General features: G+C 34.6%; 1 long non-coding RNA gene across 1 annotated transcript; it reads left to right on the forward strand.

The window, feature by feature from the left end:
• The first annotated feature begins 36,350 nt into the window (after positions 1-36,350).
• LOC128778358 (uncharacterized) lies at positions 36,351-52,974 on the forward strand. Its single transcript, XR_008423957.1, has 3 exons — positions 36,351-36,516; positions 45,372-45,523; positions 52,821-52,974. It is a non-coding gene; the product is annotated as an uncharacterized LOC128778358 (long non-coding RNA).
• Positions 52,975-72,089: the final 19,115 nt, after the last annotated feature.

Genomic DNA, 72,089 nt, shown 5'->3' on the forward strand with positions numbered 1-72,089 from the left:
CTTTAAGACTATGATGAATTAATATGAGTGTCAACCAAACTAATAGGCACAGAGGTCTTGCTTCTAGAGTTCCAAAAGGGAAGGGAAAGTGCATTAACCCCAAGTAGTCAGGAGCAGGAGGGGCAACAGAGCAAATAGGAGCTCAGAACTTAACTGAGAGGTGAAATTGGAATCAGCTTAAATGTCCATTGGATGGACGGTGGACAGTAGGTCACAAATTGATCAAAAATTACAAGTTGCAGATCAGATTCAATTGCAGTGTAACAGGAAGTGAAAACAAGGGAAAGAGGAAAGTAAGAGACCTCTTGTTTGTTGTCATAAGCAGGTACCAGCTTCCTAATACTGCTTCCTAGTTCCACTATGAATGTTTAGTGAGATCTGTTTTAAAGTTATAGAACAGAAAGAAGCAAGGAATTATTTTCTAACTTTGGACATAAAAGTAGGTAATTATATATTGCTTGCAATAAAACATTCAAATACATGTGGAAAAGGTGGATTCCCAACCTCCAGAATATGTACCTGTAGTTTTTGGTATCTAATGGAGAACCTATCTGTTATTTTGGTGAGTACTCTTTACACTTTGCTGTGGGATCTTCTAACGATTATTTTCTTGCACACAGGAGTATAAGATTGAAAGGAAGAAACATAAACACCAATCACAGTGAATAGAACAATTTAGTTTTGGAAATGGGTATGGCCACAATCATTATAATTTGTTTCCTTTGCAACTGCAGGAATGGATCTACTTGGATCTAATGCCTACTCATCCTTCAACACAACTGCTTTCTTCTTTCCTTTTAAAAACTTTCGTTTGATGTTTCCCCATTTCTTCTAATATGAGTTTCTATGTTCCTTTAGTCACACTCTGTCTAATATTACATGCTTCATACTATACTTAAGTATTATACTTAATTGTTTTCTCCTACCACTGTGAAAATGTGGATACCGTAACTGTTTCTTACTGTCATAGATCCGCTCTGACCAATATGGTAGCCATTAAACACAACTGGCTATGATTTAGATTTAAATATAAAGTATTTAAAATGACATTAAATTAAAATTTGATTCCTTAGCTCTACCAGCCACATTTCTGGGGCACAATAGCCAGGTTTGGATAGTGGCTACCATGTTGGAAGGCATAGATATAGAAATGCATATATTCATAACAATTCTATTGGACAGTATTGCTCAAGGTTTTTAATAATTTTTATGGAATAAAAGAAAGATGTCTATGACTCAAAATTATTATAGTTATTTGGCCTCATATAGAAAATTCTGAAAATAAACACATCATACATATATATTAAACTTCAGTTTTCTTGGCATGACATTAGTAGCTATTCGTGAAATATAAATTGAAACTTGGTCATGCTGAATAGACACATTTTAAACGGGGTAGCTGCGTGGCTCAGTCAGTTGAACATCTGATTTTGGCTCAGGTCATGATCTCACAGCTTGTGGGTTTGAGCTCAGTGTCAGGCTCTGTGCTGACAGCCCAGAGCCTGGAGTCTGCTTCAGATTCTGTGTCTCCTCTCTCTCTGACCCTTCCCAGCTTGTGTTTTGTTTTGTTTTGTTTCTTTGTTTGTTTGTTTGCTCTCTCTCTCAAAAATTAATAAACTTAGAAAAAAACATTTTAATTCACAGAAATAGTTAATGACCATATAGAACTATAAATTCTACTTATTCTGAAAAATACTTGGACAGCCTGGCTTGGTTAGTAACTGAGATAAAATCTTGAACTCCTTAATGGCCCACATTAAGGATCTATACTGAAGAAATTGATGTAAGAAGATGGATCTGTATAAATCATCATGCCAAACGTGAGTTTAAGTCACACTTAAAGGTACCTGGATGTTGAAAAAAGTAATAAGACACCATCTCCTTCTTCCAGGAGTAATGCTTCCCTATATCCTACATAGTAAAGTGCAAACATTTTATATTGATAATATGCAGATACTTCACAGTCTTTCCCTAACTCATACTACCCCTTTTATGGATAAACTCTCAAGTTTCCAAATTCTCTAAGCCAGTCAAACTGGTTACCTGCTCTCCTCCCAGCAAGAATAATTTGTTCCTCTCTCTACAACCCTTTGCCCATAAACTACTCTTTCCTTTCCAACTCTACTTTACCCTAATACAGTACTCTACTTTCCAACACAGGATGCCTTCCTTTCTTCCCTTTACCCATAAAAAACCCTTAAGGAGGTGGGTCAGTTCAAGTGCTTCCTCACCAGATCCTTTTGAGAGTTGAATGTGAAGATGACTTAAGTTCCTCCACCATAAAATTCATAAATACATTTTCAGTGGGAAGCCCTCCCAATAATTAAATTTTAACATTTGGCAGCTATAACATTCCTTGGCAGGTAGCTATACAATAGGGTAGATGCTGTTGTAAATGATATTAAGCCGAATGTGAAATGGAAACTAGAGCTTCCTCCTAAGATAGATTTATCCCTTTGTCTTTCTTATCCTATATCTAGAGTCTTCATTTTATTAACAGTTTTCAGAACTAAACAAAATTTTTTCAACTCCCAGCTCTAACCCTGTTTTTTGATGGGCATGGGGAGAAGTGTAGAAAATTACAGCATTAAAAGAGTTTGCTTTCATTTTTCAAAAAGGGGTGCCACCATTTATAACACAGTGTCTCATAACTCCTATTTGAGTTTCCAGATTTTGTAATAATAATAAAAAAAAAAACCTCTGTGTATTACTTTATCAATGTGATTTTTATGATGCTGGATAACTATAATTCAAATGGAAAATAAACAGCAATATACGCACACACACAAAAGAAGGTGCCTGGCTGTTTATTTAAATCTACCATAACAATTACCCTAAGATACAAAATGCTTTAAAATAGCAATTAGGGACAATGCTATAATGAAGACTGTGCTCAGAGTTACAAATATTCTTTTCAGACGCAAAGAAATCTGTCATATTAAACAGACAGATAAGAATAAGCAAATAAGGTGAAAGAATTTACTAATGGTCTCATCTTTAGTTATTTGGAAAATTACAGAAATGATCTCATAGCTTGTTCTCTTCATTAACTCACATAAATAAGACAGTAATGATAAAACAGTTGAAGGAATTTGCCCATTAGTCCTCACTGGGACCTGTGCTCCTGCTTAGTGACTGTCTAGATCTATACATTTTGCTTATTCAGCTGGAAAAACATACCAGAATCTGAATTCTAAATGAAGAGTGGAGAGAAAATCCCTATCCTTTGGAAAATATGAGAGAAAGAAAATTAAATATTGACTAAAGTGGAGAATTTCTAATTGGATGGGAAAAGTTAATTTATGTGGAATAGAAAATGAGACCATATCTCAAAATGGTCTCAGATACATGAGCATTTACTAGTCATATTTTTCCATTGTGTATTGCCATGGATTTCATGGTAAATCTTCATAGCTGTTCCTGTGTTGCATGCTTCTTATCTCCACTATTTTTCTATCAATAGACTAAAGAGAGCATACTCCTGGTTAAATATATACAAATCAACTGTCTCTAATTGTAATAATTATGCAAGCAGAGTTTATTGCTTTTGCTTTCATTTGACTGAAATTCATGTATACAAAACTTTATTTTACATTATATGTACTGAATCCTTATTGTCTTTTACTTTCACATTTCATAACTTGCCTTCTTAGCCAGTATTCTTTCATATATACCCCTATCGACTTTACGCCCTCCCCCTTGAGCAACAAAGTAGTCTTTAGACATATTGATAGCTTTTTACCCCTTGCTAAATTGATCTGATTTAAAAAAAAAAATATATATATATATATATATATATATATATATATATATATATATATATATATATGTTTATTTGTTATTGAGAGACAGAGAGACACAGCGTGAGCAGGAGAGGGGCACAGAGAAGGGGAGACACAGAATCGGAAGCAGGCTCCAGGCTCCACGCTGTCAGCACAGCGCCCCACGGGGGCTGGAACTCACAAACCTCAAGATCATGGCCTGAGACAAACCCGGATGCTTAACCAGCTGAGCCACCCAGGCGCCCCTAAATTGATCTATTTTTTTTTTTTTTTTTTTTTTTTTTTTTTTTTTTTTTTTTAATCCGTGCATGAGGCGCCTGGGTGACTCAGTCGGTTAAGCGCCCAACTTCAGCTCAGGTCATGATCTCACAGTCCTTGGGTTTGAGCCCCATGTGGGGCTCTGTGCTGACCGCTCAGAGCCTGGAGCCTGCTTCCGACTCTGTGTCTCCCTCTCTTTCTGCTCCTCCCCTGCTTATGCTCGCTCTCTCTCTCTGTCTCAAAAATAAATTTAAAAAAACGTTTTAAAAAATCCATGCATTGTAGCTTATCCTGATATAAAATCCAAGTCCTATCACTTGGGAAAAACAATACGCATAATGAGAATAAAGTCCGGAGCTTTGTTTTCTGTTCTTTGTAGCAAGATTATTGTATAGTAAAACTTTATATGTTAAAAATTTTAATCTGTCTAAGCATTATTAAGATATTTAATGTGTTCATTACTTTTACTCAATTTACATGATTACTTGTATATTATACTCTATTATTAGTTCCAGAATTTTGGAATTCAACCTGATTTGGTTCCTTCCTACTTACTGCTCTAGTCAAAATCAGATTCTGCATTTATCATAGATGTCATAAAAAATTTAATTTTTTTTAGCCATCAAATCTGATTTTGAAAATAGATGGAATGACTCTACCATAAAACTTTCTTGGCTATAACAATTAGATTTCTTCTATATTCTGGCCTCATCAAAAAATTTTCAAGGTCATTTTCTATTACAGCAAATTTGGAAGCACAGGTAACTGGACATTTGGATGGTAAACAGTTACTTTCAGAAATATAGGAGACCTTTTAGTGGAAAAGGATACTATGAAGTTGTCAATGTTGAGGAGAATAGAGTACCTCTTTGAATCTGCTTTCAAACTGTGGTTTCACTTATCTTTCTGAAACAAAATATGAGCATAGCACTAATCCAATTAAATCCAATTGGACTAATCCAATTAAAAATGTCCATGGATTCCTACCACTCCTAGAGCATAAACTTCAAATTCTACAGCATGCCTTGTAAATTTAAAAGATATTCTTAAATTATTTCTCCAATCCTATCTCCCTCTATTCCCTGACTTCCCTATGCTGGTCATTCCATAATAAACAACTGGTAGTTCTCCAAGACACCATATTCTTTTTTTTCTTTTCTTTTTTTTTTTTTTAAGTTTATTTATTTTGAGAGAGCGCTAGCCAGCAGTGGGGAAGGGCAAAGAGCAAGAGAGTATCCCAAGCAGGCTTTGTGCTGTCACTGTGAGCCCAATGCAGGGCTCCACCTCACAAACTGTGAGATCATGACCTAACATAAAATCAAAAGTCAGATGCTCAACCAACTGAGCCACCCAAGTGCCCCAATACTCTTTCATTTTAGGCCTTTGCGCATGTACCTTTCCCACTACCTAACAACTCGTCCTCCAATTCACTCTCCCATCCTCAGATATGTACCTAACTTCTGATCTTTTGATTGATTTCAAATATCTGCTCAGTCATATTCTCCCCTCAGTGAGCCACTGTCTGACTACCCTCTCCTATATACACAACGAAGTAACTACAGTTGCCCCATCATGGACCTGGAATGGATAGAGAGGAAGTAAAAAGGTAATTTTTCATCAAAATATGAAATGAAAATCTATCATTGTTGCATCTGAATAATATATGATTCCTGCCAAATAATTTGATCATGGGATATCTATGGGATATATATTTTTAAAATATCCTCAAATATTTCATGTTTTCTGTTAGGGAAACTGCTGTCACATCATATTTGTGATAGATACAGAGATGGACTGCCAAAATCTCCTTCAAATAAGAACTTGTTGTCAGGCTTCAGGGAGTATGGTCAGCACATGGTCTCCATTTATGAGCTACTTCAAGATATGCCTTAGCTGCAGAAAGTCATCTTGCCTGAAATCGTATCTTTTCCTGGGGCAGCCTGTATGGTGACTGATTGGGGTATAATATAAAGTCCCAGCTACTTATGCAGATAACTGCCCAAGAAAAGGAGGATAACCAACTTAGGAGAAAAAGTACAAGGAGAGTAAAGGCATGTGAATGGACCTATGAGAATGGACACAATGTGAGTAGATCTTTGTATTACATGTTTATGACCACAAGAAAGCATCTACCACAGAAGAGACTCTGAGCATTCATGCGGACAAAATGGACCAGGTGACATCAGTTTGTGTCTATCACCTGATATCTCAGCACAATGAACATTTAAATAACTGCTAAGGTGGTGTGAAACAAACTGCACCCACTCCACTAAATTTGATCTACCAGGCATCAACATCAGATACCAATGCTGAGTTCTCCATAGGGACCATTTCTTGAGGGACAAACTGGGCACTAGGTGTCAACTACCTTGTTCCCCATACATCCTGGAAGGGCCTGTGGTTCATCAGAAGAGTAGTCACATATTCTAAATACAGGTTTGCCTTTCTTGCCCTCATAGTCTCAGCCAGAACTATTATTCAGTGGCTCACAGAGTGTTTTAATGACTGGCACTGGAACCCATATAATGATATGTCAGATTAGGTAACACATGTTATACAAAGGAAAGCAGACATGAGTCCTTTATATCCATATCACCCAAACTTCTAGCATGTTAGAGAATTGAAAAGGTTTACTGATATTCCAGCTTAAGGGGAAGCCTGGAGGCAATGTACTTCAGTGACAGGATTTCCTATATCTGGATGCAATATATGCCTGGAATTAAAGACTTTTATATGGCTCTGCACTAGCAGTAGGAAGAATACATGGCCTCAGGAACTGGGAATGAAAGTAGGAATGGCCCCTTACCCTCACTTCCAGTAATTTACTGAATGTTTTTATGATGGAGTATGGTACATACGGAGATGTGCAGCCCACATCCCCCATAAATTAAACACACTGGGAGTACCTTCAGAGATAGTTTCTGTATGTTAGATCCTCAGGGGCTGCTTGGCTACAGAAAGCACAGCGGCCCAAGGTTATATACTTTCTTATGTAGCCTGCATCTGGTACTAAAGGACAAAGGCTTGGTTGTATCACTAGTAGACAGGACACTCTGATGTCAATACTTGCTTTAAAACTTTCTACTAAGTTGACCAAGACTTTGATAGTCCTGCGTTGTATAGTTCAACTTTCTCTACTGCCCAATCCTGTTACCTACTCACCCTTCATTTCACAGATATTGGTTCCTAATAAATGTATTGCACCTCAACCTCTGTGCTAGCATCTGCATTTCGAGAACCCAACTTATGACAAGATTATAGTAGCTTTTTTACTTTTTGTAGAAGAGGTGCAGTTATGAAGCTGGAGTTGTGTCTTCTTTACCATTTTATCTACAGACACTATCACACAATGGGCATTTAATATGTTTCAGTAAATACTGAAAAAATGAAAAAAATTAAAATGTGTATTAAAGTTAGGAAACATGTACATTCTAAAGGATAATGCTTAAATTAGAATTCTAAGAAAATAATATTATATGGGTTCAAATAGCAAATAACTTTTAAAATGACAAGATAACATATTACATAATGTACTTTGTGTGTAGATGTGAGTTACTCCATAATTTTGAGTCCATAAATGTAATTGGATAAACAATAGATCTCTCTAAAATGTCATGATGCCTTAGTGATAATTCTGCTGTTTTCTTTAAGATCATATATATCTATAAGTAATTAGGGGAAGGAAATGTCTAAAATTAACCCACAAATGGAAAAGTATATGAGGAAGTCATTTTAAAGTTCTTTAAGTTCTTGTTTTCTTGTTTTGTTAAGTTTTCTTGTTTTGAAAAATTTAACTTTTGGGTGCATTATATAGCAAAGAAAACACATCTTCTGTCATTGTCAACAAACATGAATTTTTGTATCAGAATTGAATTTGTTTTTAATGTGATTCTGTAAGGTATAGCTTCATATAGCAAAATTTCTCCATAGTAGGGAAAGGCAGGTACTGTGATACTTTGATAATTATGATAAATTTCTGATAAGGCTAGTGGTTCATAGTTCCCCCAATACAATGTCTTGAAAATATTTTTTTATGAACAAGTGCAATGAATATCCATCATTGAAATATCCTGCTGTGTTTAAAAAATAGAAGAGGGTCTCATTTGATTTCATGAGTGAACAGTTAAATTTTCATATATTAGAATTTTGTGTAATATTGTAATAAAAGTTTTTGTTTTGGAATAAAAACTCATTAAATTAAAAGTGTTATAATTAATAATTAATATTCCAATGTATTACCTAATATATCATATATTAGATATAATATAATATAATAATAATAACTGAGTAAATTTATATTTGATCATTTAATTAAATGTGCTTGCATAAGACAGATTTTTAAATTATACTATAATATCAAAATGCTAATATGAAAAAAAATTACCTAAAAAGCAGCATAATTAATGGATACATCTGGTCAAAATTATGAGAAAGGACAATTATCTTAATTCATTATAGCCTTTATAGAATAAAATAAAATGTTTCTTTAAAGCATATATGTGTTCACATTAGGGGGATATTTTGTAGAAGACATAATTTTTACTCTAAGAACATTATAGTTTGGCATGGTGATTTCACAGTACCGTAGAAAGGCCATGTTTGGAGTCAAAAATACTAGAGATCAGGTCTTGGTTCAGACAAGACAAGATTTTGGGCAAGTTGCATTTTTCTGAAGCTCAGAGTATTTACCTCCAAAAATCCAGATAAAATTACTTTTCAGGATGTATTTCTTCTCAGCCTCTTTTATAGGCTTTTCTGTGTTGACATGTAATCGAAAAAAAGAGTTTATTCCTTAAATGTCTACTCTTGGTCCATATTTTTCTTTATCTTAACATTTGTGCTACCTGATACCATCCCTTGATATCAAACTGGGCCCTTGGGCACTCTAAGTGATAGAAATTGACAAGAGGTCAGACAGGAGTTTCAGGCAAGGCTTTAATGGGATTTAATGCTGGAGTAGGAGGGAGGAAGCACAAAGGAAACAGTTCTTTGAATGACTTCCCAAGGCGAGAGAGGTCAGGGAGAGTTTTTTAAAGAAAGTGAGGCTGATGTCTAAGCATGTAGATGTGGGGGTTTATTAGCACTTGTGCACTTAAAAGTCATACTTCTTCAAGTGTCACATGTCTCATTAGAATGTTAAATCTCCACCCCTGAGCATGATTTTTAGTATTATAATGAGAGAAAAAGTCCTGAAAATTCAGCACTGGGGTCCAACTGGGTGCAGACTGGTTTGGTCTGGTCTTTGCCAGTCTTTGTAGTAAGCATCCTTCTTTCAGTAAGCATCCTTCATGATTCCTGTAAGATAACCCAACTCAAGAAACACAGAGCCTTAGCATTATTTTTTTTTTTCTTTTTGTCAGAGAGGCAGCCAAAGGGCACCGGATTTTGCAGTCAGGGTTGAGAGGATCTGAGTTCAGGCCCTCCTCTGTCTCACATTGATAAAGTGTTTCTTTTCCTCCTATTTACTGATAAATCCCAAGGTTAAGTTACCAGGCTGGAAGTCTTCTCTGAGTTGGAAACTTCTTTCCCGCTGGGCGTATTCACTTGGTTGATCCCACAGGCACCTAACAGTGAATCTGCATAATTCACTTCCTCATCTCTGCTACACTTCACTCCCCCAATTTTTCTCCATACTAGCAACACCTTCATCATCACTTTACCAGGAAAATCTCTCCAAATCAAATTTTATCCTTGACAGCTTTGGTACCCTGAATTCCTCCTTTTAGCGTTCTTATCCAACTTGCTTTCATGGAAGGTGCAAATGCCTTCCATCAGTATAGTCACCCATCTAAACCAGACATCAGACCATCACACTCCAGGTTAAAACTTCCAAAATATCTTGCTTTCCAAAATATCCTTATTATCACTTAGTTTGGCATGTAAGACCTTGTATGAGCTGCCTCCTACCTTATATCAAAAGCTCTAGACATTTCTTCCTCTCTCTTCTGCAATCTGATAACATAAAGTTTACAGAATTACTTTGTTTTCACAGACCATACCGTTTTGTACCTGTAGATGTACCTGTGCTTTTTCTTTTACTTGGGATATCTTTTTAAAGATTCTTTGACTAACCCTTTGGGATTCATCAAAGCATCCCCTCATTCATAAGGCTTTCTTGAATCACTGTGTTCAACTTAGCTCTCCTCTTTTTAGCACCTGTTACATTTTAATGAAATTATTCACTTACATACCTACTCTCACCAACACCCTCCACACATGGTTATGGTGTTTGAAGAGCAGTGATCGGTCTCTTTTATTTTATGTTCCCTCAGCATCTAACAAACTTCCCAACAGTAATTGGTAGCACTAGGCTGCTCAGTGATTGGTAGCCCTGAGACTCTAAGAAATAATAGAATGAAAAGTGGCTAGGTTGTGGGGCTTTATTTAACACTTTCTCCATTAATTTCTCTCAGAAATCACCCCAATAAATATATCAACCAGGTAAAAACAGTTGTTTACCACACAATAGTAGATTATAGATAAATCCCTTAATCTTCAACTTCCAATCAGAATGTTATCCACTCATTTTGGATAGAGAAATTGTGGAGATATCACTGAATATTGATAATGTTAATTAAAATAAAACCAAAAGCTTTTGTAGCTTTTAAAAAAATTATCCACCTTCACTGCAATTAATATATTAAATGAGATTTGCCATTATTTCCAATCACAAATTATGTCCAATTAAAAATTTTTGAAGGCAAGGAAGCGACAGTATAAAAATAGTAAGAATTTTTCCACTCACAAAACTTACCTATTTTAGAACAACTTATATCTGAAGATATTTTCTTTTTATTATTTACATAATGCTCCACCGCCATCAAAATGCTCTATCATTTACATATAACATAGTAAGATTAAAGTGGAAAAAAAAGTACAGTTTAACAGCCTTACAACTCTGAACTTAAATTATTTTCTGCCAACCTTGCCATTTATTTACATTTTTGTGCAATTAAACTTTATTCTAGGATAATATTAATAAACATCTGTAGCTATTTTTTAAAGTCCATTTATTTATTTTAAGAGAGAAATAGAGAATGAATAGGGGAGGGGCAGAGAGAGAAGATAACAGAGTATCCAAAGAGGGCTCTGTGCTGACATCAGAGAGCCTGACGCAGGTCTCAAACTCACAAACTGTGAGATCATGACCTGAGCTGAAGTCAGACTCTTAGCCCACTGAGACACCCAGGGGTCCCTCTGTTGCTATTTTTAAAATAAAATGCTTATAAGGGGCGCCTGGATGGCTCAGTCGTTGAGCGTGTGACTTCGGCTCAGGTCATGATCTCGTGGTCCGTGAGTTCAGACCCCGCGTCGGGCTCTGTGCTGACAGCTCAGAGCCTGGAGCCTGCTTCAGATTCTGTGTCTCCCTCTCTCTCTGCCCCTCCCCTGCTCACACTCTCTCTGTCAAAAATAAAAAAAACATTAATTTTTTTAAAATAAAATGCTTATATTCATAATACTTGGATCAAAACCTATTTTGGTTCAATATGGTAGGGCATAAATAAGAATAAAAATAGCCTCTAGTATTTTGTGGTTGTTGTTGCTTTTTTGTGTCTCATCAAAGAAAACTTTTTAAGGCCTCAATTTTTTCTAATAGGTTATTTACTCTGCTAAATAAAAGTACCTTTACAATGTCTGCTCCAGTTTTTAAAATAGCTCTAAATGGACTCACAAGTTCCACTGAGCCCATATTCACCTATTGTTAGGGAGATACCTATTTGGAGAAGGACAAGGCTCAACCAAAGATGTGAATCATGCACCTCAAGACTCCAATTAGAATATGTCAAATGGAATTGCCAAATCAATTACTCAAAAAAGGAACCGAATCATTTTAACAGCAGGAAAGAATAAAAGAGGAAGTAATTATTATGGTCCTATAGTACTTACCTTGATTATAAGGAACAATTTGTTAGCTGCTATGAGACAATGTGCCTTGTTTACTTCACTCTTAATGGGAACATGTTAATATATCTGAATTGTTGCCAAAGAATCCAGTCATCATCATACTGAAACAAATGACCATTTACTGACATTAATGATTCTATTAAAGGCATAATTATTTGATTTCAACAAACAAATCATTAGAGTTGATCACAAAAATCGTGCTCAAAGTGCCTATCATATAGATAATTTGATCACTTCTTATTGAAAATATTAGTTCCTAATTAAACTTTTGATATAGCATTCATCAATAGTTACACTTTTGAAAATGCAGGCTTATATTATAAATGAGGATGGGAGCATTTGTCAAAAGAAACAAGACATTATATTATATACCATGGAAAGATTTCAAACTTAGTTCATTTCTGAAAGATGAAAATGTGTAATTTAACAGGTCAACCTTTAGATGTATGAACAAGATTTCCATAATCCATCATCCAAAATAAATATATTATTTAGGAACTTTGTAAAGACAGACAAGCTAAAATCATGTTTTATAAATGTAAGGATTTACACTAACATGTTAATTTCTCATGAATGCAAAATGCTATTATTTATTTATTTATTTATTCATTTATTTATAAATGCTTACTTATTTTGAGAAAGAGAGGGAGGATGGGTGAGGGGCAGAGAGACAGATGGAGAAAGAGAATCCCTAGTAGGCTCTGCACTCTCAGCACAGAGCCCGATGTGGGGTTCCATCTCACAAACCATGAGATCATGACCTGAGCTGAAATCAAGAGTCTGATGCTTCACCAACTGAGCCACTTAAATACCCCAAAATGCTTTTTAGAGATGTACGTGAATTGTTGCTTTTTATTTAGGACCACCAAATTGGCTTCATAGTTTCAAGCTGTGCTTCCAAGGTTTGCTTCAGTTTCTATTAAAATCATCTGGCCAGTTAAGTAAAATTGACGGGAATCTGTGTAAACCATATTGAAGAAGGAGGAAAGAAAGTTACTGAGCAGTATATACAAGATCATCCTATGTGCAGGGTTGTGGTAAACATATATACATACATGATCTGAATTAAAGGGTTTTTAGTTTTATATTACACGTCATGTTACACATTTTTCAGTTTTATGTTATACTTGTCCACAGCGTTTGAATTTTTTAAGAGAATCAACCTAAATTACGCCTGAAATTAGGAGAAAAATATATTAAAAAAAAAAGAAACTCTGTATATATGTAAATACTAAAATTCTCTACTTCTCAGTGAGCTTCTGATACCTTCTCTAAAATTTACTCTTTACATATCCTTACTTCTTTGCTTCATATTTTTCTCCTTAGAGCTATATACTACCTGAAATATCTACACCTAAAATGCTTTTTTATCATGTTTATTTTCTAGCTTCTCATTAAGAATATAACTCCAAGAAGGTAGAGATTTTTACCTGTTTGTTCACTATTGGATCTTCAGTGCCAAAACACAAGCATATAATGGTGGGTGCTTAATGAAGGAAAATGTATAATTTTATTCATTAATTTATTCAAAATGTGTGCATATGCATACTAGTGTGCATATATATTATATATTAATGTGTATATATAGTAATACATAGTTATATGTTATATATATAGTAATACATAGCTATATATACTATATATAATACATAGGTATATAATCTCTCTATATATGTAATATATGTAATATATATGTAATATAAATGTAATATCTATGTTACACACACACACACACACACACACACACACACACACAGAGTCATGGTCTCCAACTTTTGTCTGGGCCCCTAACTGCCTTTTTAAGAAAGGGAAAAGGATATCTAAAACCCAGAAACAACCAAACCTCATGGAGAATGCTATCTATTTATGTAAATAACTGCTATTTTTAGGACTCATGACAGAGTTGAAAGAGTGCTCTATGAGAACATTTGAAAAGTAATCTTTGAAATAACACAAGAACAAATGAGGCATTTGATATATTTATGATTGTAGGCATAATTGTTGCTGCCGAGTATGAATATATCTGAGTTTTCAAAATTCATTTTATTTCTATTACAGCCTTTGAAAATAAAGCAATTTTCCATGATACACTATTTGCATCCTGCTGAGAACAAGTGTGTATTGAGAATAAAAACATGCCAAACATAAGGAAAGTTGCCCTTTGTCTGAATCTTGAGCCTTTTGAAATTAAACTATGAAATTAATTGATTCACAAATATTACTATGTGCCAACAGAATTAAAAGATCATGATTAATTTCTTGAAGTCAGATTCACATGCTGACCTTTATATATGTATATGAAGAGGATGCTACCTGCTGTCCTTCCTTTCCAGAGCATATAATTTAAATAGTTTAATGAAAACTTATTAAAAACCAACTATTGGGGCGCCTGGATGGCTCAGTCGGTTGAGCGTCTGACTGGCTCAGATCATGATCTTGCAGTTCGTAAGTTCAAGCCCCACGTTGGGCTTTGTCTGACAGCTCGGAGCCTGGAGCCTGCTTTAGATTCTGTGTCTCCCTCTCTCTCTGCCCTTTCCCCGCTCATGCTCTGTCTCTCTCTGTCTCTTAAAAATGAATAAATGTGGGGGGCGGCTGGGTGGCTTGGTCGGTTGAGCGTCCGACTTCGGCTCAGGTCATGATCTCACGGTCCGTGAGTTCGAGCCCCGCCTCGGGCTCTGTGCTGACAGCTCAGAGCCTGGAGCCTGTTTCCGATTCTGTGTCTCCCTCTCTCTCTGCCCCTCCCCTGTTCATGCTCTGTCTCTCTCTGTCTCAAAAATAAATTTTAAAAAAATGAATAAATGTGGAAAAAAAAATTAAAAACCAACTGTATGCACCCTTATGTTTACTGCAACATTATTTACAGTAGCCAAGTTGCAGAAGCAACCTAAGTGTCCATCAGGAGACCAAGGGATACAAAAGGTGTAGTGTACCTACACACACACACACACACACACACACACACACACACAGGAAGATTACACAACCACAAAAGGGATGAGATTTTTGCCATTTGCAAAAACATGGATGGATGTAGAGGGTATTATGTTAAGTGAAATAAGGCAGACTGAGAAAGGTAAGTGCGATATGATTTCACTCATATGTGGAATGTAAAACACAAAACAAGTAAACAAACAAATGAATAAAAAGTAGAATCAGACCTATAAATACAGAGAATAAACTGACAGTTGGCTAGAAAGAAAAGGATGGTGGATGGGTAAAAAGGATTAAGGGGACTGGGAGATACAAGATTCCATTTATGGAATGAATAAGTCACAGGAATAAAGGGCACAGCATAGGGATATGGTCAGTGATATTGTAAGAGCATCGTATGATGACAGATGATAGCTACACTTGTGTTGGTAATAGCATAACATATAAAGAATTTGAAAGATTATGTTGTACACCAGAAACCAATGTGTGCCATTAGTTTTGTGTCAACTATACTCAAAACACAACAAAAAACAGTTTTAAAAGACCCAAATGAAAGATCCTGTTAGATGGTAGTTAAATAATACCAATTAAACAACTAAATAATATCTGAGCAGAAAGAAAGAAGAACCAACTATATTGAGAGATATCGTGGTAAATCCTTGGGAGGAATACACAGATGAATGCCATATGATCTCTTCCCAATAATACCACCACCACCATCCAAACAACTGACATTTATTGAGCACCTCCCGTACACCATACCCTATGTGAGGCATGTTATTTTTACACATGATAACAATTGTTTGAAATACAGTCAAACCTTGGATTGCGAGTAACTTGTTCTGCGAGTGTTCTGCAAGATGAGCAAACATTTCTAATAAATTTTAACTTGATAAGCAAACAAAGTCTTGCAATATTAGTAGTATGTGACACTGAATGTCACATGATCACACTGAGCCAATGGTTATCTCCCTTTCTCACTGCAGGATTGTGGGTGATCATCTCCCATGCTCAGAGGCTTGGTCTCAGCCCATGGTGTTTGGCAGAAATCAATAATTTTTCAGAATGTTAGGTGCCCACAACTGGCACCTGACTGTTGCATCCAACTGTTGCATTGTGAGCAAAAGCAAGAGGTTATGGAGGAGATCTTGTCTGCAGAGGAGGAGGAGAAAAAGGCAGAGGAATCCCTCACTTCAAATGAGATTAGGGAGATGTATAAAATGTGGGAAACTGAAAAATTTTGTAGAAAGGCATCACTTAAATAAGGCTGTAGTAGTCCGAGTGTTGAATCTGTTTAACGATAATGCAATGTCACATATCTGCAACATCCTGAAAAGGAGGCAAAAGCAAGTGTCATTGGATATGTTCCTTGTTAAAGGAAAAGATTCCATTGAGCCAACAGGTAGCAGTGATTTTGTTAGTAATCGTGAAAGTTATCCTGCACAATAACTCTCCTCTCTCTTGTCTCCCTCAGACCGGCCATGGTATTCAAAGATAAGTACAGGTTAATTTGTTCATTTTTCTTTATGTTTTGGATTTTATTTATTATTTTTATTATATTACAGTGTTGGAATCATTTTTCTATGAATATTTTTGGGTTGTGGAATGTATCATCTGAGTTTCCACTATTTCTTATGGGGAAATTTTCTTTGCTATACAAGTGCTTTGGATTGCAAGCATGTTTCTGGAATGAATTATGCTCACAAATGAAGGTTTTACTGTATTCCCTTTAAACAACGTATTGTAATCATCATTTCATAGAAGAAATTGAAATTCAATTTTTTTCAAAATTACCTGATATTAGTCAGCTGCAGAATAATGTGCCTATTTCTATGAGAACTACTTTGTTACCCATAACAGATATAAGATACTTGCCGAGTTCATAATATGCAGTCCTTTCTCAGGTATAGACACTGGAATCCATGGAGGCTATTAATATTCTCTTAGAAACTGGAATTTGGGACTTGATCAGGAATAGACACTGTAATCAACAGAGGCTATTAATACTCTCTTAGGAAGTGGAAATTGGGATAGAAAGATTGCATTTCATTTGCCCAGAATAATTAAGCTCACCTGAAATAAAGTTAGGATCTGTTGGATGACACTTCATCTGCAAGAAGAAGCAGGAAGAGCTAATGTTTAAGAAGAATGAAGCAAACATGTAAAATGTGAGCTTCCTTTTTGAGAGTATTTTAATTTCCTTTGGTCAGGGTGTTACATTTGATGACTTGGATACTTTCTTATTTTGAAAAAGATCCAAGAAAACTGTTGTGCAGTTCAAAAAACATCTGCAACCATGTGGTATTAATTTGCTAGAATACAAACCATACTTCCAGTCCAATATGCTATTGCTTTTATATATAATTACTGAAAATTTTAATAAGGAATGATTTCATTTATCATGCTCACTCATTTTTCTCTCACGTCAACTCATGTTGATGCATGTTCATCATGATTGCTATTTTTTTTCTTTTTAATTTACCACATAAAGACATTCATGAACCCTGAAAAGATCATTGTATATCGAATTTGGATCCTTCTTCTAGCATATCACTTTAATATTAGGCCATCTTTGATTCAACAGTGTCATATGTGTAAATTACCTGTTCTCTTTTGAAATAGATAATGTTTTTATAAAGCTAAGAATGGTGTATCTGAAAAGAAGTAAGTAGCCAATTATTTCTGTTGCCTGGAAAATTTAATATGTATCAAAAAATGCTTTTAAATTACCCTTCTGTTGTAGATATATTCTCACATTAGGTATGGGGGAGAGTGGCACAGGTGAAACAGTACCACTACGACCTAGTGTTTATTACTACTACCATTAATACTACTGCTACTATTAATGCTACTACTACTGTTAATACTACTGTTGAAACTATTACCACCACCACCAAAACCACCACTACTACTATGGCTAATACTTATTTACCAAGAAATATTTACCACGCGTCAGCACTGTTAAAAAAAAATAACTCAGAGCTAAGGATGTCAAACCAGACCATTGTTAGTTAGTTCATGTAGTTCATAGAGTTGGTACTGCATTATCTTTGATTTGGGAAAGTCACTGTAATTGAGAGAAATCTTCCTTATCAGTATTATTTCAGAGGTTTTATAATAATTAAATGATGTGAAACACATGGAAGTGCTTTCTGAAATATTCAACATTATGCACACTCGGTTATTTATACTATGCTGTAACCAAATGCCTACCATTGGGGTTATTAACTTTAATAGTAAAGAAAGTTACGATCATGATAATTGGGAACTTGTACCCTAATATAATTAGGTAATTTATATGTAAATTACCTTCCAGTAATTAATTATGAATATTTCTACTATTTCTAACTTACAGTATATTTATTTTATATTTCCAAAAACATCAGGTAATCACTCCGATTTTGAATAATTACTATTATTTTAATATCTACTATATATGTGATAGTACATTTGAATCTCTGTCTGTGCCAGTATACTCAAAGTTGACATTTGGTGTAACGGATCCCTGAGTTTCTTCAATATGTTTCACATCTAGCCACATGAAATGAGAAGCTCTGCTCCATAATTAATGATGCAATATACTCCTTTTAAATAAGGATTTTATCAGCCTATATAACTAATGACAGAGCCACCTAAATGACCAGTTGGCATCATTAAATTTACCAACTACTGTGCTATCATCAATTCCAATTAAATCCTAAGTATGTCTCTCACCAACATGTAAACACATTTTCTAATTGGGAAGTACCATCATGAGTAAATTTAATGGTGCCAAGTTGGCCGTTTACGTGATTTAACAGTTTAGTGGGAAATCATTTGGCTTTGAAGGTATTCCTTTTCCTATTCTTCACATTTGTTGCAGTTATCCATGTGACAGGGAGTGCTAGGGAAACTGATACTAGCCTCATATAAAGCAAGTTTACTACATTTAGCAGTGATTTTGGGTGTTTTATGGGAAGGTGTGTGAGCCTAGCAGCTGAACTGAAATTATGAAACCCCAAAGGGAGATATTGGATAGTCAATATGAGTATGTAGGACAAGTAAAATTTTTCAGGAGTTTGACTGTCAGCTGATGCTGGAGAAATTATTTTTACCCATGAAGTTTCAAAAAAAAGTATGGGCAGCCATCTGGCCTCATTTATTGCTTGTTTATCCTCATCACCTAGAATACTATCAAATACATGGATCACAGAAAGAACCCAGGGGCAATATCACTTTCTGTGTTTGAACATCTAAGTAAAAGTCTTTCAATAAAAATAATAGCATCTAATATTTGTTGAGCTAATTACATTCTGAGGACTGGAAGAAGAATGTTTTACATGTTCTATATATACTTTGATGTTCACAATAGCCAAAACCAGAATCAGCCAGGACTTTGGACAGAAACCAGAACCACCTTAGATATTTGAAGTAAAAAAGAGTTAAGCAAAAGGAATTCTGTTTTCAAAACATAGTGGAGGTTGAGATGTGGACTCCAGGATGGCGTCTAGGAATGATACCAAGCCTATAGCAGAACCTGACCACCACAGAGTTACTACTCTGCCACAGCTACCTTCAACATCCTCAAATCCAGAGACTTAATGAAGACATCTCCACATCTTTACTTGCCAACAGAATATAGCTAAAGTAGCTGGAAGATAGTCTCTGCCACATTTATCCTTTTAAATCTCAGAGGAGAGTACTTAATTTATAGAAAGTCATTTTTTTTTCATTCAGAATTTTAGCTTCAAGGAAGAAAAATTATTTTTAGGTTTTTAGCCTTTCCTTTATATAGGAAGGAATGATGGTAGGCAGAAAAATATTAATAGCACCACCAAATATATTTATCCCAGACTTTACTCTTATATCCAAATATGAAAATTATAAGTCAAGAAGTTTAAGTAACTTGCTCATGATCCCAGAATTAGCATTCAGTGAAGCAGGAATTAAATTTCACATGTATTAGCATGTGCTAGGCTGTAGAAAGTACTACATGAACATTTTACAATTTCAAAGGCATGTATATATATATATACACAATATATATATGATATATATACACAATATATATGATATATATCATATATATATATGATATATATACACAGTGTACATTGTCTTCCTTCTCTGGAATGGCCACAGCTGTAGTGTTTAGGTCATAGTGACAGAAGAAAATAAAATGTGATGGACACAATGTTGTCTCTTAAGCTTCTTCCCAGAAGTGATACACATTATTTTCTCTTATACATTATTGGCCAAAATAAATCCCAAAGCCACATCTCAGTTCACTAGCATAGGGTTGGAGGTATATAACTCTGTCAGCAAGGGGAACCAAATATTTGTGAACAAAATGTTCCATAATTGCAGATCTGTCTGACTGTAAACTCTATGCTCTTATCTACTGCAATTCTTTTCTTATCCCCTAAGACTTTGTGAAAAAGACCCAGGTAAGTGGAAGTCCTGGCTTCCTAGAAAGAGGCTCCGGTTGCTATTGACTACTCCATTCTGGGCTCAAACTCTACAGTGAGCAGCTAAATTCCTTCCTTCCGGGACCAGCTCTTTTTTCACAAGACTCTCTTGGGACAATCTGGGCAAGTGATGGTTTTAGATAAGACTGTTTGGATTCAGAAAGATGAAGGTTTTCATCTTCTGAGGACTTACATTTCTAATCCATTTGGATCATTACCTTTGATGAACTGAGGAGTGACTAGTACAGCCATTCTAAAGCTCTATCGTATACTTAATTGTTATAAGTTACAAGGTAGGTGCTACTATTGATCTCCAGTTCAGAGATAAGAGAACTGAGGCACAGAGAAATTAAGCAACTTGCCTAAAGTCGCCCAAGGAGGAGTCAGCACTTATATTTGAACTCCATACATCTTGCTCCTAAATTCACAATCTTAGCAGCTATGTCTTATTGCTTTTTCTTTTGCCAGGCATTGTCTTAGGTCTAGGTTCTGGGATACAAGCATGGTCAAGCAAACATGATCTATGCTCTCTTAGGATTAATCTAGAAAGGAAGATGTGTGTGTGTGTGTGTGTGTGTGTGTGTGTGTGTGTGTGTTTGCATATATGTGTATGTTACAGAATCACAAAATCATGTAACTACCAGCTTATGCTTTGAAGGAAAAATGTAGAGTATATCTATTAAAACATAATAGATAGAACTTAAAACTTTGTGTTATTGAAGTCTTCTATGTGTAAGTAAAGTTTGAGCTGAGAATTAAATAAGTTTACTAAGTAAAAAGTGCTGGAGAAGAATATTTTCACCAGTGGAAACAGCAGATGTGAAGGCCCAAAAACTGGGGAAAATGATAGATTTTAGATAGTGCATAAGGGCTAACATGAATGGGATGGTCAGGAGATGAAGCTAGAAACAGGTCATGGTCCATATTATCTTACTAAGACATGTAGGGCAAATCAATGATTTTGGTCTCTATTTTAGGAATAACAGAAATCCACTGAAGGGCGAGATGAAAATATCATCATTTTAGATTTGCATTTCATGTTCATGATGATTTTTTTTTGAAACAGTGATTTATTTACCTGCCTAGTTTTCATGTGTCTCAGTACTTATGTAAGCGTCTTTACCCGGAATTTTGAGCTATTATCGAGAGAAATCACTGTGTGGGTGTGAGTGGTGGTGAAGAGTGTGGCATATTGAAAGTATAATATCACCGCCTGAAAGAGTGACGAAAAATTATGCAGACACTTTCAGATCAAGAACCAGTGAATATGTGCAAGGTCCACTGTGTCACAGAAACAATTATCAGAAAGGATTTCACATTAAACCTGGTGTAGCTATCCTGGAATTGTAAATAGGGAAATGAGGTAATTAGAGGACTGGAATTGTGATTAGACTTAACTAATAGGAACTTGACCAAAGCAGGAATGAATTTTCCTAGAGCATCACAGATAAGTAAGAAACTAGTTGGTGGGGAAGAACCAAAGTAAAAACTTTTAGCTAAAAATGGAGACATACGTCTTCTTCCCAGAAAGAAGTATTAGGTGATTATTAGAATCAGACCTCAAATGTTAAATTAGGATTAGAGACTACCCTACTTTGACATTTGTGAACCTGCAAAGCACATCTTTGCCTATAGTTCTTGGCAGAAACTCTGAATTTGGGTTGCCAATAAAATAAAACAATTTGTTTTATTATTATTTTTTTTTTGGTTGAGGGAAAAGGGGGAAGTTATTAGAAAAGAGAAATTAAGGAATAATAATGAAGCTAAGACATGAAGAAGGCATGAAAACACTTAGGTCTTAGGAAACACATGGAAGCTAGGAATCAAACACCACCAAGAAGATTTACCTTCATTTTTTTTTTTTTTTCACCACCACTGTCTCTGCTCTGCAGACTAGCTTTCTTAACTAGGCAGGAAATATGGAAAAAGAAAAAAGAAAAACTTGGCAGGAAATATGGTCAACAGCTATATACTTATATTATATTATATTATATTATGAATTGTATTATATTATATCATATTAATTATAGTATATTGTAATTTCCATACAATGCCAACCACTAGAAGGATAATTTCTTAAACTGTTTTTGATGGTAAATCACAAAATTTGGGGGCAGAAATTCATAGCAGGTTAGGTCAGGTGCTACCAACTGTGACCACAGGATCAGAGTCATAGAGATCATGATTTAGGTCATAAATTCCAATGTAAATGGTACTTTTGGTGACAGATACTTCACCAAAGGAAAAGGAGGTGCTCCTGGGCAGAAAAATACATGATTTTCCATTCTTCATATATTTGCCAAGACATATTATTTCTTGACCACCAAGACTACAATACATGTCTCTTCTATTTTTCCTGTGGTATCCCCATCATGGTACACATAAAGGTATATTTTTCTTGCTTGTGTCTTCAGCTGTATCCCTTATAAATGATAAGTTCCTTGAGGACAGAGACTTTACTTTGATAATATAATGGCAAAAAGACTGGCACATAATGTAATGAAATAGAAATTGATCTTTATTCTAATTGGATACATTTTTGCAGGAACTTTGCTGATAAATTTTATGTGGATTATCACATTTATTCCTGACAATAACCCTATAAATCAGTTGGTGTTATTATCTCCATTTTACATAGAGAGAAATTTAGACTTAGAGACAGCTTGAAGCTCAAGGTCACAACTAAAGTGTGTTAGAGCTGGCATTTAAATCCAAGTAGTCTGACATTAGAATGCTTACTTTTATCATTTTGCTAAACCTGCATTCTTTTAGCTTTAAGAAACATGAAAATTATATGACATAAACCTGAAACATTTCATTTTGTTTTATGAAGCTTTAATCATGAAAATTTATTATTTATTTAAAGAGAGACTTGATTAGCTCTAAAAACTGGTGGGTAATAGCATCTGTGTAGACAAAGTAAAGAAAGAAAACAATTATTTGCATAATATGGGAAAAGAAAACAAAATAACATTGAAGGCAGAGTTTTTCTTAAGTTTAACTATGTCAGTCACTGTGCTAGAAATTTAAACATATTATTTCCCCAATCTTTCCAATAAAACTGTTGACCACATGATTGTTAAGTTGATGCTAAGATAGACATTATAATGAGTCTGAAAAAACAGAGCTTTTGAAAGATGGCATTGGTATTATATCCATATTTTGCCATATGATGATGATAATTCATAATTAGTTCAGTATACTATACTAGCTATGGAGGTATATGATACATTTACATGAAGAGCTCAAATGGACTGGATAATTTCACTTTGTAACCAAAATGTTATATAAAAAATGCATATAGTAATGTCTTACTGTGTTTTGGCCAAAAGGTTTTATAGATAATATGTATAACTCCATAATCATATATTTACTTATTTATTATATTAATTACAGATTTAGAATAGATAGATTTGCAGCACCAATGATCATTCATCTTAAGGAACAAGCATAGCAGAAATCGTAACATTTTTAGCTCACTTAAATTGTAAATTTATAAGATAGTTATCTTAGATAGTATAGTATTGATGCAAGAAACTCTTAGCTTATAATAATGCACCCTAAAAGTTATATATATTTTGAAGGATAAAGGTAGTAAATTCCCCAAATGATAACAATCTGTGTGGTTACGGGACAAAATAATTTGTATTAATAATCTGCACATCATGAAATATATCAACACTCAGTTTGATTCATAAATAAATTTCTGTCTTGAATGTTCCAAAGAATTGCTGTAAATTTATAGCTCCTTCTGAATTCACAGTTATCAGATAATGAAATCAAATAACTGGATCTTTGGATTATTCTGGTGGCATTTTACCACAATAATGTCAAACATTTGTAGGAGCTTTTTAAATTGATTTAATTGGAGATATTAAAATTAGAATTCTGGTTTTGATAAGGTATATAGAAATAGAATTACAGAAAGATTTATGTTGTTTTTAAAAAATATATCTAGCACACAAGTTTAAAATTAAAAAAGGAGATGAATCATATTTATACTAAAAATTTGAAAAAAATATGCTAATCATATTTAGATCCAGAGATATACATTGATCATTCACATACGATATGTCTATTTAGGTGTCTTGTGGCTCATTTGAAAATTCTGTAAGTATTCATTTCCTTAATCTTTAAACAAATTCAGAATGTTGTAAACTATCTGTGGTAGAATTGTCAAAAGATTTCTATAGCTCTTGATGTTAAAATGTCCTTCATTTTATACTTTAAAACATATTCTATTTACATTTACATTTACAACACAAAATATAATACTAGCCACTTCTTGGCAAATGCTAAGCCTGAGAAATATTTTTCTACCCATTATTGATTTCACAAGGCAATATACATTTAAATTTCCCCTCAGACTAAATATTGTCACTGTTCTATTTTATAAAAATAAAACGTAGTGCCAAGTACTAACAACTATTTTTAGGGTTAAGCCCTTCTCATAACAGTATAATACTACAATCTTTATTCTTCAAAATGGCTGTCATGGATATAGAAAACTCTGTGCCTTCCTTTCTAAATAGACTCTCGGTGACCAATGGGCTAACCTGGTTATATAAAGACTTTCACTTTCAAATGCTCCCATAATATTGGCAAGTAATGGTAATGCAAGTGAAATGGCCAGGTGTTAGAGAACTTGGGGAAAGAGGAGTGCATGTGGGTGACCATAGCAATTTAAAGAGTTAATTATTTATTTAAAGGAGAGTGCCAACTTCTGCTCCATTCAATTTTGATTACTGAAAGAATTTGAAATCCACATTATCTGTGAACTTTCTCGATTTTTCTAATACTGAGTAGAACTCATAAGGCTACTTATGGGCCATTAGTTTGCAAACCTGGGCTGATGTCCCATGTGTTATAAATAGAATAAAAAAACTAACATACTCATAGTTATTCTCAAGTTGAACCCACAGTTTGGAAATAAGGGACAAGGGGGAAGGGAGAAAGGGATAGGAGACACAATCACTTTCTTATTTTACCATATTAGCAATTGTTAATACTTTATTGAACTCTCTGCAATAAATTAAAATCTCAAAGAATACACTTTTTTAAAAAAACATATTATATGGGCATCTTCCAACAACTAGTCATTTTAACTCTTTGAAAGGGATTTTTGTTCATGTTGTTGAATTCCACTGTCTGTTTCCTCCTGCAGGAAATCATTGTTTTACAATTAAGAAAATAGCCGCTGAGAGGACTCCTAACACAGAGTTGAGCTTAGAATGGCACATTTAGGAACAGAACCCACACAGCATATAACCTCCCTTCAGACTTTTGTCTAATTAGAATACAACTTCATTTTACCATTTTCTGTCTTAGTGAAATACAGAGCCATCCTGATATAGGGTGAGTATGTTCATTTATCCAATGTGTGATAAAGAGAGGTAAATACCAGGCTATATGGTTTCTCTGCCCATCACTTCTAATCCATCACATCATTTTATTGAGCTAATATTTAATGAGTACCTCTTATCTCTCTCTTTTTTATTTATTTTAAGACAGAAACACACAGAGAAAGAGCATGTGAGCAGGGGAGGGTCAGAGAGAGGGGAAGAGAGAATGCTAAGCAGGTTCTGTGCTGTCAACATAGAGCCAGACCTGGGGCTTGATCTCATGAAATGTGAGATCATGAACAGAGTCAAAATCGAGAGTTGGATGCTTAAGTGACTGAGCCATCCAGGAGCCCCAAGAACATATTCTTTATAAAGAAATTTGTTAGGCATAATTAAATATTATCCTGTAGGATTCCTTTTTATGTAATGACTAAATCCTATGTTACAGAATAAACTTTTAAGCAATAATAAATACGTGGGTCAAGCTCTTAGATTATTTGGGGAATATTCTTATTTTTCTTAAACATTTATTTTTATTTTTAAAAATTTTTATTTATTTATTTTGAGAGAGAGAGAGAGAGAGCAAGCAGGAGAGGGGAAGAGAGAAAAAGAGAGAATCCTTACCAGGCTCCGCACTGCCAGCACAGAGACAGATGGGAGGCTAGATCTTGCAAACCGTGAGATCATGACCTCAGCTGAAACCAAGAGTCTGACACTTAACAGACTGAGCCACCCAGGAGCCCCTGGGGAATACTCTTGTAAAAGTAATGTATATATGTAGCACTTGTCACAGCTATGTGTGACAGTAAATAAATAAAATTTATTATACTGCCACAAAGAAAAACTTACAAGTAGTGGAGACTACTAAATAAAATTATTAGCCATATTCCATGGCCCCATAATGTTCTTTCCATAAATGCCTTATCGTGGAAGTTGATCCTATACTCATTTTTTCCAGACCTATAAAAAGAGCGCAAAAATCTCTAACATATATACACTTAATTTTTTCTTCGTGCATTGTGATAACTATGCATGGTGCCAAAAATAATGCACAATATCAATGTTTAATACTAGAATCTCCTTTCCTCATAATACATTGAAGATATGTGAGCAGTGTATATCTTCTGATTACTATGACGTAATCTGGTTTTGGCCTAATATTTAGCTGCCATGGTGATGTGTTAAAAACAGTTTGGGGTGATAGCAACAAACAAATTTGAGATTTAAATGTTTTATTTATTTTTGAGAGAGAGAGAGAGAGAGAGAGAGAGACAGAATCCTAAGCAGGCTCCAGGCTCTGAGCTGTCAGCACAGAGCCCAACATGGGGCTCAAACTCGTGAATTACGAGATCATGACCTGAGCCGAAGTAGGATGCCACCCAGGAACCCCAAACAGATTTGAGATTTAGAAAACATAGTTGAAATTTTATTTTTATGAAGTGTTTTATAAGTTTAACAGTAATTGGATGTTGTTCAGACTAGAATGTTAACGTAGCATTTATTAGAATTAGATTTGAGTGCATTATCCTTTCATGTTATTAAAAGATGAAACATAATTCAGAAATTGGTCAAATAATAAAATTCCTTTTTTTTCCTTTAGTTTCTTTCCAAGTCTTGACACACTATCAAATGCTTTATGTGGGTATTTGAAAAATGATACAGCATTATCAACTTCTAAACACATCTTACCTCTGGGATTGTAAAGCAAACACACATACATATTTCAAGGTGCGTTGGCTATTTAGTTGAGTATATATATATTTTTTACTAGCCAGATATAAACTGATACCAAGCATCCCTGCTAGGGCATATATGTTTATCATACTGTTTCAGTACACGAGCTGTGGCACTTGGGACAACAGTCAGCAATTGTGCAATCTACAACAGAGTGGTCTCCAAAATTTTTACTCATGTATTACTATCATTAAATTCAGCATATACACACACATATACATAAACACACATATCAATTACCTATATCCAACACCATATCACTAGATAAATTATATGTATCTATCACTATATAAAATGGACATTGTAAATCATATATAAAATTAGGAATTAAAATTATTAAGCCATAAATGAAATAAAATTTTCTTGAATTTATTTAGTTTAATTATGGCAAAAAAATTTATAATCTGATTTTAATGGCTGTCAAAACTAAAAAAAATACTTTACAAAAATTAAAAATCCAAATGAAAGAAATGGACCCTAGGTTGTGCATACTTAATCACAGTCCTCATTTTTTAATTTCATACTTCAGTTTTGCAAACTTTTTTGTCAAAATCCAGTTAGTACTTTTTCTTGAAACTAAATTACAGGCCTTATAATCTAATTTGAAGGAAGTTAATTTAACATTTAACAATGAGTTAAAAAGCTACTGACCTTTATCCTTTGGAAATTTTTATACAAGTTGACATATTTTGTCTCAGTTTTTCTGTTTGAAGGTTGTAGAGATTTGCAATTATTACAAAGTATTTTCAAGAATAAAGTTGTTCAATAATCAAAATACATCCAAATGATTTTTTCCCCAAATCTCCCCTATATGTCTTGCTAAGTACAAGTAAACTCCCTGGGTATTACATGTAAAATAAACCTAAAACTTGTTTAGTCTGGCTGGGGGCCTCATAAATGAGAAACAACACAATAGAGCAGAAGTGGCTCTATAATTATCAAAGTAGACTTCATAGCAAAGAAAATAACCAGAGCCAGAGTGGGACATGATAATGCACCAAGAAGACATAGCAATCTAACTGTATGAGCTTTGAACAACAGAGATGCAAACTGTGTAAAGGAGAAATGATAGAATTGAAAAAAAAAATAGACAAATCCACAAGTACATTTGGAGGCTTAACCACCCTTTTCACAGTAAGTCATAGGATAATTAGATACAAAATCAACCAGGAGGGGCACCTGGCTCAGTCGGTTAAGCATTCGACTCTCAATTTTGGCTCAGGTCATGATCTCGCAGTTTGTGAATTTGAGCACCATGTCAGGCCATGTGCTGACAGTTGGAGCCTGCTTGGAATTCCCTCTCTCTCCCTCTGTCTCTTCCCCCTACCCTCAAAATAAATAAACTTAAAAAAAAGGAAAAAAAAAGAAAACCAACTAGGTATACGACTCATTAACACCATCAAACCAAGAAGATCTAATGGATGTTTAGGTGTTATATTCAAGTGATAAATCACTAAATTCTACTCCCGAAACCAATATTATACTATATGTTAACTAACTAGAATTTAAATAAAAAATTGAAAAAGAATAAAAGAAACTAATGGATGTTTGTAGAACATTCCAACCAACAAAAAAGAGTAAATTCTATTCAATTGCTTGTAGAACACATAACAAGATATATTCTGGACCATAGACCAAATGTCACTAAACTTTAAAGAACTGAAATCAAACATTATGTATTCTGCAAATACAGTGGAAAAATACTAGAAATCAGTATGAAAGATAAAATAAAAATTTCCAAACACTTAGAATCTGAACAACACACTTCTAAATAATCAAAGGGTCAAAAAGGAAGTCTCAAGGGGAATCAGAAAATACATGGAATGGAATGAAAATGAAAATTCAACATACCAAAACTGTGGGACACAGCTAAAACAATGCTGACAGGAAAAGTTACAACAGTCTATGCGTATAATAGAAAAGAGTAAAAATATCAAACCAATACCCTTAGATTCCACCTTCAAAAAAGGAAGAGCAAAATAAATACAAGGCAAGCAGAAAGAATGAAATAATAAAGGGCAGAAATAAGTGAAATTGAAAACTAGAAAAAAAAAGAAAACTGGAGAAAAATAGAGAAAATCTTTGAAACAAAAGTACTGGTTCTTTGAGAAGATCAATGAAATTGATCCAGCTCTCACAGCAGAACTGATGAGAGAAAAGGGGGCAGTGAGAGAATGAAGATGGGGGCAAATTTCCATTACCAAGAATGAAACAGGGATATTGCTGTAGACCCTGCAGAAATCAAAAGGCTATGAAGAATACTATTGTCTTAAATCAAGCAGCCCCGACAAAATAGCACAGAGTGGGTGGCTTATAAACAACAAATTATTTCTCACAGTTCTGAAATCTAGAAAGAGCCAGATCAAGTCACCAGAAGATTGTGGGAGTCAATTTCTGATTTGTAGACAGCCGTCTTTTCACTGTGGTCTCACGTTGTGACAGGGGTATGGATCTCTCTGGTATCTAATTTATAAGGTCACTAATTAGGCACTGCCCTCATGGCCTAATCACCTCCCAAAGGCCCCATTTCCTAACACCATCATCTTGCAGGTTAGGACTTCAATTTATGAATTTTGAGGAGATATGAACATTTAGACCATAGCAACTGTAAACACATAAATTTGACAACTTGGATGAAATGAACCAAGTGATTCAAAATGATGAACTACTAAAGTCCTATGTCAATATGAAATAGGTATTTTGAATATAGGCCTATAACTATTAAGGCCAAGTAGAGCAAGTGGTTGCTGAAAATTGAAATGTGAAATTCATATAGAGAGGCCACCTAGAGGGATTATTCAAACTTTAGCTGAGGAATACAGCCAACCGAAGACAGTATCAGAGGGAAGGACCAAGGAAATATGTATCATGATGGTGCTCAGTTTTGCCTTCCAGCTCCTGATGTTCCCCATTAGTCAAATCCAACAGAAAGTCAGAGAACAAGGGAAATCACTGATGAATATATGCATGTCTACCTTCCTGTGGCAGAAAACAATGAGATATTTAGTATACTCATTGGGAAATAGACAATAGGTGCTAGGAAGGGATAGTCCAACATATACTTCATTTTTGTGTCCTACTTTTTTTAGACTAGAGATACCACATTTATCTAGTTCACAAATGAATTTTAGGTCAAGAGAAAATATTGTTAGTCACCCCTTAGTGAATACTAATGTTTAATTATGAGGGTAAAGTTTAGTGCAACAATTAGATTGATTAGTTGTTTTGTCACACCATGTGATTGGATTTACCCCTCTATTGATGTTAGGTGTTGAGTTAAGTGAGAGCTGGCAGGCCGAATATAAGCTAGGCAAGTATATAACTTGAAAAAGTATTTAATGCAAAGTGTAAATACTTGTACCTGAGCTCTGAGGAAACCAGGAGCATATTGATTCACAGGAGAATGGCCTGGCCCGTAATACTGCAGAAAGATCTTTTAAGCAGTGAGAATTGCATATTGTAATTAAGGATCCTGATTGAACCTGTTGTTATTTTACAGCAACCAATCTGTAAAGTAGGTAGAGACATCTACTTTATATATGAAGAAACTGAGTCAACAGAAAGTCAGCCTTGTCCAAGGTCAAATATTGATTTACTTCTGGAGTCATGATTGAAAAGAACTGTCTGGACTTTCGAACCACCATTACCTCTTTCATATTATGTTAAATATCAGTAGATATGATGAGAATTATATGATTAACCTATGCCCTTGCTCAAATGATTATATTAATATACAATTTATGTTCAGTATAAATATTTTTTTTGGCTCAAATGAAAGATACTGGCCTAAATGATGACTCTGATTTTTGTAATAATTATCCCTTTATACTGGACATAATTTAGCTTATTGCTCAGCCTAATAAACAGACCATTGAATACTATATATAACTGAGTTAAAATAGATTGCTCTTTATCTAAATTTCATTGGCTAGCTTAATGGGCTTTATTAACAATGACAATTTGTAATAATAGTAAGGATAATGTTGTGTAACCTAATTCTTCACCATGAATATTTAACTGATACTTTAATTGGGTATTTTTATTTAATGATAAAAATAATTCAGGGTAAACATATAATTATAAATATGCAAATAACAAAAATTAAAAAACAGATGGTTTAAGTGCTTTCCTATAAAAAAGTATGTGATTGACTGGCCCTCTGAGGAAGTTTTACTTTAAAAAATATGCTTAACTATAGATACAGAAAAATGACAGAAAACATACATTGAAAGTGATAAGAGAATAATCTGCAGATACATGAAAATTTATGGAAAGAATGGGATAGGATGGGTAGTAGGAGGAAAAATCAATAGTTTCTCATTACTGATTCTGCCCAAGTTTGGGTGGGTGAAAAGGGGATGGGAGGTGAAAGATATTTCAATTAACAGTGAAAAAATTTTAAGGAACTTCATCTTTTTGCATGGTGGGTTATAAATAGTATAATTCAATCAATAAACTTTTATTAATTCTCTTAGCATGAAACATTTTAATAAAATAAAATAAAAATTAATAATATAAATAGTGTAAATTTCTTCTTTTTTTTAAGATTATTTATTTATTTTAAAAGACAGTGAGAGTGGGGGAAAGGCAGAGAGAGATGGAGAGAGAGAGAATCCCAAGCAGGCTCTGCACTGTCAGCGCAGAGCTCCACACGGGGCTCAAACTCATGAACCATGAGATTATGACCTGAGCCGAAATCATGAGTAAGAGGCTTAACTGACAGCCCCTCTGGCGCCCCAATAATGTAAATTTCTAAGGAAAGAATATCAAATTGAACAGAAACATCTCTTTTAATGATAGTAAAAAAATTTTTTCTCTTAAAGAAGTAGGGGAAAATTATTGTAGGATCTAGAATACCTTTTCCCACAGGCTCCAGATTAGATACTAAGAACACCACTAAAAATTTAAAATGTAATAGAATAAGTTATAAAATCTTAGTTTTATTTTAAAGTTATGATAATGGCATTGAAAAAAATTTTATGGTTAAGCAGAATAATTAGTATATAAAAAGTATTTATTAAATTTATTACATCCCTTTGTATTTCTTTTAAGTGTATCTTGATATATTATTTGTGTATGTTTGGTTATTCTTTTTTGATATTTTAATTACTTGCTAGCATTCCCATTTCAATATAATTTAAAATATTTGAAATTTATTCTGACAAATTATTTTTTATATGATGAGACATAACAGAATATATTAAAAAGGCTTGAGTATTAATTTAAGGGAAGCTTTTTGGTGATCCTCTTTATGCTTTTTCATTTAAACTACCCAATATATATGGAAATATATCTACCAAAGAAAGTCTCTTCTCAATTATCTATTCTCAACTATTATGAGAAAGCATTAAAATGTATATTATTTTATAGTTCAGTATGTCATCATTTTTTAGCTATTTATTGACGCTGAATTTTGTTGGCAGAATTGTTTTTTTATCCATTTTAAGTTCATTTTGTATCAGTAATTTGTAAGTAAAGAGAAACTAGAAAAATCACAGTTTTTATTATGCTTTTTCTTCTTAAGTTATATTATACATATGAGCAGAATATTTCAGATACTTTGTGAGAAACCACCAGGTTTCAAGCTGGGTTTTATGGATAGATTTAACATATTACTACACTTAAATGAGAAAAATACTACATCTTTATTTTCACCCACCTCTAACTGAAATTTAGCATTTCATTTAATTATAAACATAGACAAAAAACTTGATGGTGTTAGTATATCTGTGTCTTTCATGATTGTGACAGATACCTTGAAGTATTATTTATGACTATCATATATTCACAATTGTTCACCTAATTAGAGTCTTTCACTCTTCAGACTCATGTAAGGTCCAATACAGCTGTGAAGCTATCAGATAATTTTGTATCTAGATTATCTTCTTGTATTTCACGTTCTTACATTAAAGATCCAGACATCTTTCCTTTATTCAATATCTTCCTTTACTGATAGGTAGAAAGAGGTGGGTAATTGTTTCTGCATATCATTTTTTTCAAGCCTGGATAATGAGAATTACTCCTATTTGTAAGAAATTTTATAACATGTATTGCTGCTATTAATATAACTTATAGACTGGAAAAATTTGAATATGTCTAACTGTCTAATTCTTTTTTTAGTCAATACTCAATTAATTTGAGTTAATTTTTTGGCTTTATTGACATATGATTGGCAAATAATCATTGTATATATTTAAGGTGTACAACATGATGTTTTGATATACATATACATTGTGAAATGGTGCCCCCAGTCAAACTCATTTACCTATCCATCACCATCCATATTTACCTTCTGTTTGTGTGTGTTGGGAGGGAGGGTTTAAGAACTATAGTTAATAATGATGTATTCCAACTTGAAATTTTCTGGAAGAGAATATCTTGAGAAAATGCTTTGTGAATTTTATTTAAAGTAACTTAAAAAATTGCTAATACATTGTACCATCATATGAATTATTTGCCCTGCTGGAAGTTCTAATGGTTCCTTTTATTTTTTTAGCCCTTGGCTCCCCATTTTGTTCACCATCTGTTATGAAGTAAAGGATTTCCTACTCAACATAATATTCTAATAGTTGCCTTGTATTATAGTTTTGTGGAAATATTGTACATTTAAAAGTAAATTGGCAAAATAATCTGTAAAGGATATCAGATATTAAAATTATTGCTTATAGAAAAGCCTAGACACATGTTTCTCTGTCCAGTCCTACCATCCTAACACTATAATTTCATCTATACTGAGCCACATCTTTTGTTAGTGTTACATAGTTTTAGAAAGAATAATGTAACTGAATGGTGATCATCTGATCTAAATATCACCTAGCTGTATGCTTAACAACCTCAATTTTAAGAAAGCAAAAAGAATAAGAATTGCATTAGCATGATAAAAACTATTTTGGAATATATTAAAAGATGGATTGATGTTTTGAATGAATTAATAATTTTGAAGTCTTGATGTGATGTGGCTGATAGAATAAATAACAAAACATGAATGAATATGATGCAGGGATAAATGATGATATGTTGGGAATTTTAAAAGACACAAGGAAGTAACAAGATTTCTCCAAAGTCTGAGCTTTAGCAAACCTATAGCTTTGAGCTATAGGTTTTATTTGGTATGTTTAAAATATATTGAACTATATTTCTGATATAAAGGCTTGATATTTACTTAAGACAGCTCTTTTAAGAGTAAGAAGCATAGGGTTGACATCTAATAATCATCCATCAAATTCTAATGTGACTATCATTAAAACAGACTTACTTTTTGGCATATGTACGTTAATGATTCAATTAGTTTCAATTACCAAAGCCTGTCAGGCAACTAATCAAATATGTGGAAAGGACATTTTTATTTTACCCCTACCAATTTTGCATAGGAATCAGAGCTGAAAGGAAGAAATATAGTTTTTTCAGATCTTATGTAAGCAAAGTGATATAATGCATATATAAATACTAAAGGGAGTATAACTTTCTATCATTATTTGGTATACTTGATTATGCACTAATAGATTACTTACCATAATGCAAGACTAACGCTTTCAAAATATTGGCCAGAAATAAAAGACTATTGGTATAACGAAATAAGAGTTGGACCAGGAAGGAGAAGAATGCAGTTTCAGAATGCAGTTTGTTTAGCTGTGTAACAAAGACAAGTCCATTTAGAACAAGTCCACTTATGTCTCTGGACTTTGGTTTAACTCATAGAGAGAGAGAAAACAGAGAGACAGAGACAAGGATGGGAAAGATAATGTGTGGATGTGATATAATAAATGTGTTTTTTTTTTTTTTTTTTGTTTCGTTGGTTCGTTGGTTCAATGTGTTCTTAAAGAATCTGATGAAAATCTATAGGCTCTCTACCTAGACAAATATACCTATGTTGACACACATCTTTGCCTAAAATTTTAGAAGTTAAAGGATACCCAGAATATAATTTTCATGGTTTCCAAATTGAAAAGAAAAAAAAAAATCTCTGAACCAATCATTTCCAATTGGAAACTCATAGTTCTTCTTTGTCAAGTTCTAATGTAAATTTATTAATGACAATTACAGACAGCTTAAGTGAGATATGTCAGATCTAGGAAGGACCTGAGTCTATTCCATATGCAGCAGATTTTAATTACTGACTTTATCTATAATTATAATTCCATCACAGAACTAATAATACTGGAATTCTTCTCTCATAACCCAAAAATGGCATTTGAAGAAGTAAATTATAAAAAGTATGTAGATACTTTGGCTTCCATTAAAAAAAAATGTCAAAATTAAAAGTACTTGGTAGAATCTCTGTTGAAAGCTCAATGTATTTCTTCAAGTGTTAGGTTTTTTAAGGAGATAAATTTATAATAATAGTTTATACAAGGTCAGAATTTAGAATACAGTACCATAATCTTTAATCACTGTGATATATCAGCTATTTTGAACATGATAATGATTAAAATGATGTAGACTGGGTGTTATATGTGAGTGATGAATCACCAAGTACTACTGAAACCAATATTATACTATACGTTAACTAACTGGAATTTAAATAAAAACTTAAAAAATAAAAATGAAATGATATAGAATGTTTCTTGCATTACAATAGCCAAAAATTGTATTCCTTTTATGTGTCCCCACTTATGTACAAGTAAATCACTTTCATTTCACCCTAATCATATCTCATAATTTATATTAGGATTGAGTATTACTGTAAAAAGTTGAATAATAAATGACAAAGGAAGGTATTTTCTTCTTAAGAAAAAGAGAGTATGCATGCACACAATCAAAACCTAACAATATTAGTGATGAATTATCTTTCCACATTGTCTCATCTCTTGCTTGTGTTCTAGATCAGCTGACACTTTTCGTACTCATTTGTTTGATAGAGAATATGAATTTTCTCAATATAACCTAAAGAGTTATAAAACACTTTAAAATCTTCCCTTTAAAATTGACTTGTTGGCCTCCTTTATAGAATTTCTGGAGACTTGGGAAGATGACAGTGTAGGAGGATGCTGGGCTCACCGCGTCCTGCGGATCACTTAGATTTCACGTACACCTGCCTAAATAACCCAGAAAACCGCCAGAAGACTAGCAGAACGGATTCTCTGGAGCCAAGTGCAGATGAGAGGCCCACGGAAGAGGGTAGGAAGGGCGGAGAGGCAGTGCGCGCTCCACGGACTGGCGGAAGGGAGCCAGGGCAGAGGGGCAGCCCGCTAGCCAAGCAGAGCCCCCGAGGCTGGCTTGCAAAAGTGGAGGGGCCGGATAGAGTGTGTTCTGACAACAAGTGGGACTTAACATCTGGTAGGTTATAAGTTAACAGCTCTGCTCAGAGAGTGGGAGGGCTGGAGGACAACAGGAGGGAGAGTTGTTGAGCCCCGGATGACAGAGCTCAGCCTGGCGGGGAACAAAGGTGCTCGCCAGCGCCATCTCCCTCGCCCCTCCCCCAGCCAAAATCCCAAAGGGAATCAGTTCCTGCCAGGGAACTTGCTTGCACCCCGCAAACACCCAACGGTGTGCTTCTGCGGATCCATCCCTCCGGCGGGTCTGACTCCCTCCTGGTGCCGCAGGGTCCCTCCCGAAGCGGATCTCTGAAGGAAAAGCTAGCTGAGCCTGCCCCTCCCACCCCTGTGCACCCTGCCAATCCACCCCAGCTAATACGCCAGACCCCCAGCACCACAAGTCTGGCAGTGTGCAAGTATCCCAGACAGACCACGCCACCCCACAGTGAATCCCACCCCTAGGAGAGGGGAAGAGAAGGCACACACCAGTCTGACTGTGGCCCCAGCGGTGGGCTGGGGGCAGACATCAGGTCTGACTGCGGCCCCGCCCACCAATGCAAGTTATTCAAGACAGCACAGGGGAAGTGCACTGCAGGTCCGCACCACTCCAGGGACTATCCAAAATGACCAAACGGAAGAATTCCCCTCAGAAAAACGTCCAGGAAATACCAGCTAACGAACTGATCAAAAATGATTTAAACAATATAACAAAAAGTGAATTTAGAATAATAGTCATAAAATTAATCACTGGGCTTGAAAACAGTATAGGACAGCAGAGAATCTATTGCTACAGAGATCAAGGGACTAAGGAACAGTCAGGAGGAGCTAAAAAATGCTATAAATGAACTGAAAAATAAAATGGAGACAACCACGGCTCAGATTGAAGAAGCAGAGGAGAGAATAGGTGAACTAGAAGATAAAATTATGGAACAAGAGGGGCACCTGGGTGGCTCAGTCGGTTAAGCGGCCAACTTCAGCTCAAGTCATGATCTCACGGCCTGTGAGTTCTAGCCCTGCGTCGGGCTCTGTGCTGACAGCTCAGAGCCTGGAGCCCATTTCAGATTCTGTGTCTCCCTCTCTCTCTGCCCCTCCCCTGTTCATGCTCTGTCTCTCTCCATCTCAAAAATAAATAAACGTTAAAAAAAATTGAAAAAAAAATTATGGAAAAAGAGGAAGCTGGATAAAAAAATCCAGGAGTATGAAAGGAAAACTAGACAACTAAGTGATGCACTAAAAAGAAATAATATACTCATAATTGGTATCCCAGAGGAGGAAGAGAGAGGGAAAGGTGCTGAAGGTGCACTTGAAGAAATAATAGCTGAGAACTTCTCTGATCTGGGGAAGGAAAAGGCATTGAAATCCAAGAGGCACAGAGAACTTTCAGACGTAACTTGAATCAATCTTCTGCATGACATATCATAGTGAAACTGGCAAAATACAAGGATAAAGAGAAAATTCTGAAAGCAGCTAGGGATAAACGTGCTTTAACATATACAGGGAGACGGATAAGACTCGTGACCAAACTCTCTACTGAAACTTGGCAGGCCAGAAAGGAATGGCAGGAAATCTTCAATGTGATAAACAGAAAAAATATGCAGCCGAGAATCCTTTATCCAGCAAGTCTGTCATTTAGAATAGAAGGAGACATAAAGGTCTTCCCTAACAAACAAAAACTGAAGGAATTTGTCACCATTAAACCAGCCCTACAAGAGATCCTAAGGGGGATCCTGTGAGACAAAGTACCAAAGACATCGCTACAAGTATGAAACCTATAGACATCACAATGACTCTAAACCCATATCTTTCTATAATAACACTGAACGTGAATGGACTAAATGCGCCAACCAGAAGACATAGGGTATCAGAATGGATAAAAAAACAAGACCCATCTATTTGCTGTCTACAAAAGATTCATTTTAGACCTGAGGACACCTTCAGATTGAGAGTGAGGGGATGGAGAACTATTTATCATGCTACTGGAAGTCAAAAGAAAGCTGGAGTAGCCATACTTATATCAGACAAACTAGACTTTAAATTAAAGGCTGTAACAAGAGATGAAGAAGGGCATTATATAATAATCACAGGGTCTATCCATCAGAAAGAGCTAACAATCATAAATGTCTATGCGCCTAATACGGGAGCACCCAGATATATAAAACAATTACTCACAAACATAAACAACCTTATTGATAAGAATGTGGTAATTGCAGGGGACTTTAACACTCCACTTACAGAAATGGATAGATCATCTAGACACATGGTCAATAAATAAGCAAGGGCCCTGAATGATATATTTAGAGCTCTGCATCCCAAAGCAACAGAATATACTTTCTTCTTGAGTGCACATGGAACATTCTCCAAGATATCACATACTGGGTCACAAAACAGCCCTTCATAAGTATACAAGAATTGAGATCATACCATGCATACTTTCAGACCACAATGCTATGAAGCTTGAAATCAACCACAGGAAAAAGTCTGGAAAACCTCCAAAGCATGGAGGTTAAAGAAAACCCTACTAAAGAATGAATGGGTCAACCAGGCAATTAGAGAAGAAATTAAAAAATATATGGAAACAAACGAAAATGAAAATACAACAATCCAAACACTTTGGGATGCAGCGAAGGCAGTATTGAGAGGAAAATACATTGCAATCCAGGCCTATCTCAAGAAACAAGAAAAATCCCAAATACAAACTCTAACAGCACACCTAAAGGAAATAGAAGCACAGCAGCAAAGACAGCCTAAACCCAGCAGAAGAAGAGAAATAATAAAGATCGAGTAGAAATAAACAATATAGAATCTAAAAAAAATGTAGAGCAGATCAACGAAACCAAGAGTTGGTTTTTTGAAAAAATAAACAAAATTGATAAACCTCTAGCCACGCTTCTCAAAAAGAAAAGGGAGATGACCCAATAGATAAAATCATGAATGAAAATGGAATTATTATAACCAATCCCTCAGAGATACAAGCAATAATCAGGGAATACTATGAAAAATTATATGCCAACAAACTGGACAACCTGGAAGAAATGGAAAAATTCCTAAACAGGCACACACTTCCAAAACTCAATCAGGAGAAAATAGAAAGCTCGAACAGACCCATAACCAGGGAAGAAATTGAATCAGTCATCAAAAATCTCCCAACAAATAAGAGTCCAGAACCAGATGGCTTCCCAGGGGGGTTCTACCAGATGTTTAAAGCAGAGATAATACCTATCCTTCTCAAGCTATTACAAAAAAATAGAAAGGGAAGGAAAACTTCCAGACTCATTCTATGAAGCCAGTATTACTTTGATTCCTAAACCAGAGACCCAGTAAAAAAAGAGAACTACAGGCCAATATCCCTGATGAATATGGATGCAAAAATTCTGAATAAGATACTAGCAAATCGAATTCAACAGTATATAAAAAGAATTATCCACCATGATCAAGTGGGATTCATTCTTGGGATGCAGGGCTGGTTCAACATTTGCAAATCAATCAACGCGATACACCACATTAATAAAAGAAAAGGTAAGAACCATATGATCCTGTCAATCGATGCAGAAAAGGCCTTTGACAAAATTAAGCAACCTTTGTCAATAAAAACCCTCGAGAAAGTCGGGATATAAGGATCATGCCTACAGATCATAAAGCCATTTATGAAAAGCCCACAGCTAACATCTTTCTCAATGGGGAAAAACTGAGAGCTTTTTCCCTGAGATCAGGAACACGACAGGGACGTCCACTCTCACCGCTGTTGTTTAACATAGTGTTGGAAGTTCTAGCGTCAGCAGACAACAACAGGAAATCAAAGGCATCAAAAATGGCAAATATGAAGTCAAGATTTCACTTTTTGCAGATGGGATGATATTATACATGGAAAATCTGATAGACTCCACCAAAACTCTGCTAGAACTGATACATGAATTTAGCAAAGTTGCAGGATACAAAATCAATGTACAGGAATCAGTTGCATTCTTATACACTAATAATGAAGCAACAGAAAGACAAATAAAGAAACTGATCCCATTCACAATTGCACCAAGAAGCATAAATTACCTAGGGATAAATCTAACCAAAGATGTAAAAGATCTGTATGCTGAAAACTATAGAAAGCTTATGAAGGAAATTGAAGAAGATATAAAGAAATGGAAAAACATTCCCTGCTCATGGATTGGAAGAATAAATATTGCCCAAATGTCAATACTACCCAAAGCTATATACATATTCAATGCAATCCCAATCAAAATTGCACCAGCATTCTTCTTGAAGCTAGAACAAGCAATCCTAAAATTCATATGGAACCACAAAAGGCCCGCATAGCCAAAGTAATTTTGAAGAAGACCAAAGCAGGAGGCATCACAATCCCAGACTTTAGCCTCTACTACAAAGCTGTCATCATCAAGACAGCATGGTATTGGCACAAAAACAGACACATAGACCAATGGAATAGGATAGGAACCCCAGAACTATACCCACAAACCTATGGCCAACTAATCTTTGACAAAGCAGGAAAGAACATCCAATGGAAAAAAGACTGTCTCTTTAACAAATGGTGCTGCGAGAACTGGACAGCAACATGCAGAAGGTTGAAACTAGACCACTTTCTCACACCATTCACAAAAACAAACTCAAAATGGATAAAGGACCTGAAACCATCAAAACCCTAGAGGAGAAAGCAGGAAAAGACCTCTCTGACCTCAGTCCTAGCAATTTCTTACTTGACGCATCCCCAAAGGCAAGGGAATTAAAAGCAAAAATGGACTATTGGGACCTCATGAAGATAAAAAGCTTCTGCACAGCAAAGGAAACAACCAACAAAACTAAAAGGCAACCAACGGAATGGGAAAAGATATTTGCAAATGACATATCGGACAAAGGGCTAGTATCCAAAATGTATAAAGACCTCACCAAAGTCCACACCCAAAAAACAAATAATCCAGTGAAGAAGTGGGCAGAAAACATGAATAGACACTTCTCTAAAGAAGACATCTGGATGGACAACAGGCACATGAAAAGATGCTCAACATCGCTCCTCATCAGGCAAATACAAATCAAAACCACACTCAGATATCACCTCACGCCAGTCAGAGTGGCCAAAATGAACAAATCAGGATACTATAGATGCTGGACAGCATGTGGAGAATTGGGAACCCTCTTGCATTGTTGGTGGGAATGCAAATTGGTGCAGCCATTCTGGAAAATGGTGCGGAGGTTCCTCAAAAAATTAAAAACAGACCTACCCTATGACCCAGCAATAGCACTGCTAGGAATTTACCCAAGGGATACAGGAGCGCTGATGCATAGGGGCACTTGTACCCCAATGTTTATAGCAGCACTCTCAACAATAGCCAAATTATGGAAAGAGCCTAAATGTCCATCAACTGATGAATGGATAAAGAAATTGTGGTTTATATACACAATGGAGTACTACGTGGCAATGAGAAAGAATGAAATATGGCCCTTTGTAGCAATGTGGATGGAACTGGAGAGTGTTATGCTAAGTGAAATAAACCATACAGAGAAAGACAGATACCATATGTTTTCACTCTTATGTGGATCCTGAGATACTTAACAGAAACCCATGGGGGAGGGGAAGGAAAAAAAAAAAAAAAGGTTAGAGTGGGAGAGAACCAAAGCATAAGAGACTCCTAAAAACTGAGAACAAACTGAGGGTTGATGGGGGGTGGGAGGGAGGGGAAGGTGGGTGATGGATATTGAGGAGGGCACCTATGGGGATGAGCACTGGGTGTTGTATGGAAACCAATTTGACAATAAATTTTATATATTGAAAAAAAAGAATTTCTGGAGCCCTATTTACAAAATTATTAATATTTTATTGAAGTTTTCTGCATCCAAAGTTTTTGTCAATAGCTTTCAAAATATAAACATTTAAATATACTATTATCCTGAACGTTTTATTGCAGGCACATTGGTGAAATTCTTTATTGCATCCAAATAGTACAGTGCTATCAGTGAATAGTCTTGGACAAAGTATGCAAAGTTATGTTTTTATATGTAAAAATATCAGCCATAGCATTCAAAATCATCTTTTTTTTAATGCTTATTTTGTTGAGAGAGAGAGAGAGAGAGACAGAGATCAAGCAGGGGAAGGGGAGAGAGAAAGAGGGAGACACAGAATCTGAGGCAGGCTCCAGGCTCTGAGCTGTCAGCACAGAGCCCCACGTGAGTGAATGTACAAACTGTGATATCATGACCTGAGCCGAAGTCGGACACTGACTGAGCCACGCAGGCGCCCCTCAAAATCACCTATGCCACTCATCCAATAATGTGTCAAGAAGTCAGTTAATATATATTTACACTAATCTAGAAAGTTACTAAAGAAGGGATTACTAAAGCAGGGAGCAGGTAGAAATAATAGAAAGGAAATATATTACAATTTAGAAAATCATTAATAATTGAATATCTTTTTTATATGTGTGTACTCTCAAAGTAAGTTGGATTAGGATGGAAAGCCCTGTGTCATATTGAAGAATGTTTTCAGATATACTTTTATTCATTAATCAGGAAAAGAAAAATAAATGAGCTACCAGTTAGGAAGTAAGAATTTGCATTAAGCGCCCAGCGTGTTGTTGTCATTTTGTTAATGTCATTTTGTTAATTTGTTACTGTTTTTGACAGAGTCATGAAATTCATGTAGAAAACTCCTCAGTTCATAGTCATTTTTAGCACTGACCCATGCACAATTGTCATTATTTTGTATCTCTCCTCTGTTCCACCTTCAACTCAGCTTTTATACACCATTTTTCTTGATTGCAAATAAATAATTAATTAGAAACTGATAATATTTTCATGCCTGTTTTACATCGATGGTATTGGCTATACTTTTTTTCTTTGTTTTTTGGCCTAATATTATGTTTTTGCAAATTACTCATGTTGGTTTATGTAGGTAGATTCATTTCTTTTTACCACTGTGGAGTAATCCATCATCACATTATATATTTCAGTTAAGCATTCTTCTTCTAACAGATACAATAGCTTCTTATTGCAAGCTTCCAACAAGCAGAGTTTGGGATGAAAATTTTTGTGTCATTTATTGAGGGAGTTCTCCTAGGAGAAACTTGGAAGGTAGTGAGGAAAGCAGGTAAAGAAGTGGTTTCAGGACTCATCTAGCCTGATCCTAAGGGGCTCTTGAATGTGAATTATACTTCAGATGTTGCCCTGCCCAGAGGCAAAGAATTTGGATTATTTATGTCCACATCAATCAATTACTCATAGGTTAATGGATGGCTTTGAGACAGAACTAGATAGAGAAAAAGAGTGGAAAGGTGAGTTTGGAAACCGTGTAGGCACCTCCTGGGTTGGAAACTTCTGTCAACCAACGTTGATCCTCTGAAGAAAGGTGCAGGTGTGAAGTTTTTAGTGACCAATACCCATGGGAGTTGTGGGATGGGTACACAAGTCCTACAAAGAGAAGATGGTCAGGACATCAGTAGCATTTGCTACAATTAGGTTGCTTATATCTCCTTACTATCAAAACGATAATAGGATGGATATTTTTGTTCATGTTCCATTTTGCACTGTTGCCACTGTTGCAATATGACAGTCTAGAAGTGGAAGTGCAACACTACCTTTCACTTAAATCTGCTAAATAATGCATCTACTGTTGAGTCATTTACACTACTGCCTGCAAAGCATGAAGATTCCTACCTTTTCCTATATTTGCTGGCACTTCATGTTATTCATGTTATTCTAATATTGGGAAAAATGATGTGTATTAAGCTATATTTCATTATGGTTTTAATTTTTTAAGTTACTACTGAGTTTGAATATCACTTCATGTAGATATTGGATTGCCTTTCTATTAATTATACATTCATATTTTGACCATTTTTTTAATTTCCTTTGTCATTTGTGAGAATGCTTTGCACAAATTTTATTTTATTTTATTTTTTTCAATATATGAAATTTATTGTCAAATTGGTTTCCATACAACACCCAGCGCTCATCCCAAAAGCTTTGCACAAATTTTAGATATCAAGGGCAAGATAGGAATTATCCAATTTTTATGTGTTCACTCAAATATTTATATGGCCATCAGTCAACATACAATATTTATATAACAATATCAGCACCATTGTTGATTTCCTTTAACTTCTTTTATATGGAATTTTCAAAGGAGAAATGTACCTTAGTATCCCAAATTGAACTTGGATTGTATCTTTTCATTTCAAAGGACTATATCCATTTTGTTAATAGAAATTATAAAAAGATTAATGACCCATTTTTCTTTGGTGACAAGAGCAGCTTAGATTAATACAGAGAAGTTCAGTCAGTACAGAAATGACAATATTTGGTTAAAAAATATTTGAGACCTTTGTAAGTGTGTGAACCAAGCATTTAAAATATATTGGTTGACGACATAGTGAAATTCAGTTCTTTTAAGAATTACTTGATGGAAAATTAATTTTTATATCAACTATTAGGTGGAAACATGATATTCTTGGATTTCTTTAAAAAGATCACAAAAAAACAAAACAGTTTCTCTACAAAGCCTTCACTAATCCTTGACGTGTAAGGTACTATTTGAATATAAATTGAATATAAAAGTATACCGCAAGGCATTTTTATTATATTTTACATAGAGTGAACCGGGGCTTAGGAAGGTAAAATCAGGTTTTTAACATCAAAACTGGCATTCAATCTTAAATGTGTCTGATTCCAAAGACTGTCCTTAACCATTATGCCTCCCTGCTATTCCTCTCCTTTCAGAGGACTGAGATGTGTGGATCTGGGCTGTGTGGAACTTGGTTCAAGCATATGATTCGAGGGAAAAAATATCCAATTCATCACTGTATGCCCTTTGGGTTTCAGACTCTGAATCTTATAGCTCATGCAAAGACTCTGTCCAGAGAGGCTAACAGGTGAGTTTTTATTTTACAGCTTTTAAGGCACCAATTTTCCTTGTCACAAATTCTCTGCTGAAACAGAAAGAAGATGAACACTTTCAGTTCTTTCCATGACACTTGTATAACTCTGAACAAAAATCTGAAAAAAGATATGAACTAAAAATATTGATTTACCTTATAACTTCACATTAAAAAAAACCTAATCGCACCTAATTCACAGAAATTTTCAGACTAATCTGTGGTAAAATAGAATGCAAGAATGGGCCAATATAATGAAATCTGTTATAAATTCCATCTCATCTTTTTAAATGTTTTAAAAACTATTTCCAAAATCTAAAAATACCATAATAGAATAAAAGCTCACAGTAAACTAAAAAAATAAATACAATAACAACTTTACATGAAAAGTAATATATATAGAATAATAAGAAAGACTACTTATTTTTAAAAACAAAAGGCATCTCCATTAAACTCCAGTCCCTTGATGACAATATTTTAAATATTTTGAAATTTGTTAACAATGAAATATGAGATATAGAAATACTCACATGAGTTTAGCCAAAATGTTAATAGTACATAAGAGAAATTTCCATTCAATTCATATTAATATCCTTTAAAGAAAGGGTACATTGTTCTGTACATGGAGTGGCAATGATTGATATTCTAAAATGATAAAATTCTCCTTTTGCAAAGACATGGATGGAGCTATAGAGCATTATGCTAAGCAAAATAAGTCAATTAGAGTAAGATAAATACCATATAATTTCACTCATCTGTGGAATTTAATAAACAAAACAAATGAGCAAAGGGAAAAAATAAAAGAGAGAGAGATCAGTAAACCAAGACACAGACTCTTAACTATAGAGAACAAACTGATGGTATGGGAGTTGGGGGGGGATGGCTAAAATAGGTGATGGGGATTAAGGAGGACACTTGTGATGAGAACAGGTGTTGTATGGAAGTGCTGAATCACTGTATTGTACACTTGAGACTAATATTACAGTGTTTGTTAACTAACTGGAGTTTACATTAAAACTTAAAAAAATAAATTCCAAGATCACACAACAAAATTTTTAAAAATGATAAATTTCTCCTCCATTTATACAAATTTATTTTAGATGGATTTAATATTAAAACAGAAAGAAATAAAATAATTGCAATACAGTTGAATGATTCTTATCTTTGAATGGGAAAATCATCTCTAAGCATAAATACTGTAAACAAAATTACAATGCAAGTGACAGCCTTGCTTCTAGTTGCCTCCCCTTGACTTGAGTTTTCGGGCTAGTAAACCAGGCCTGACAGGCCTCCACAAAGCAACACAGGCAAGGTGAAAGGGCCACATTTATTCTGACACAATTGCTTACGACACTGCTAATGCAGTAGCTTTCAAAATGTGATGTTCACCATTCCCGTAGCAAGTGAGTACCTTCTGTTATCCAACAGCCAAAATTCTTGGAAGAAAAAAATCAATGGCCAGATGTCTATCCTGCTAATTAGAGAATCAGATCAATTAACAGCTACAATTCCCTAATTCATCTTTCAAATTCCCATTGAAATGGCTGAACCTAGAAATGCAATGTGGAAAGTAAAATTTATTTCTTTACTAAATATGCTGAATTCTACTCTCTAATTTTAATAATAAAAAATGGATCTGAAACATGTTAAAATGTCTAAATTGATGAGTTTGAAAACATCAGAAGGATCTGACTTGATGGCAGGAACAAATGTTAAGTCAGGTGCAAAAACAAAGTGACACAGACATCCAAAATTATATAATCAATCTCTTAATACATTAAATGCGGCTGAGAATATATGAAGACCTAAAACTTTATTTTGGAAATAAAAATTATAAAACTTGTCTTTATCCAGGATTGAAAAAAGGAAAGGGACTTAGAATGATAATTAAGTTTCCACTTTTGTTCGTTAAATTTAAAAGGCCATAAATGATTAGATGAAAAATTCTTATTTCTTTACTATGTGTATATATTGAAAGGAAACCTCAGATTCTAATGTAAGTTTTATGGGAGTTGTTTCAGGATTGCTACTTTAATGCTGATACTAGATAAGTTTTGGTATCTCAAGGCTTCTCTAATATTCTGGGACCTGAATTTCTCTAGGATTTTGAATTTGACACTTCATTGACTTGCTGTATAATAACTGACATGTGCTACAGCACTGATTTATTGGAATCTTCTACAAAGTCAAGTATAATTGATAAATCTGGCTTAAACACTATAAAGTCAAAAGGGAGACAGTTTTCATCTAATGACAACATGTCAGATTCATTGAGCTACCATGCTCGACCTAACACCAAGAATTAATATAACTCAAATTAGTTCCAAATGGTGCTTTTTAAAATTTCAGCATATGTAGCATAATTGTAGCAGTTTAAAGATGGTCCATTTGAAGGTATATTTGAATTTCTTAAAAAGAGGCACTGTCTGGAGAAGCCAAAATAAGGCAACACTTTACAAATTAGAAAGTGTACATTTGAAGGACTTACTCTATTAGTCAATATATTTTTTGATATTTAAAACAAAAAATCAGGTGCATTCTGGAAAATAAACCTCACCTATGCTTCTATGCACAGGAAATTTGAGAACTACACGCATCAACAACACTCTAGTTCATAGAGTTTCAAGTTGATGTTCCCATGTTCCAGTGGTCAGTGTGTCCGGACTGATTTTAAATTTCCAAAGAAAGGAGATATTTTCTATCCATAAACCCAACCCAGAAATAAGTCAATCATATGAATTTCAAGTTATTTATTTTTTTATTAAAATTGTTTTTAATGTTTTTATTTATTTTTGAGAGAGAGAGAGAGTATGAGCAGGGGAGAGTCAGAGAGAGAGGGAGACACAGAATCTGAAGCAGGCTCCAGGCTCTGAGCTGTCAGCACAGAGCCCGACACGGCCCGAACTCATAGACCGTGAGATCATGACCTGAGCTGAAGTCAGATGCTTAACCGACTGAGCCACCCAGGCGCCCCCAAGTTATTGTTTATAAGAAACATTACTTTATGCTTCATATTTTGTGCCCTTCATCTGTTTTGGAGTATACATTGTATTTGTCTACTTATTCTTTCAAATTTTCACATTATAGAATTTGTTTGCATTAATCACAAAATTATTTATTTATTTATTGATTAATGTTTATTTATTTATTTTGAGAGAGAGAGAGAGAGAGCACGTGCACACACGTGTGCATGTATGAGCAAGGGAGAGGCAAAGAGAGAAAGATAGAAAGAGAGAATCCCAAGCAGGCTCCTCACTGTCAGCTCAGAGCCCAACACAGGGCTGGATTCCATGAACCATGACATCATGACCTGCACTGTAGCCAAGAGTCAAATGCTTAACTGACTGAGCCACCCAGGTGTCCCACAAAATATAATTTTAAAAAGGAGAAGCTGAAAAATAAAAATCACATACGGGGATAAATTTGAAAAATGTTTGACAGATAAATATTTTTGGTATTAAAAATATTTATAAAAACTAAAATAAGAAAAATTTGAATACCTGAATTGGGAGGCAGGACAAGATCACAGATGGGGAATTCAAAAATAAATATTAATATTAATGATATTTTTGAGAAACTATTCCATTTTACTAGACAACAAAGATTCTAATGAGATCTATGAGATACCAGTTTTTTTTTAATCTATCATGTTGGAAAATATTCAAATCCAATGATTGTAGAGTATGTGCATAAGTGCTATCAAAGTGACATTTCCTTATATTATTGGTGAAAGTGTAAAAAGGCATAACTTTTCTTAAGGAAAATTTAGATATATACATGAAAACCTATAAGGTTGTTCTTATCCTTTTATCCAATAATTTTACTCTTAGTAATTTTTCTAAGAAATAAAAATAGACATAAGTGATACATTTTTGTAAAATGTGTTCATTAAAGATGTCCTTTTGGGGCACCTGGGTGGCTCAGTTGATTAAGCATTGACTCTTGATTTCAGCTCAGGTCATGATCTCGTGTTTTATAAGATTGAGCTCTGCATTGTGCTCTGCTCTGACAGCACAAAGCCTACTTGGGATTGTCTCTCTCCCTCCCTCTCTCTCTGCCCCTCCCCTGCTCACTCTCTCTCTCTAATTCTGTCTCAGAATAAATAAACATTAAAAAAGATGTCCTTTTAATAAAAGGGAAGTTTGGAAATAGAGCAGGGAACTAAATAAGAGTACTCTACCAATTTATATTGAATACAGTTAAGATTATGTATATTTTATGGAGTTAATGTTGATATTCAAATATTAATTTAAAATTACAATTACAGAGTACTTCACTGTGGATATAATATGTTTAATTCCTCCATTCTCTGTTTTGTTTTAATTGTATTAATGTATTTGAGAGAGAGCAAGAATACACATGTACATTTGAGTGAAGGGCAGGAGAGAGAGAGAGAAAGAGAGAGAGAGGGAGAGAGAATCTTAACAGGCTCCATGATCAGCACGGAGACCACTGTGGGGCTGGATCCCATGACCCTGGGATATTCACCTGAGCCAAAATCAAAAGTTGGAGGCTCAACTGACTGAGGCGCTCAGGTGCCCCACCTCAGTTCTCTGTTAAGGGTCAATTTGGTTGCCTCCAACCTTTAATTATTTAATACAATACTGCAATGAATATCTTTGTGCAAAGGTTATTTTATAACTTTGTAATTTGGCAAAAATTCCTGAAAATGGTACTATTGATTTAGAGAGCAAATACACATTTTTCATTTGATATTGTATAGTCCCCTTATGAGTTGTACTACTTTGCATCACCATCAGAAAAATAATGGTCATTCTTGTTTCCCTACACCTTAGCCAAAAAATGTTTTCAAACTTTTATATATTTCTAAATAAAATGACTTTCCCCTTATTTATTATTATTATTTTTTGCTTATTATGAGTGAGATTGGGCATTTTAAAATATGATTTTAAAATCCATTTGCATTTATTGTTCTATGATTTATTTGTTCGTATATTTTGCCTATATTCTTATTGAATTGTTAGCATTTGACTTAATTTCTATGACTTCTTTATATATTAGGCATATTTTGTCTCCGAGAAAACTTATAAATATTTTTCTCATTGTGTCATTTGCTTTTCCTCCCAAATGTTTCTTTTCTTATTGTTTTTTGTTTCTCCGGACCTAACAACCAATCATTTCTTTATTTCTTCTAAGTTATAAGTCATAGTTAGGAAGATTTTTCTCTAACTTTTGAATAAAAGGAATTCACCTGTGTTTCTCCTCATATATATCTAGGTTTACTTATTTTTTCTTTTGAATTAAAAATCTATTTTGAATTTATACTGATTTTTGATGTGAGGAATTTTAATTGTTTCTATGAAGATATGAAGTTGTTATAATACTATTTATATAAAAGTCTATCTTTTCCTTACTGGTTTGAAATGCCACCTGTACCATATTCTAATATTTTTTTGTTTTTTGTTTCTTCTCTGGGGTCTGTTTTTGAATGTTTTTATTCTGCTTCATGCTATCTGTCCATGTTCTAAAACATAATATTTCTTTATTTAGAGGTAGAACTAGTCTGTTCTCATTGCTCTCTTTTAAAAGTTTCTTGACTACTCTTACTACTAGTTTTTCATATAATGACCCATCTATTTCTAGGAAGAAAAATTTAAAAACCTAATAGTATATTTGTTGGAATGAAATTTACAAATAATCATCTTTATGATGTTGAGTGTTTGTATGCATGTGTTTTCATTTGTTCGAATCTCCTTTTGTGTCTTTTAGAAATATATAATTTTCCTTATGAAGACATTTCCTTTTACACACATTTCTTAAGTTTAAGCTTAGTTTTTTTTCCCCTATTGCAAATATACTTCTAGCTTTCACCTAATTGGCTATCTGCTTATTTGAAGATTATTGATACCAAATAAGACATTCTTCAGTATATTTCTACTGTGAAATAAGACTAGTACCTGGTTGTGGTATTATACTATAGTTTTGCAAGATGTTACCGTTGGATAACTGGTACATGTTAGCTCTCTGTATTATTTCTTTCAATTACATGTGAAACTATAATTATCTCAAAATAAAAAAAATTAAAAATAAAGATGGCTATATTGGACTAATTTTTTTACATACTTGTTATCAGACATAATTTAGGTAATGCATGTTTCAGTAATTTTCAGTGTAGAAAACAATATAGAAATAGAGAATACAATTATTACATATTATGTTTTTCAAACAGCCTAAAATCTAAGAACAATTGAGTCAGAAGTCTACAACTTAGAGAAAGAACTTTATCTAACCCATAAATGCAGGATGTTCCAAAGTTGTTTTCTCTTACGTATTCTTTGGGCATGCAGTATATGAAATGAATGAAATAGAAATGTCTTCTGGTACAGTTTCAATATTTCAATACTTCTTAAGATGACATTACAGTGGCTTAGAAAATTAAATATGCATAAACATTAAAACCATAAGTATTTTGTGATGGTAATAAAATTTATAAGCAAGATGAAATTCCTAGAATCTGTAAAAAAAGGAAAAAGGCATTAAAAATAGGACATAGAAGTTACTGCAAAGCAAAAATATCCTGAAATGATAATATAAAATACAAACTGGAGGGAAATTTTCACTCTAAGTGGTAGACTTAATACAACCAGAGTATGAACAAATCACAAGGAGAAAAGAACTAACAGCCAAATAGAAAATATACAAAGGACATGATTTGTGAAGATGAGGTATCACTTTTCTTCTCTTACATTGTTAAAGTCCACTGTTTGATAAGACAGCATTACAGGGGTATAGGAAAACAGTTCCCATTGCTAAAAATCTAAATTAGCTTGACAGATTTGAGAGCAACTTGGCAATATACATCAAAATATGTAATCACAATACCCTTTGATTTAGAAATTTTAATTTTAGTTTTTTATCATATAAAATAAGCCCATTTATGTCTTTGAAAATACATAAAAAGTTCTCCATTGCTGCAGTATTTGTTATATCAAAAGACAAAAAATCTTAAATACCCTGCAATAAGGGACTGGCTATATTCACACCAGGAAATACCATACAGCCACTAAAAATTGAGATAAATCTCTCATACTGATATTGAAAAATTAGTAAATGTATTCTTGAGAGAAGAAAGCATATGCCGCAAAATAACCTAAGGCACATAACATATATCATTATTTATATGATACTTCTATGTGGGAACCTGTACGTATATAACACAATAAACTGCAAAGAGTGTTTGTATGTAGGGAGGATGTATGGAATGGGGTGAAAACATTTGTTGTCTATCTTTTTTTTTCGTTTTTAAAATGTTTTTTATTCATTTTTGAGACAGAGAGAAAGCACAAGCTGGGGAGGGGCAGAGACAGAGAGGGAGACAGGAACCACATGGGCTCCACGCTGACAGTAGAGAGCCTGGTGCGGGGCTCAAACTCATGAACAATGAGATCACGACCTGAGCTGAAGTCAGAAGCTTAGCTGACTGAGCCACCCAGGTGCCCCCTTATCTTTTTAATATTTGAATTTTTACCTATTTTGTTTTTCTAAAATATAATATTAAAATGGGAAGCTTCATGAAGGTTTTGACTAAAAGTCCAAGAAAAGTCCAGCCATGAGGTGCCAGGCCACATAAAATAAAACTTGCAGAATAGAAAACCAGGACCTAGTTTTATAACCCAAATGTAGAGAAGAGAAGAGATCTATATTAGAACAAGAATTTCTTTTTTTATGTTTATTTATTTTGAGAGAAAGAGAGAGAGAGAGAGAACATGAGCAAGGAGGGGAGGGGCAGAAAGAGAGGGTGAGAGAGAATCCCAAACAGGATCCATGCTGTCAGCAGAGTCTGACGTGTGGCTCAATCTCAGGAAACGTGAGATTAAGACCTGAGCCGAAATCAAGAGTGGGATGCTTAACCAACTGAGCCACCCAGGAGCCCCTTGGAAATAATTTCTTTGAAGACTATTGCAAATATGTAAGAGGGTTTGGAGAATCCTTCTACCAAAGTTTAAGTCAATTGAAGAGGGTTTCAGTGAGACTTCTTAGAACTTGTCCTCTTTGGTTTGTAAGATACATTGGGATCATAACTGATTCACCTTGAGGCAATGAAAGACCAGAGGCTGTTTATTTTTTTTTCTTTTTTTTTAATGTTTATTTATTTATTTATTTATTTTTGAGAGAGACAGACAGAATGTGAGTGGGGGAGAGGCAGAGAGAGAGAGAGAGAGATACAGAATACAAAGCAGGCTCGGTGCTCCATGCTGTCACCACAGAGCCCAATGAGGGGCTTGAACTCATGAACCATGAGATCATGACCTGAGCTGAAGTCAGATGCTTAACTGACTGAGCCACACAGGCTCCCCCAGAGGCTGTTTCTACAGCCATGGTCTCTGATGGCAAAACAAGAGGTAGTTCTGTGGGCTCTGAGAATATGTTGGAATAAACAGTGAGATTGCAGAAAAAAAAAAGTCTGAATAGGGCTGTATCAAATGCCCAATAAATGAAGGAAGAAATATACGTGATTTTCTATAGATGATGATTACCCAAGATCAAAAAGAACTGCTGGTGAGTGTTTCCCAGCATTGAGAGTAAGTGGAGGGGTCTCCAAAATTACTATGAAAGCCCAAAACTTGATAGAGCATCAACTTAAAACACTTGAAAAATGTTGACAGATATACACATATAGATATACATACATAGATATACATACATATACACATGTGTATATATGCATATGTGTATATGTATATATAGTCATGTAACCACCACTATAATTAAGATATAGAAACTTTCAGTTACCCTAAAATTTCCTTCACTCCCCTTTACAATCAATCCTTCTCACACTCTGGCTTTGATCTATCTGCTAAAGATCTGGCTTCTATAAGCATGGATTGTCTGCTTATTCTAAGACTTCATGTACTAAAAGCCAGCTAGAACTTAGCCAAATGAAATAAAATGTATAGCAAGTCACTGCCTCAAAGATTTGAGAGTCACATGGGAAAAATGAAAGGGACAGAACAAAGATTCTAACCGTCTAGGCTTTGTCAGAGAATGAACTGTAGATGTGTGCACATCCTTCATACACAATGACTTGCCAGGAATATTGAGTCACAACATCCCCAAACTACTGGGCAGAAGATATTTTTTAAGATTTTAGTTAAATATATGGTTCTTTGGCCTATTTTCTAGTCACAGATGATTAAAAATATCCAGTTTCTGGACTTCTTCATGAAGTTCACCTCCCACTGCATTCATATAAAATTGTACATTTACATCAAATATGATCTAATTGGCTGATTTGTTTCAACACAGATTTGGAATATAGTACACTATAAAATGATAAAAACACAAAGGGCTAAATTTATTTCCATATTTGAGATATGAGTCCTTGGTTACATGTAAGGTTTGCAAGTATTTCCGCCAAGTCTACCTTATCTTTTCATCTCTTATTATTATTTTTTTACAGAATGACAAAGTCTAATTATTGATTTTTTTTTCTTTTATGGATCATTTCTTTGGTGTACTGTCTAGAAACTCTTCATCAAGCCCTGGATCCAGGATATTTCTGCTATTTTCTAGGATTCTTACTATTTTATGTTATATATTTGAATCAATGATGTATTTTGAGTTTTATTTGTTTATTTATTTTGTTTATGGATCTCTCATTGCTCCACCATCATTTGCTGAAATGACTTTTTTTTTTCATGAAACTGATTGTGTATCTTTATCAAAAACAACTGACTATACTTATGTAAGACCATTTCTAGGCCCTCTTTTTTTGTTCTATTGATATGTGTCTATCCCTCTGTTAACATAATGGTCTTGATTATTGTGGCTGTATAATAAGTCTTGAGATCAGGTAGAATAATTTTCCTAATTTATTATGTTTTCTCAAAATGGTTTTGATATTCTAGTTGCCTTACCTTTCCATATGAATTTTAGAATCATCTTCTCTATATCTACAAAAGAACTTGATGGAATTTTCATAAGAATTGCATTAAAACCATATAAATTGAGAATTGATTTTTTTTTACCACATTGAATCTTAAAATACATTTATAGTGTTTCAATTTATTTAGATCTTATTTCATTACTATTTTATAATTTTCAGTATGCAAGGCCTATATACATGTTTTGTTGAATTTACACAAAAATGCTCATATTTTTTCTTGTTACTATACTCCCATGGTTGCCTCGGAGGGGAGCTACGATATTATTAGTATGTTAAAGAGCGCTCAGTTCCACTTTGGCCCACACAGCTATGCGATGAAGGGTCTCCACCTGGCTGTCCAGGTGAGGCCCCCTCCAGATGCCGGCCATAGGGATCTCGCGATCAGGTGCGGGATTTTTGCTGCTCCTGCGCTCCGGAGTGCCTCATGGTCAGGTGCAGGCGCTCTCAGAGGGTCTGCAAAATGCCGTAATGGGGCTTACAGTGAGGTCTTGAGGAAGCCCTCTTCTGGAACATTTGGTGTGAGGACATTATACTTTGTATGCTGATGATGCCCCAGTTTTCTCCTTTTTAGCCCCCTTGCACCCAGTGACAATGGTACTGTTTTATTATTATTATTATTATTATTATTATTATTACTACTACTACTATTATTACTATTATTATTATTTCAGTTCCCAAGTATTCATTTCTAGGATATAGAAGTTCAATAGGTTTTTGTATGTTAATCTCATATATTGTGATTTTGCTGAATTAATTTATTTGTTCTCAAAGTTTGTTTATATTTTTTTTCGGAATTTTTAAATTATCTGCAAAAACAAGAAAAGTCTGTATTTTCAAGACATCAAATTATCTGCAAAAAGTGGGGTTTATTTCAACATCTAATTTGTGTGCATTTGATTTCCTTTTCGTGCCTTATTGAACTGGTTAGAACGTGAAGAACTATCTTGAACAGCAGTGACGACTGTGGAAACCCTTGCCTTGTTCCTGAACTTTGGTGGAAAAATTTCTTTCACAAGTAAGTGTCATTATTTGCCTTATGTTTTATGTAGGTGTTCTTTAATTTGTGCGAGTCTATCTATATCCCTATTTTTCTGAGAGCTTTTATCATGAATAGTTGTTGATTTTTTTTCTAAATGTTTTGTTAGCCTGTTGATATAATGGATTATATTAACTGATTTTCCATTTTGAGCTAGCATTGTATACCTGGTATAAACACCACTTGGTCATAATATGTATTTTTTTCATTTATTACTGAATTATATTTACTAATATTTTAAGACTTTTTTTTTTAATTTTGTCGAGGTTTTTATTATTTTACTTTTGAGAGAGACAGAGTGTGAGCAGAGTAGGGGTAGAGAGAGAGGAAGACACAGAACCCAAAGCAGGCTCTAAGCTCTGAGCTGTCAGCACAGAGCCTGACGCGGGGCTCGACCTCACGAACCGTGACATCATGACCTGAGTCAAAGTCAGATGCTTAACTGACTGTAAGACTTTTTTTTTACCAGAATCATGAGGGATATGGTCTTTACTCTTTATGTATTGTCTCCCTGGTTTTGATAAATGATAAACTTCATAAAATGAGTAGGAAAATGTCCCCCCCCCCCAACTTTTGGTAGAGGTTGTGTAGAATTGATGTTAATTTTTCTTTAAATATTTGATGGAATTTGCAAGTAAAACTGTCTGGGCCTGGAGATTTCTTTTTTGAGAGTCTTTAAATTAAAATTTCAATTTCCTGAATAGTCACGGTGCTATTCAAATTATCTATTTCAAATTGGGTACATTGTGGTAGTTTGTACTTTTCCCGGAATTGGTTCCTAACATTGAAGTTGTCAAATGTGAGTATTTGCTTGCATTATTACCTTATTATGCTTTTGTTGTGTTTGTGCAGGGTCTCTAGTGGTATCCTTTGTTTTATTGGTTTTCTTTACTGCCTTTTTCTTTTCAATTCCATTGTTTTTGGCTCTTACTAGTATTATTTCCTTCCTTATGATTGCTTTGTATTTTTAATTTGTTCTTCTTCTAGTTCATAAGTGGCTTGAATTTTTTGAGACCTTTCTCTATTTAAATGTAAGGATTTAATGCTGTTTTCCCTCTCAAAATTACTTTAGCTGCTTCCAACAGATACTGATACATTATAGTTTCATTTTTATTCAGTTCCATGTATTTTTGAAGTTTTTCTTTGTTCCCTTGTTTATTTAGATGTGCGTTTTTGAGTTTCCAAATAATTGGAGATTTTCCTGTTCTCTTTCTATTACTGATTCCTAGATTGATTCCATTGTGGTCAGAGAACACACCCTATATGATTTTAATTCTTTAACATTTGTTGAGGTTTATTTTATGACCCAGCATATTTTGATATTTGTTTCTTGTAAAGAATAGGTATCCTTGTGCTGTTGATTTCAGTGTTCTGTAAATATGATTAGATTCTGTTTGTTGCTAATATTATTGAGTTATTCTATATCCTTGATGATTATCTAACTGTTGTATCAGTTTTTAAATGTTTATTTATTTTTGAAGGAAGGAGAGACAGAGCCTAAATGGGGGAAGGGCAGAGAGAGAGGGAGACACAGAATCAGAAGCAGGTTTCAGGCTCCGAGCTGTCAGCACAGATCCTGATGTGGGGCTCAAACTCATGAACAGTGAGATCATGACCTGAGCTGAAGTCGGTCGTTTAACCGACTGAGCCACCCAGGCACCCCTGTTGTATCAGTTTTTAAAAACCCTTGTGTCCAGGGGCGCCTGGGTGGTTCAGTTGATTAAGTGTCCGACTCTTGGTTTTGGCTCAGGTCATGATCTCCCAGTTTTTGAGTTTGAGCCGCACATCTGGCTCTGTGCTGACATTGCGGACCCTGTGTAGAATTCTCCCTCTCCCTCTCTCTCTCTGCTCCTCCCCTACTTGCTCTCTCTCTCTCTCAAAATAAGTAAATAAATCTAAAAAATTTAAAAAATATAAACCCTTGTCTCCACAACTGATACAAAAGTGGCATTGTTATTCACTTTGTTTACTGATATTTTTCAGTACTGTTATTTGATGCATACACATTTAGGATTGCTATACACGGACTAACCCTTTTACCTTTATGTAATGTCCCTCTCTGACCCAGTAATTTTCTGTTTGCAAATCTACGCTATTTGATAAAAATATACCTATTTCTGCTGTATTTGATTAATGGTTGTATGATGTGGTTTTTTTCCCAGCTTTGTATTTTCAGCTAAACTCAATCATTATATTCGAAGAGAATTTCTTGCAGACCTTGTATTGTTGGATCCTTTTTAAAAATAAGTGTTGCTTAGGGTGTCTGGATGGCCCAGTTGGTTGGGTGATGGGCTCTTGATTTCAACTCAGGTCATGATCTCATGGTAAGTTTTTGAGTTTGAGCCCCCCCATCTGGCTGCTCTGCTCCCACAGCTTGGAGCCTGCTTGGAATCCTCTGTCTCTCTCTCTCTGATCTTCCCCCGCATGCAGGCGGGTATGCCTGCACACACACAAGCTTTCCCTCTCTCTTAAAAATAAATAAGTGTTAAAAAATTTTTTAAAAATCCGTGTTGCCAATGTCTTTTATATGGCTTATTTTAATGTAATTTTTGATATATTAGGGCTTAAATCTGCCACTTTATTTTCTGCTTATTCTTTCTGTTTTGGGGCAGAGTTTTTTGTTTATATTTTATTATATCCATGTTGGTTAGTGGACCATTTGTTAAGAATTCCATTTTGATTTTTTCATTTTGATTTACAGTGTTTTATGTGTGTTTCTGTCTCTCCCTTTCTCTACATACATATTTTTTCATGGTTGTTCTTGGTATTACACTTTATATACAAAACATATCACATTTTATTGGAGTCAACATTTTAAAAATTTGGTTAAATATAGAATCTTTCCTTCCTTTTGTCCTTCTGTTTTGCTCCACCTATAATTTCACTGTCTTAAATATTTCTTTGAAATACACATTAGATACTATTGTAATCTTTATTTCAATCGTCAAACATTTTAGAAAACCCAAAAGGAGGAGAAATGTCTATTTTATTTCCCCATACTTTGTTTTTTCCTTATTCTTTCTTGTTTTTTATTGCTCCAAGTTTCCTATTTTTTCCTTTCTGTTTAAAAATTTTCTTTTAGCCATTCTTTTAGGCTAAGTGTACTGGAGAACATTTTTCTTAGGTTTCCTTCACCTGAGAATGTCTTAATTTACCCTTTTTGGTTTGTCTATTTGTCTGCTTGAAGGCTTTTTACCAACCTCTCTCTATTTCCTCCAACTCCCATTCCCTGGTAACTACCATTCTAGTCTCTGTTTCCATGAGTTTGGCTTTTTTAGATTCCATATATAAATGATATACAGTGTTTGCCTTTCTCTGTCTTATTTCATTTAATTGGCGAAATGCCCTCAAGTTCCATCCATGTTGTTGCAAATGACAGGATTTCCTTCTTTCTCATAGCTGAATATTGTTTCATTATATGGCACCTTTTCTTCATTCTTCTGATCATGGATTCTTAGGTTGTTTCCATATTGATGATGTTTTGGGGTGATGTTGGGGTCCGGAGCCCAAGGCCAAGAAAGAATTCTTGAAGATGTACAAAGGTGATTTTATTAAGACACGGGGATAGGACCCATGGGCAGGAAGAGCTGAACTGGGGTTGTGACAGGTAACTGATTATATACCCTTAGAAACAGAATAAGTCTATAAGGTATTTTGGAAGCAACGTCTCCAGGACCTTGAAGGGCTGGCTGTTGCTAGGAAATGTCATTTATTACCTCGCACATGAGACCCTTCAGATATATATCAGGAGGCCATAAGCTCGGAGCCAGGCAGCATATATCTTGGGGGAGTTGAGATAAAAGGAAGTTTCCAAAGAAATTTTTATATGTTAAAGTAGACTTAGAGGTTCCCGAGAGAATCAGGATAATGTTAAGCCAAGATTCTCTTTTGTACCTAGCAAAGTGTCATCATTGAGGCAGCTGAGCTCCTAGAGGGAAGTCGCTCTGCTGATTTCAGGGACTTGCCAATGGGCTATAGGCAGTAAGGGAATTTAATTTTTCATTTGCCTTTGTTTCCCACACCACCAGAGCAAGCACTTAAACCCCTTTCCTTTGTTCTTGGGTAGCCAGGAGTGTCCGAGGAATATCACACATACTCCACCTGGGTGGGAATGCTGTTAGCCTGTACTTTGTCCTCAGCTTACCCCACATTCCCTCATCAATATCTTGGCTATTATGAATAATGCTGCAGTGAACATGGGAGTTCTGGCATCTCTTTGACATCCTGATTTCCTTTCCTTTGGCTGTATACCCACAGTGTGACTACTGCATCATATCATAGCTCTATTTTTTAATTTTTGGCAGCTCCTCCATTCTGTTTTCCCTTTTACATCTGAAGTATATTTTCTCTTGATATAAAATTCCTATTTGACAATTTATTTTCTCAGCACTTTTTTCCCCCCTCAGTACTTTATTTCTGAAGTATATTGTCACTTGATACAGAATTCTTGTTTGACAGGTTTTTTCTTTTTCTTTTTCTTTTCTCTCTTTTTTCTTAGCACTTGAAAAATATGCCAATTCTTTCTGGCTTCAGTGAATTCTCATGAGAAATTCTCTGTTATTCAAATCCTTTATTCAAATTCTTTTTTCCCTCTAGGTAGTAAGGTTTCTTTTCTTCATTTTTTTTTCTGACTGCTTTCAAGAGTTTTTCCTGATCTTTACTTTTTAGAAGTGTGACTGATGTGTAATCGCTTGCATTTATTTTGTATTAACCTGTTCAGGGTTTTCTCAACTGTTGAATCTGAACTTAATGTCATTTGCTAAATTTGGGAAATGTTTAGCCATTATTTCTTCAAATACTTTTTCTGGCCCAATTTTCTTTTACCCTTTGGGACTCCAATAACATGAATGTTAGATCTTTTGTTAGATTCCCACATGTCCCTAAATTGCATTTATCTTTTTTTTTTCTTCAGTCTGTTTTCTCTTTTCTTCAGATTGGGTAATTTTTATTGTTTCATCTCAAGGTCACTGTTTCTTTAATTTTTCTTCTCTATTCTTCTGCTGAGCCCATTCATCGAGTTTTTAAAATTTTTGACATACAGGGTTGAGTAGAGAGGAACTACTCACAGCTAGACAGGTGGCTGGTTGGGTTGCTGTGCTGTTTTGCTAGTTCATGCTCCCTACTAGATCTCCATTGATAGTATCCTACGTGAGAGGAGAAGGAGACCATATTACTGCTGGAAACTATCTGAAACTATCCCTTTGGAGAGAGCAGGGGCACGTCATTGACACATGGGGAAAAAGTATAGGCTTCCCATGTGATCTTCACCGACATCACACTCGGGGCTTACTGCCACTTATTTTGTGTGAAAGGCCCAGTTCCATACTCACAACACCCTGATGGAAATTTGTGAGCCATTACAGTCTGATAAGTTTGGACATGTAGGCTTTCCACTTGGATTTGGGGAGAGGGCTGGTGGTGGGGCCACGGTATTTTCTTTGGCGCTTGCCTAAAGTAGAGGAGTTATCATTGAACTGTTTCCATCTTACTAGCCTCTACTTTTCCTGGTCATTTTTCTAGAAAGAAAAAGGTTTATTTTTCTCCTTCTTTTTTTTCTTTTTTTGTCCCCATTGACATTTCTAGATTGGTGCCTTTACCAGTACTCATCTATTCAGTCTGATATATATGAGGCAAAAAGAAAATGAAATAAAATTAAATTAAAATTAAAATAAAAAAAAATATTCACAGAAATCACCCCAGTTTGGATTCTTAGGACCTGATCCACCATTTTCTCTGTACCTTTGTCTTTTGACTCTTGAAGGAAAAACAAAATAGAGAAAAAAATCAATTCAACTAGGTATTGGGCAAAGAACATAAAGAGCCATGTAAGTGAAGATGATATACAAATGGAAAGTAAAGCACATGGAAGGATATTCAACCTCACTAGCCATTAGGGAAATGAAGATTAAGACCACAGAAAGATACCATTATACATCTATTACATCAACAAAATGAAACCTATGAAAACCTATGAAAAATAATCTGTCACTTTCCTTTAAAAAATGAAGTAAACATATACTTACCATATGACCCAATAATCAGACTCCAGGTCACTTATTTTTGAGAAATTAAAGCATATTAAAACCTGTTCATAGCAACTCTATTTATAATAGCCCAAACCTGGAAGCATTCAAAATGTTCCTGGAGAGGAGAATGATGAAACAGTGTCTGCTACAGCGATACTGTGGAATACTACTCCGTGATAAAAGGGAATGAACTAGTGATACATGGAACTACTTGGATGGATCTCAAGGGTGTTATTCTGAGTGAAGAAGCCATTTCAAAAGGTCACTTACTGTTTGATTCCATTTATATAACATTCCCTAAATGATAAAATTATAGAGCTAGAGAACATATTAGTTTTAGTCAGCATTTAAGAATGATCTATTGAGTTTCCTAGAGTTCCTGTAACAAAGTGTAGCTTTCCCTACTATCCAAAAGTAGAGTGTTTCGATGAAATCTTTCTTAAGCCCAAGTGGTGTAAAGTGAAAAAGCAGTTACTGTTAATTTACATGGAAAACTTTTTAAGCATTTCTAGACCTCCCCAAAAGCACTCTCTTAGTCTTTTCTGATACCTTAGGACACTGCTCACTAATGGACGCACAAAATAAATCAAGATAAAGCACAGATGCTCACAGACACAGTTCACAGCTATGGTAGCTTGATGCTGAGTGTAGTGATCAGGAAAGGAGGTTGGTGACCTCCTGTAAGGGCTCACTGAATGCTGAATGCTTTTTTCACTTTTTGCCATTTTTCCCTCTTCTTTTTGTAAAAGAGAAAGTCCTCTTTGGATTTCTTTCAGTTAGCAAAACTAGGTACTAATATAGATCCTTTAGAAAAGCATAGTGGCATACAGAGGGGAGGTAGGTGGGGAGATGGGTGAAATAGCTGAAGGGGTCAAGAGTACACTTACCATGATAAGCATTCTGTAATGCACAGAATGGTTGAACCATTATATTGCACACCTGAAACTAATGAACTGTATGTTAACTATAGAGTAACTGAAAAATAAATTAAAAAATGAATAAAATAAAGGTGAAGTGACACATTGAACTTTCAAAAAGCAAGGGATACTGTACCACAAACCAGGCAGCTTGGAACAACAGGAATTTATCCTCACAGTTCTGGAGGCTAGAAATCTGAAATCAAAGTATCAACACCATTCCCTCCAGAGTCACTGAGAAAGAAATTTTTCCACACCTCTCCTGGCTTTTGGTGGTTGCCAATAATCCTTGCCTTTCCTTGGCTCATTGTTCCATAACTTCAGTCTCAGTCTCTGTCTTTACATGACTTTCTTCCCCGTGTTTTTTATACATCCTCTCCTCTTCTCATAAGGGCACAAGTTGTTGGATTTAGCTTCCATTGTTAAGTATAGCATTTTTTCATCTAAAAACCTTTAACTAATTGTTCTTACAAAGACCCTATATCTATGTATCCTTATTGGACACATTCTTTAGGTTCTGGAAAGAAACACATTTTTGAGGTATGTTATTCAACCGATTATAGAGTGTGAGGGGGAAGGGGGTGAGTGTACCTATAAAAGGATGGAATGCAGAATATCTTTGTAGTGATGAAATAGAGCTATATTTTGATTGTATTATCTTGATTGTTATTACTAAAAGGATTAGTAATGAGTCTACATGTAAGATAAATGACATAAAACGTTTTTTATGTTTATTTATTTTGAGAGACAGAACTCAAACGAGTGAGGGAAGCAGCAGAGAAAGAGCGAGAAAGAATCCCAAGTAGCCTCCACACTGTCCGTGCAGAGCCCAACTGTGGTGCTCAATCTCACGAACTGTGGGGTCATAACCTGAGCTGAAATCAAGAGTTAGAAGCTTAACCCACTAAGCCACCCAGGTGCCCTAATGACATAAAACTTTTAAACATTCATTGTACAAATACCAGTTTTTTTTTTTATTTTGATATTCTCTTATAATTATAGAAGACATAACCAATGGGGAAAAAATGATAACAGATGCATGGAACCTGTATGTACTCTCTTTGTAACTTCTTGTGGGTCTGTTATTTCAAAATAAAAGTTAGAAAATAGGGTCTAGTAATTTTCTTAAGGATGGCATTTTTTCCTATAATCATATGTAAATATTCTTTGCTTTCTTTTGTGTTTAATACAAGAAAGAGATAATCTGTGCCTCTTGAGGTAAGGAAAAAAAAACATCAATAATTGCTAAAGTGTATAAAAAGTCATATGTCTAATACTATAATAGATTGCTTATGTTGTCACAGATTTTATACATTTCCTCAGTGCTATAGGGATGAGATTCAATAATTGTTTTACTGGCTGCTCTTGAATTGAATATCAGGCCTAGAGTGTCATTTTCTATATAATGAAGCCAAATTAAAACCCAAATTAACTGTAAAGTGTCATAATGCATCTTATGTAGTCAAAACTCTTTTCTACTCTCAAACTGATTTATGTAAATTTAATGGGTTTAGTTGAAAAGAGGATGATAGAACGATTAAAGATTTTTAAAAGCGCAGAAGCTTCTTCCCTAAAGGTAAAAGGAGAACATAAGCAATGTCTGTCTCTGCATAAACGTTTTACAAAATAGATGAAATAGGATGTTGTCCAGGGAAAATTATTATCACTGTAAATTTACAAAAAAAAGAAGAAGAAAAATAAGAAAGAAAAAAAGAAAAGAAGGAAAGTGTTCAGTGGTAAAACTGCCATTTAAAGTGATTTAAATGTTACTATGTTATTACTGAACGGATTATTTGAAAGCCATTTTCCTACTAAAATTTTTTGAATTTCTAAAATACAGAAGGACTTTCTGTGGCTTAAAGCCATGTGATAGCTATATTTTGGTAACTGATTGCCAGGTGTCTGTTCTGTTAAAATGAGATTCCTCCTCCTCTGTCCACCTCAAATTTAACACAAAATATGTTACCAAGGGGAATTTAGACCTGATTAAGATTGACATCACTTTTCATAGAAAATGCCCATAGGTAGAATCAAAATGTCATGTGGGGAATAAAGCTCTATCAGAACAGAACTGCAAACAGAGGAAAAAAGAATCACAATTCAGGTTATGAATCATTTGTAAGAATGATGATATTTTCTAATTAGATTTGACTTTCAAATTTTCTATTTACAGACAGAAATGAGCCATGAGTTATTATTTTGAATTATCATTCTTAATCTCAATGATTGCAGGCTTACAATGAATTTTTAAAATGATACTTTTTCCCACTTAGTATCATAGCATAAATATTAATATCAAGAATAGTACCCTACAGTTATCTAGTGTTTTCAATGTCAAAACATCCAAAGATATTTTACAGATTAAGTGCCTCACCTTTGTGGTAGAATTCATTAGAAATTTAAAAACAGTTACAGTACATTGCAAACTGAGGTGAAGAGTATAATTTATTTTTCAAAATCAAATCAAGTTAAAGTGGCCAAGAGAAAATAAATAAAGAAAAGTGTTAAATATGTTTTATGGATAAATACTGAACCATATATTAAAACCCTTGCAGTAGAGAAACCATTCCAAAATTTAAGGATGTTATTTAGGATTCAAATGTTTCAGCACCCTTATTATGCCAGGTTATTGAGTGTGTCTTTCAGCTCAGGTTGCTATAACAAAATACCAGAGACTGGTCTGTGGCTTAAACAACAGACATTTGTTACTCCTGGTTCTGTAAGAACAAGGTACTGACAAATTCAGGTGTTGGTAAGGGCCCCTTTCCTAGCTTGTAGAGTGCTACCTTCTTGCTGTGTGTGCTCTTATAGCCTTTCCTCAGTGCTTGCTTATGGAGAGAGAGATCTTTGCCTCCCTCTTATATGGGCACCAATCGTTTCATGACGTTCCTATTCTCATGACCTAATCTAAATCTAATCCCACCTCCAGATAGCATCACATTGGGGGTTAGGTCTTCAACATAAAGATTTAAGGGGGGGGTGTGTGGACACAAACATTTAGTCTGTAGTATTGACTACTACAGAGCATAATGTGAAAGGGGTTGGTGGTGAATTAGGAATTAGATCTTGCATTGGCTAAGCTTTTGTATGCAGTGTTTTCCTTTGTGAATTACATTGTAATACAATAAACTAGTAGGGTAAATTCATTTTTTTAAGTGTTTTTAAGATGTGCATATTAACTTAAATTTCAGGCTTCTCTGAGACCTAGAGCTAGTTAATGACAGAATCCAGAGTATATTAAAACCAAATTTTTCCGTTGTGTCATCTTGGTCCCTTTGTTCCTTATTAGTTACTTCTACTTTATTCTTAATCCCCAGCCCAAAATGATCTCTGTCTCAGTCATCCCTGACTTTCCATGTCAGGATAAATCTCTTAATTCATAGTGCTATCTTTAATACTTATTTTATAGTAAAATTATTTGAGTGTTGGTCTCCATCACTAGTCAGCTCCTTGAAACTAAAGACTGAATTATTCATATCCATTCTCCCAACTGTCTGGTACAATGTCTGGTGCATCTGACAGCCTTTTGTTCCAGACTGCCTCCTCAAAGATATTTTTATAGCAAACAGCTTTGGAAAATAAAGATAGTGTCTTCTTCCAGAGCAAGGACATATTTTTTGTACTGTCCAGGATAATAAAGATAATGTCTGCCTCCCAGGCAAAGGACAGATTTGTTTGTAGTCGATTATAAAATATTTAACTTCCCTAAACCTAGGGTTCCTCAGCTATGATTCAGGCGCATGGCACGCTCAGTATCTATCTGGACCACTTCATGTCCTCCCCATGGGATTTGGGTTGGGGAAAAAATGATGCAAATATAAAGTTCATGGAGTTTTCTGTGCCCATATATAATAAAATTTTTGACTCTGTCCTAGGAATCCCAAGTCATGTCATATCCATAAAACTATGGCAGGCTAACTTAACCGCATTCAAGTAGAGTAAAATCTTAGACCCTGTACATTTATTGACATTGTGTACTCAATAGATGTATAGTAAATGTGTTGTATTGAATTACGGATGGAAAAAGGAGAAAAAAAGCCTACTCGGTTATGAAGTTCACAATTCTCTTCACCGACTTGCACATGAGGAATCTGTGTTTTGGAAATTTAAGTGACTCATCCTCTGATGTGATGGGTAATTCTTAACTTGTCATTTCTATTTTATTCAAAATGTTTGATGAATTTTATGATCATGTATAAAATAACTGTAAATGCATTTTGCCATGTGGTGATGGTTCTGGTATTTATTATTGGCATTCATGGTCAGACTGACACTATGATGTACACCTTTAATTGTTCAGGATAATAAGAAATGAAAAAACAAGATTCAATATACACATAATGAATTCATGATAAGGCCAAGTGTTTTAGTAGTTTAATGAGAAAAAAAAGGTAAAAGAAATAATTTTTAAATGGTCTGTGGTAGTATAAGCATGTACATTTTTGGTGAATCTATATTATCCAATACATTAAATAAAAATTATTGATTTAAATTTTATTGATTTTTAAATTCTGATAATATTCAATAGGTAATTTTTTAAAACTTGTATGAGGTATGAACATGAGATGTCTTTACTTATATTTTGAAATGTAGGTAATATTATATTCTAAGAATCTAAATTAACAGGGAGAATTCACAAGAAAGTTTTTTAAAGAAATCTGTTATGTATATTAACTTACATTTCAGAAACTCTGCTTTAAGCCATAAAGCTAAAGACAAACACAGATTTTTCAAATCAAAATCTTTCGAAGATCTTTCCATTGTGTCATTTTGATCTCTTTATTCTTTACTATTTCTCTAAAGAATGAAAGAAAAATATCCTCCATGTCTATTAAACATTTGCGTAGTGAAATTTAATTTCAGAATCTAAAGCTATTTGGTTCTGAAAACTAGTAAATGGTCTGGTATTTGTGATTCAGATGTTTGAAGTTCCATTGACAAAAAGATGTGGCAAAAATATAAGTCACGGCTTTATTATTATTGATTCTCTATTGCAGTGTACTTGAATGCAGATTTGTGAAAATCAACATACAGATAAATTTTATACAATCCCTTTACTTTCTCATGATAAGATCACAACTTAATCACATAATTAATATTCTCCCCTCTTCTCAAATATTCAAAATATTTAAAGTTAAAAGTGGTAGTTTTAGATATAATCCCATTTTCTTTGATTTATTCATTGACATTGTTAATTATCACATATAGTGTTTGTTACTATATGCTCCTTCTTCGTGGTACAAGTTTTTATCCTTCTCAGACTTTTCACCTCTGTTGTGCTCTTCTTACTTTTTATTGTGACTGTAATTATGAGATAGAAGAATAAATTAAAATATCCTTAGGACTGAGTCTTAATTTATATAAAAATGGATACAAGTATATTTTCAAGTTCTTGTATTTTAAGTTGATTTTACATTTTGAGATTTAATCCATAACTTAGGTTAACATGACTTCCCCCACAACAGTGATGACTCTTTTCAATGGCAGAGCCAGAAAGAATTGATCTTTTTAGGCCAAATGTTAAACTCTAGGATTTATTTTCTTTAAAAAGAAAATTTCCTCACTAGTAATTGAAATTTATTGCCTTTTACTTTATTTTTTTTTTAGTTTATTTTTATTGAGTTTGAGAAAGTGATAGAGATCAAGCAGGGAACAGACAGAGAGAGAAGGAGACAGAATCCCACCAAGTGCAGGGCTCAAACCACTAACTGTGGGATCATGACCTGCACCAAAGTCAAGAATCTGATGCTTAACTGACTGAGCCACCCAGGCACCCCATACATATTGCCTTTTAAATAACATACATCTTAACAGACCTCTGTCAAAGAAGGCTGGGCTGGCTTAATGTGTGGAGAATTTACACCATTTCTTATATTGGACTAAAGTTGGGTTTCTTAAGCCAGATTCTTATGTATTAAAAAGAATCAGAAGCCATTTAAGAGGAAACAAAAACCTAACTATACTTTTGTTTTAATAATAATACAATAAATTAACAACAACGGATTCTAATTTTGGGGATTCAGAATCTATCGGTTGCTTACTGATTGTAGAAAACCCAGCACCCTAGTGTCAACAAAACCGATGGCGGTAATATTTAACAATCTTTAAATCTTGGGAGGTGGCTGAGGAAAGATCTTAATGGTCTTGGTGAGTCTTTTTTTTTTTTTTTTTTTTTTTTTTTTTTGTAATTTTGGGAGTTTAGTGGAGAACCTGCTCAGTAAATCTGAGTTTAGTGCAAGAGATTAGGCTGATGCCAGCAGCTGTGTTTTAGAGGCTGCCCCATTGTAACAAGGCCACAGCCTTGACAAGAAAACTTCTGTTGTCACAATTCACATAGATTTCCCTTTTCTACCTTATTCCTGCAAATATGTAAAACAGTATGGAGACAGTGCTCTTTTCCCACTTGGGCATGGCCATGATGTAAATGGAAAATTTTTGTCTAGCATACGCTTTAAGATAATTGGATTTTCTAGATATAGACGATGCGCTTCTCTACTGTTTATTTTAATCTAACAAAACTCTTTCACACATAGACTACACACACACACTACCACCACCAACAAAAACAATAATAAATACTTATTGGTGTCAGGATAGGAAAATGTAATCTTAATATACATGAATAAAATTATATATTGGTTTTATCTAACTTTACTTAAGAAAGACATAGCAATTGATATGTAACTCAAGACTGTCTTGAAGATATTCAGGGAAAAATCATGAGGCCAAATCCTGTAAACATACTAATCAGACCTTCAGATAGCATTAATTAGTAGAAATATTATGTTGTCCTTGGAATTCTTTTTGTGGAGTATGTCTAGGTTGCTCATGGCAAATAAATTTTGACTTAATTTATGGAGCGCGGCCTACTGGGAAATGTCAGTGTCTATTCCAAAATTTTTTAAGTAAGAAGTATAAATCTTTAACAATTGAAATAGCTCTTTCTGTGTAATTGATGCCCTGTATGCCTTATGTAAGTTCTCAAATATTATGTCTAGGCCAGAGTTTATCCTTATGCTCCAAGGAAGGATCTGACAGTTCTAGGTTTTTGCACGCTTTGCCTGTGCCTCATGATTTTCTGTATTCTTCTCAATTTTAGTCAAGTTTGATGCCAGAAAGAATATCTGATTCTTATGAGTATGGTTTGACAATCTGACCTTTTGCATTATTTCAGTTACATTTTGAAAGAAGCTTTCTTTCAAAAAAGAATTGTTCTTTGTTCAGAGAAATGATTAATGTTGGCCTTGTAGCTACTATGCAGCCTAAGGGGAAGACTTCCTAAGGGGAAGTGTGTTTTATATAGATTGATTACACTTGCTCACTGGTATGATCCTAGATGTCTCAAAAATCTTCCAACTTGATGAAAAAATGTATGTATGGTTTATTTAATCCTTAATGAATATATGGTATAGGCCAAATCTTTTGGCTATATTATGCTATTTATTCATAATAACAAATACGTGAGTTCTGTATTGATAACCCCTTTTGACGTTTAAGAAAACCGAAGCTTAGAGAGGCAAGCAAACTTTTATTTGGAAATACTGGTGGTTGTCAGTGAATGGGAGATCCTCCTCTTCAATGATGTTTAATTTTGTATATCAACATGACTGAGTCATGGCATGCTCAGCTATTTGATTACATGTTATTTTGAGTTGTGTCTATAAGGGTGTTCCTGGATGAGTTCAGCATTTGAATCAGCAGACTGAGTCCAGAAGGTTGCCCTCCCTATTGTGGGTGGGCATCATCTAATCTGCTGAAGGCATGAATGGAACAAAAAGGTGAAGAGGGGGAGAATTTGCTCTCTCACTGATGATTAAGCCTGGGAAATTTGTCTTGTGTCCTTGGATTAGGACTTATATTGTAGGTGCTCTTAGTTCTTAAGTATTTGAACTCAGACTGTAACTACATCTCTGGATTTCCTGGGTTTCTAGCTTGCAGTCTGCAGATTGTGGAACTTTTCAGCATCTATAATCACATAAACTAACTCTTTACAAATCTTTATAAATCTCTAATAGATAGATAGATAGACAGACATATATAGATGGATATAAATACAGACATAAATCTATTTCAATATACATAATTTTGGTTCTGTTCCTCTGGAGATTTTGAGAAACATAATTTTAAGGATAGGTTTTATGAATTGATTTTAGGGTTTCTGGAATTGGCTCTTGAATCTGATTAGATTTAATGATCTTAATGACTGTTTCTAGTAGTAAGATAGTGCTGGTAATTCATAGCAGACACTGGTCATAGAGATACATAAAATGTCTGTGTTGGACACTTATAACCAACTACTTATAAGCAGGCAGCTGGGTAATTGTGTGCATGTTACTTTCAAACATTTGTGGAAAACTATAGAACATAATGAGATAAGGTTGTTACTCCTAATGTCACTGGATAAGGTGGTGAAAGATAAAGATGAGCTCAGGGATTTGAATTTCCAGGTCAAATAAGACACAAATGACCTAAAAGCTTCTATTGTTTCCTGAAGGAGACCCTTATCTCCTATAGTTTCAGAGCTGTGATTACTGAAATTCAAATGCAGAATCTCATTTACCCCTGGTTAAATTACAATACAAGTTGAATGCAGAATCTCACAGGGTGTCTACTGGTAAAGTGATTAGCAAAGAATGGGACCTGGTAAGCAATGATAGGGATGTGTAGGAAGACTTTG

The sequence above is a fragment of the Panthera pardus genome, unplaced genomic scaffold (genome assembly GCF_024362965.1).
Source record: "Panthera pardus isolate Hobbes unplaced genomic scaffold, ASM2436296v1 HiC_scaffold_2, whole genome shotgun sequence".
NCBI classification, from domain to species: Eukaryota; Metazoa; Chordata; class Mammalia; order Carnivora; family Felidae; genus Panthera; species Panthera pardus.